Source organism: Mytilus edulis, chromosome 6 (assembly GCF_963676685.1).
Source record: "Mytilus edulis chromosome 6, xbMytEdul2.2, whole genome shotgun sequence".
NCBI classification, from domain to species: domain Eukaryota; kingdom Metazoa; phylum Mollusca; class Bivalvia; order Mytilida; family Mytilidae; genus Mytilus; species Mytilus edulis.
Window position 1 is genome coordinate 59,163,102 of NC_092349.1, and position 61,629 is coordinate 59,224,730.

General features: G+C 30.8%; 1 protein-coding gene across 1 annotated transcript; it reads right to left on the reverse strand.

Annotated features, from left to right (window-relative positions):
• Positions 1 to 13,937: 13,937 nt before the first annotated feature.
• LOC139526517 (uncharacterized) lies at positions 13,938 to 59,602 on the reverse strand. Its single transcript, XM_071321672.1, has 31 exons — positions 59,481 to 59,602; positions 54,226 to 54,407; positions 53,364 to 53,454; positions 52,133 to 52,312; positions 50,491 to 50,662; positions 49,410 to 49,516; positions 45,567 to 45,737; positions 44,220 to 44,275; positions 43,741 to 43,888; positions 42,784 to 42,890; positions 40,996 to 41,086; positions 39,051 to 39,148; positions 38,584 to 38,821; positions 34,584 to 34,606; positions 33,950 to 34,078; positions 31,167 to 31,257; positions 30,422 to 30,528; positions 28,556 to 28,659; positions 25,133 to 25,370; positions 23,145 to 23,230; positions 22,671 to 22,719; positions 21,990 to 22,118; positions 20,650 to 20,895; positions 19,954 to 20,128; positions 19,244 to 19,397; positions 18,410 to 18,693; positions 17,976 to 18,057; positions 16,805 to 16,838; positions 15,561 to 15,626; positions 15,154 to 15,198; positions 13,938 to 13,997 (listed from the first exon to the last, which is right to left on the reverse strand). The coding sequence occupies exons 2-31, from the start codon at positions 54,274 to 54,276 to the stop codon at positions 13,938 to 13,940; spliced, it is 3,612 nt and encodes a 1,203-aa protein (XP_071177773.1). The 5' UTR covers positions 54,277 to 54,407; positions 59,481 to 59,602.
• Positions 59,603 to 61,629: the final 2,027 nt, after the last annotated feature.

Below are 61,629 nucleotides of genomic sequence, written 5' to 3' on the forward strand. Positions count from 1 at the left end.
GTCATCGTATGTATTAAGTGAATGTCCAATGCATGCAAAATTTCTATTTCATTATTTATTTAGTTTTTTTTTAGATATAATGATTTACTTGTTCATGTTTTCGCCAGTTTTTGTAAGTTCAATTATGAATTGTGAATTGTTTTGTTTGGCAATGATTTTTTTCATTAAATACACTTTATATCGTTTTGTTTTGACCTACTACAATTTGAACATCATCCATTAAATAGTCAATTAAACCCCATATTTACCGAAACAAAAGATAGTAATTGTTTTATTCCATATTCCGAGAGAAGAACATGTATTTAAGGAATAACATATACCAAAATAAAATTAACATGAAAAATCTAACCATAACGTTGCATGTAAAAGCGCGTGACGTTTAGCGCGGTGAATAACACTTTCTCAGGTGAATATGCTTTTTTATTCAAAATCCAATTCATATAGAGAAACCTACTAAAATAATACCAATATGGAATAATGACCGTTATTTTATCTTCTTCTGTGATCTCAATTTTTCTATCAAAGTTAAACAAAGACAAAAATTAATAGTCGTTATAAGATTCATTTTATTGAGGACACGCCATACAGATAATGAACCAACACTTAAGTGATAGGAAAACTTTGTTATATTATATGAATGATTTCTCCTATTGTTCAAAACATTGAATTAGTAATAATAGGATAGCATGTTTAATTTTCGGTGGATTTACTTGGCCATTGTTCAACAAAACCAGTTGGTTCACAAAGATTTACAATTGGTCCCAAGTTGCTAACGTAGTGAAGTATTTGTAGTGATAATACAAACGTTTAGGTTATATACGAATATCTGACAAATACAGAACCATTAAGCCCTGATGTACTTAAATACTTATTACGCCATGATATCGTCATACATATATAACAATTTCACCTGCATATGGAAAATGCCTTTTTTACTAACTCATACGGTATTCAAGATCTTGCAGATATTGCTCATAGTTTATCAACTTCACACTTAATACACGATGTTCATGACTATATACTCAAGTTTCTGACGTTGTTTATCATCTTATATACATGTTATAGCGTTCATTTCAATTGTTTTTGTATATTTTTAACCATTACTGATTATAAAAAATAAGATATGATACGATTGCCGATGTGGCAATTCTTCATCAGAGACCAAATGACGCAGAAATTACTAACTATATGTCATCGTACGGCCTCCAACAATGAGCAAAACCTATTTTTGGAAATATCGTTTTGCCGTAGTTAGTTTTCTTTTTAGCCTTTATGCTATTGTGCTATTGTCATTTTTCGTTTTTGCTTATGTGCCTTGTCTATACAGTGTCTACGTGCCATTTGTTTGTGTTGAACTTTAAAAATAAGAACATGTTGTTTGATTGCCAATAAGATAATTCTTCATAACAGACAAAATGACCCGAAAATTAACAAATCGAGGTCACTTAAACAATGAGCAAATCCTATGCAGTAAAGTCTGCTATAAAATTCTCCGAAATTGCAAATGTTTTTTTTTAAAGGTTTAGCTACCTATAAAACCAGATTACCTGTACTAAGTCAGAAATTACACAGTTGTATTGCATTCGTTTGCCGTATTTGAGCTTTTTATTTGCCATTTGTTTACAGACTTTCCGTTATGATTTTTCCTTGGAGTTTGGTATTTTGTTATTTTACTTTTACTTACTGTGTTATACTACAATCTATTAAGTTGTTGCACGTTATTATTACCTTTTGCAATGAACATATCTGTCTGAGAAGTACTAGTAGTTCAGGAAAAATATCGGATTGAAGTAAGGTGATTAAAAGAAAATAATTCCACGTTCCTGAGGGACGACATCAAAAGATGAAAAGATAAAAAGATAATTCAAATAGTTTTTTTTTTGGGGGAGTGGTGTATAAATATTGCTGCAAGTTTTGTTTATCCGACATCGATTTTCGGATGGACAAATATGGATTTTAGATCGGCCGTCACATATGTTTTGACTTAAACCAAAATGAAAGCCATCACATCTTATTGGAAGCAGCATCCATGCTGACTGTAGTGTTTGTAATGCTATAAATTAACAGTGGCTTCTTTGATACATACTATACATAATCATCACTTTTTCAAATATCTTTTTAAAAGTGATGTCTAAGTCAATATACAGAACAAACATACATTGTTGAGAAAGTAGAACCCATGACACAAAACCTATACTCTAATAACATATCCCTTTATCAATTTTCCCCAAACTAAATTAAGATGGGGCGGATGGGGATGGGAAAGAGGGCCAGTGTATAAATTATGTGAATTAAATTTTGTATCCAACATTGAACTTTTAATGTCGTCCCTTACCCATGCTAAAAATGTTTTTCCTCTTATCATTTTATTGTACGTTGTTTTGGGTATATTATATAAGATTAAATTATGTAGAATTTTTAATGAATAGTGTATTACTGTGTCTTTAGAAAAGTTATTTAAAACTAAAATTTAGTTACCCTTTTGACTTAATAGCTCCATTTCTCTCTGCTTCCTCTGTTGATTTCAGTCTCAGATCATAGTTTGAGTTGTACAAAAATACTGGAGAAAAAGAAACAAGGACTACTTTATTTAAATTGTTGTCCGTACTTATTGTTCAAAACTTGCCATAATTATCTGACGTTAATATGAATATTATAATAAAAACGTTTTAAATAAACCACTAGTGAACAGAACATTATTAATTATGTTTTAACTTGTACAGAGATTGTAGGTCTTCATATGAATTGAAGTTATGTACATTGACCACAAATGACTTTTTATAATTACCTTAACAGCAGAAGACATTTTCTTCTTCTTTACAAATTTGTACTGTATGAAATTTTATTTATCTATGTGCTATCTGCGCTCTTTTAATTTTTTTCTTACCTCGAACAAACATTGGATTGTCATTCCTTTTTTCCATTTGAAGGTCATAAGAATTTGAATTGATATGGTTCTTCCCATTTTGGATTTTATTCAAACATCGCTCTTTGCTTTTGAAGCAGCAATACTTGACACACCAAATAAAGAGGTGAACAAGACAAAAGGGTAATGCAAGAAGCTACAAATGTATCGGAAAAATTGTCTGTACGCTATATTCTTCAATGAAATCTGTCTGAAGCTGAGACCAGTGGAACTTACATTCATCGTTCACTTTCTGATATGTATCACTGGAAAACATGTGTTTTGTACGAATATACACATTTTATGACACTCTTCCCATCTATTCAATTCACAAAAAAATAGTAACATTGTTGATTGTAATCAAATGACTATCATATAAGTTGAAATAATAATTATATAATATAAACTTATCATATATAATTGCGTCTATTATAGGCTCATCAGTGACACTCGAATAAAAAAATATGTGCATCTCAATTCAGTGAGAATCATAGTAAAACTTGTATTGCTGATTTTTTTTTAAGTCAACGTTGATAAACAACAAGTTTCTTTAACAAAACTCTTTTTACTCTTACCTATAGATTGCTATGAGTAGAATTAACAATAAAATCACTGCAATCAATTCATACAATGGTTTCAAATATGGGGAGATATGTAATCCCAAAGACGTGGGACATCTGCGTAGTGCACCACTTCTGTAAATGGTTTTATTGAAGGTACGATCAGTTACTGAAATGATTTAATATGGTTAAAGTTATAAGCAAGGATTAAATGTCAAGGTAGTTACATTGCATTTTTATGTTTTATCTGATAAAATGTTATAATTATTATTATCAAAATGTATATAAGTATATCGTAATTATTCCGTAGTGTTGTTATATTGCAAATATTTTAAAATATTCGCAAAATTCGATAATACTGTAGGCGTAAAGAATAATCAAAATGAAGGTTTTGTCACTTTTCTATAAAGGTAAAAGCATTCCGTTATCAATCAAAATTATCTACAACTATGTTAAAAAGAAAGAATCAATGTACAGTATTTTGGAATTGTATAGTTGGATGTGATAACATAACAAATAACAAATAATAAAAAAACCGATGTACTATTTTAAGTTTATCCCATTTATTTGTTTTTAATTTTTCTAAATATGATCTAAAGTTAAGCTGACATACGGTATTACAAGGTTAATATAATGAAGGTCGTCAAAGGACTTTCCATAGTGATTAAAGCTAAAAAGCTTAAATGGTTAAATCTATCAATATGACAAATTCGAATAGACTTTTTCATTAAACCCACGTGTATCTTCTTCTAAATTTATTTCTTCAAAAAGTATCCAATACCCGTGCTGCATTACTTTTTCTATTTCTGACCAAATAAGTTCAGAGTTCGGGTAGAGCAAGGAATGGAAGGACACATTGTAGCTCACCAGTATAACTGTCAGGATAATCAAAAAGACAAACGTGTCCTTGAACTAAAAAGGGAAAGAAAGGTCATCAATGAAATCTCACATTTGCACAAGTACTGAAACATTTTTGTATGATGATATATGCTTCTTTTTTCTTGTTTATTTTGTACTACTGTTGTTTTTTTCTTTATGCCTCTTTGAACTTAAGATTTTGGTATAATAATGGCATTACAACTTAAACTGAATTGAGGGCCTTTGAGAGTTTGTACAAGTAAGATTACGAACATGTAAAAACCTCTTACCGATCAATTGCTATTAATCAGTATACCTTTTCTTTTAATTTTTTTGAAATTGATAAAGTTGAAATTAAGCTGTTAGGGGTATTACAACACTTTTCGATAAACGTGTCGATAACAACTTATAACGAGTTCTCCCCATTCTGTAGAGTCACAAATATTACCTAACAAATAATCTTGAACTGTTACATTCCTGCCAATTGTAGACCTGTTATAAAATTCATTATCACTTTAATATTTTTCAACATTTAATCGGTGTTTACTGTGTTTTCAAACTCGCTAATGCAGGTTACTTAGATGAATAAACAGTTTAAAAAACCTGAAAAAAGGCGACTTGTCATGCTTAATGTTTACTGTAAATTTCGTCTTTTTTTTTAACTTTCTATTTAATTTTAAAAATTAAATTAGATTTTACCTAAAAAAATTATCGCTAAGAAGATATTTATACCTTTACAAAATTTTTGACATTCAAATACGAACATGATAAATCATTGATCAAGATCAAAAAGATTTTTTATGGTATTTAGGTAATTTAAACGTACTTTATCATAGCTTAGTTGTTTAAACACATTTGCTGAATGTTATCACAAAATTACTTTGTCAAAAACGGATAATGTTATATTTTGTTTTAAAGAATATGATCAGTACATCACTTGTGTAAAGCTCTTCTGAACTTACATCTAATTGGATAAACATTAACGGTACAAATATTTATTCACCAGATGCGCAGTAGTAATGTCTTAAATGATTTTAACCAAGTGTCCTGGTCAGATCAATAAAAAAAACCAAAAAAACATGAACTTATTTTCACTGAACAGTTAATGCTGTCAATATTTTTAGTGAATGATTACCATACCAAGCGTCTGGCCTTATTTGTTTTTAGAATTCATCCCAACTTTCAATTATTTACTTAATTTTTATAGTCAAAATTGATTAATAAGATTTTGACATCGATAAACGATTGCTGCGCCTTGCCTTGATATATTCCCTTAATAAAAGTATATCTACAAAATAATTTAAACTGTAGTAATTTATCATGAACCAAAGTATAAAACAACAACAAAGAAAATAACACAGTACCTGTTCAGTCAAGATATCTGTCATAAGTTATCTTTACCATTCAGACATTCAGATGTCTTGTTATGCAAAACCGATTTTTACATTAATTTAACGTGATCAATAAATGTCTCTATTATAAATACATTTTTGTATGAGTAGATGTGGTATTATTGCAAATGAGACAACTCTCCATCAAAGTCACAATTTGTAAAATGTAAACCAATATAGGTCAAACACGGGCTTCAAGTTGAGCCATGGCTCACACCGAACAACAATTTTAAATGGGCCACGATTCACGAGAGTAAAATTATATAAACAGGAAACCTAACACTTTATTTCAAATAAAACAGAGAAATGAGAAATACGTATGGATTGCATCAACGAACGAAAACCGCTGAACACAGGTTTCTGAATGCAAACAGGTGCACACAAATGCCGCGGGTTTAAACATTTTAACCAGGTTTCCCGATTTGCCACCGGACGAACTTTTGTTCGAAGTTGAAGCTGTCGTTAAACGTTTGATAATAATTCATATTTACACTTAATATCAACGTATGTATTGTGAATCGTAATCAAATGTAGTTGGAGGATTTTAAGCTACAATTTTGTATTAATGTCACTTTGATATTTTTCGTATTTACATCAAACAGTATCGTGTGTACTTGATAACGCATAGAAGCAAAAGAGGGACAAAAGATACCAAAAGGGACAGTCAAACTCATAAATCGAAAATAAACTGACAACGCCATGGCTAACAATGAAAAAGACAAACAGAGAAACAATAGTACACAACAATATCAACCGTTGCAAATAACAGTTTCACGCACGGTTCTTATTTCGATTCATTCCTCTGAAATTACAATTAATGGCAAAAATATTCACAAATATAAAGCAAATTTATATTTTCATCTGAAGTTGGCCTGTTATTTAGTTATAACAGTATATAATGAATATGTTGACATTTTTTTGGTAGGCTTTTCGAAAACATGAACAAAGGAGAGTTATGCATGTTATTTTAAGCCCAAAGTAGTCAGCACTTCGGAATATTAATTATGTGGTCATTTTTATAAATTTTCTGTTTACAAAACTTTGAATGTTTCGAAAAAACTAACGATTTTCTTATCTTAGTCATAGATTGCCTTAGCCGTATTTGGTACAACTTTTTGGAATTTTGGATCCTCAATGCTCTTCAATTTTGTACTTGTTTGGTTTTATAACATTCTTGATATGAGCGTCACTGATGAGTCTTAATAGAGATTTCCAATAAACTGACATACGTACCTAACTCGACGTACGCACGTAACGGGACCGGTTATTGCTAACCAATTAATTTTGTTAAATGCGTTACTCAGGTTTTAATTAAGTATTCCTAAACTATGATACCCATTCGTAATACATTTTATCAATATCAAATATTTCTTAGATGATAAAAAACGAAAGAAATCATGATTTTTATGTATCACGTGATTATTGAGTTTCCCGCCTAAACTTTACTGTCATAAGACCACGTATATATACGTATCTTTACCTATCATACAATTCATTTGAGTTATCTTTCATGGTTTTGACCATGACTTTGTTTTTCCGTTATACTTTTGCAAAATTTAATGAACCTTTCATTATTTGATATTTGTATTGCTTTTGTTTGTCGTTGTCAGATTAATGTCTCTTCTTCTTTTCGTTTTTTAATGTTTGATAATATTTAACTTCCGTGGGTCTTTATTCTAAGATCGATTTTTTTTAGAAATTTCAGAAAAAAATGAACTCAAAGTGTTAATCAGAATGCGTCTCTGTTAAAGTTGATAATTGGGATGGCATCATACTTTATTAAGTATCATTTCAAACGCTCGCTTCCTCTGCAGTAAATCTCCTTAATTTACCATCTCCGATTTTTTTTAGATAGGGAAAACATACATCAACGGGAAGTGTATATTTAAAAAAAATTAATACAGTGCTTGTACTTTTTAAAATTTTAATAGTTGACATACACTTCTCTTTCAAATGAAAGTCAACGAACATTAAAAAAAAAGGATATTGTAATTGAAAATAATGTGTGTAAAAACATATGTACATCAATTCGTTATATAGATTGTAATTTGGAAGGTGTACTTGATTCGCAACTGATAATTAATAATCCGCATATAAACATTGACCACAGTGGATAGTAAACAATAAATTTATAGTACATAGTAATTGGCTAAAAAATATCCTGTCCCCAAGTATCTCTGATTAAAAATGAATGAAAATGCCAATTTACATAGTTGCTACATTTTTCAGTCTTTACGGGACTTTTCTTGTACTCTTACTTGTCCAAATAGAAGTAGAAACTATTACGTATATTGATTGATTTTGCGGAAATTTTTAGTTTCCAATTTTGTTTCGCTTTGGGGGTATATATATAGACAACTATGCCACAGTTCCATGGACAGGATCACCAGTGAAGGTGTTACACGACTGAACAAAACATTTTATATTCATAATCATATACTTGTACATGGGATTGACTGGTAGCAGGCTGGCTGGTTTACTCGTAGAAAGACAAGTGTATAGTGGTTACGCTCTCTTGTTACCTAAGCATATGAAAATGCGGCTCTAAGTGTTTGGCATGTATAAAAAGGGATATGCATTTATCATTATCATTTCATCATCCTTAATATATACTAAAATGTAACATTTGTCGCTGGATAAAAGACATACCTAAGTATGATCATCCTCATAAGTGCTTTAGCTTGAGGCTAAATCTTCGTCGTAAGTACATGTATTATATATATAGCTTGAGGCTTCTTTATCGTACGTATTATAACTTGAGGCTTAATTCTAATCTGATATTTCAGCAAATTAATGTCGAGAAGTTATTTTATATTTATAAATATCAAAGTTAAAGCCAATAGAGATCATACAAGTATGTTTAGCATATGGTCATGTTACAATTAAAACAGTAAGAAAGGGATGACTCGTGAGACTGAAACGAAGCATAAAAACAGCAATTTCTAGTATTTCCAAATAAACTATGTATCGATTTGATAGTATCCAGAGCTGCTGAACACTATCTTAAAAACAACTACAACTTATAAATAAAGAATACTTATCAAGTTTATAATACTGATCAATTATTTCGTACTGTTACAACATTGATCTAGTACGGATGTGACTGTCCCAAGTCAGGAACCTGTAATTCAGTGCTTATCGTTTGTTGTTGTCTTTTCGTTAATTTTTTTTAACATTAATTTGGCTGTTAGTTTTCTCGCTTTAGGTATTTTACATTTGTCATTTTGAGGCTTCTTATAGCTGACTTTGTTGTATGGGCTTTGCTCATTGTTGAAAGCCGTACAGAGGCCTATAGTTGTTAAAGTTTCTGTGTCATTTGGACTCTTGTGAAGAGTTGACTCATTGGCAATCATACTACGCCTTGGTCTTTGTACATATTACAGATTAAGTATACAAAATTCATTGACAGTTTAGAAAAGCAAGATATTTCGTCATGTCAAAAGCACAGTGTCTGTAGGACCATTAGTGGTCATAACTGTATAGCAGATCCTATGTAGTTTCCAGGTGTCCATTAGATTACACATGAGTGTCACATTTTTGTGTTCAGCGAGCTAATAAATCACGGAAAAAATCCAATTCAGTATATAGTCTTAACTTTTAAATCTCATGCGAGATGCCTAATGTTCAGACATTGTTGTTTTAAGAAGTATTTATCAAAGTCGAACGACAATCGTTTAAGTTTTTTCTTGCAATGCAATTTGGGATTATGGCCGGATCCAAGATATTTGAAAGATGTTGTAGTTGTCAGTAATTGAATTCATACTGACAAGCGGAGCGATGCGAAAAATAATTCACGTTAAGGTATACATGGACATAGTACATTTGTATAGGTAAAGACGAAAAAGTACTATTTAATAAATATATCAATGATATGAATTGATGTCCACATCAAATTATCTTCAAGTAAATTATAAATAGTTGAGTACACCTTTTACATTCGGGTGTGTTGGAATCTTCTTAAATGTTAAAACTTGTAAAAACAATTAAAAGGCAACCTTCTCGCTTCGGAATTCATTAATTTAATATTTTCATGCTAAATATTGTCTTGAAAGTGTTTAAAATTCATAATTGAAGAAGAATTAAAATATGGGTCAAGTGAAATGACAAGAAATGATGGGTGTATTTGATTACAAGTTTCTATCTTTCTTATTCCATTATAATATTTGTGTCAATAAAATCGTTCAAAGTTTAATGAACAAATATTTAAAGATAAAAAAAAAATTAGGGTTGATTTTAACTTAAAATATATTCCAGCAAACAATGCGTGTTCAAAGAGCAAAACATGCATGCAGTGTATGCTCCCCTGTGTCATGCTTCAATGCAATAGGACGAAATACGTTGAATTAGGTCGGTTATGTCGAGTAAAGTCATTTTATTGGACATCTCTAATTAGACGAAACGTGCGTCTGGTGTACAGCATTATAATCCTGGTACCTTTGAGAACTATTAACATACATGGATTGTGTCATAAAATAATTAAAAAAGAACACTATTTTTTCTGCCGTAATGACCAATAGACACGCGCAAATTTTAAGAAACTTCAAAGATGAACAAACTTCATTCAATAGAACGAGATCAGATAATATTTTTTTTTATTAAATATAAGCTGAATAATATGAGCTAGTTGAAAAAGATTCAATAAGTCATTTGAAATAAACATAAAACCCCTATTTAGATAGTTGCTGTAGAATATATTAGCAATATATATGATTACCACATTGGTTTTGCAATATGATAATAATTATCAATAATTGGCTTTTCAGATGTATTCGTTATTTTGATACATACTAAGTCTTTGTTTATTTCATGTAACATTTTTAAATAGAAACACCAGCCTGGAAAAAACTACAAGTACTTTTTTTCGGTATGGACAAACCATTCCGATATAAGAATGATTTACATTTGTTTTTTTTTTTTTTTTTAAATTGGACTTTGTTGATTAAATATAATCAATTAATAATATTCCAATGTCACCTTTTCAAGATATCCAAAGAAACTGCGCAGGTAAAAGATATATAAAAATTGATAAATTATGATATTTCAAAGGAAGCAAACATTCAAATGTATGCGATTTTTTTTTTAAAGTATTTGCAGTGCAAAATCAAGAATTGAACTATCGATAAAACGCAACGTTTTAACTTATTCGCGAGAAAGAAAAGAAGTCGCTATTCCTTGAAAAAATTGTCTAATAATAAACGCACTACTATTCTTAACCAAAAATCTTTGTAAAACTAAGATTTGTTTTGTTATAATGAATATATACTAACCATAATGTGGAAAGTTTCAAAATAAAAGAAAAAATCCGCGTGCATTGCATATGGTTTTCATATAATCGTCAAAACATTAAAAAAAGTTTGTAAAGCTTGAAAAGCCTGAAATTTACAATTCGTTGCTGCTAAAATATATATAAATCAACCAATAAAACAGGTTTACACACATGTGTCTACAAGCAATAAACACATAAAATGAAGAAAAAACATATGATTAGACAAATGGTATAACAGAAATAATCTCAAAATAGAAAAAAAAAATGAACTACGCATCTTCAGCCCTAGATCTCCCATACCCTACCCCAATGATATAATACAAATATATACCCAAAAAAGCTAATAAATAAACTATTGTATTATATCTAAGTCATTGAAATTTACCACACATAGGTTTTAAATACTTAAACATATTTAAACCAAACAAAATACATATCTTGGTGCAATATATACATGAACATATACTAAAATTTAAAACTATGTCTGATCAAATTTTTTCTTTTTTTTCTCATCTTCTCTGTAATCAGCTATTACACATATTCATATTCTACAAGAAAAAAGTAATTGCAACTATTTTCAATTATTTGTTTTATCAGAAGCAATATTGCTATTACGGTGGTACCTAACACTACAGGGAGGTAACTCTGTAAAGTCAGCTAAACGTTTTAATTACGTTGTGTTGTAAAAGGAATATTAAGCTTCTCAATGATCAAAATTGGTGTTTTTTTAAATTGCTATATAACCAGTGTATTTTTTCTGATAAAACGGTTGGTTCCAAAAATTTAAAATTTTTATATTTTTATTAAAGTCTCAAAGTATATACTTTGACAAAATTTTATGAAAAATAAACGAGCCAAATTAATTTTAGTAAAAGTATTGGGTACCACCTTAATACTTTAACAATAAAGCAATTTTATTTCATTTCTGTAAAACATAGTAAAGAGTGCTGATCTGTGTTTTAAATACCACACTGTACACATAATTGCTTGAAAGAGGATACGATGATTACAAACAAAGTAAAAGATACTGAACAAATGAACCATGGAATGCCCATAAAAAACAACGAAAGACAAACAAGTCCACAAAACTATACGCATACAACTGAAGATTGAACAAAATCAAATTAAAAACGAGGTAGGACCTGAGAATTCCATGAATGATGGGTAATCCCTGCTAACCAATAGGTAATTTCGCATTTTTCATGGAATATAACATCATTAAATGCATTTTGTGATGTCATTTTTAAGGAAGAGAAGAGGTGATTTGGGTAACAACAAATTGTTTATATGTGTGGCAATATGTGACAAAAATCTTTCACAATGATCGACCAAATCAAGATGACCTTACAGCTTTCGAACAATAATGATCATTACCAATTTCCATATTGATAAATCTTCGTTTATCTTTGATTTGAAACGTCTGAACATTGACAATACTATATGATTGCAAGGAACATTCAGAACCTTTTATACGCTAAATCCTTCCAGAAAAATTCTGAAAACGTTGGTTCGAATTCTCAATTGTCTTTTCATATGAAATCAGCTTATTCGTGAAATCAGTTTAAATTGTTTTTACATTCCTGATTGGCCGTTATACAAATATGCCATAAAAGCAGAATTAAGATAGTTATTAATTATAATCCTGGTACCTTTGATAACTAATTATATCAATTAGTGTATTTGAAACCACTAGCTTCATAACTAGACAATGAACTTATGAATTTTGGATCTCGAATATGTTGTAGAAATCGGTTCTAAAAACAATAAATAGATCTCAAGTTACAAATTAAAGCAATCTTAAAATAATTAATTATGTGGTAAACTGTCAATGTTTTAAATATTTATCACTGCTGTACACCGTCTACTCAATGGTTGAGTTCGGATACCTCCTGGATCTTAGTCTATATTAACTGTAGCTTAGGGATGTACTAAGGTGAGGGTTTGTGAAAAAACAAGAATTTTAAATTGATACTATAAGTCAGAAGAGCAATAGCAAAGGAACAAAATAAGCTAAAATGTTGATAGGTCTTGGAGCTTCTTTTCGAGATATTTGATTTGTAAAATATGGCGGGAAAAAGCTGACTCGGACTTCTTCATTATATTTGCATTAGTATTATAAGGGTCTCAAATCAAAAGAAAAAAAAATCTGCTTAAATTTTGGCAAATGACCCTTAGTGAGCTATTAAGTCTAATATGAAAATATAAATGGGTATTATGGGGCAAAAAATTTTTACATTTTATTGTATGGAAAAAACCCAAGGAGTCCGAACATTTGACACCAATTCCAAAACCTCACCTTAGTACATCCTTTAGACAATTGGGATTTTCTGCAACGGCCAAACGGATGTAACACAACTTATTTCTTATGCAGCAAAAATACTGCAATCTGATTGGTTGACTACCCCGGTGTAAATAACACCCCACCCTTGTTCACCCGGGGATAAATAACATTTTGCCAAAAATTTAAAAAAAATGAAATTTTGCCAAAATAAAGAAAAAAAAAAAAAAAAAATTTAGAAAAAAAATATTAAGAAAATGCTAAAAAAAAAAATTCAAAAAATTAAAAAATTAAATTTTTTTTTTTTGTTTTTTGTTTTTTTTTGTAAACTCAAAAGAACACAAAAAATTTCTAAATTTTTCAAAAAATAAAGTAAAAAAGTATTTGACAGTGTGCAGCAACATGGACATTGAAAAAATATTAAGCTGGAAAATTTTCATCACCATTTTTACAATTTTACACATCCTGATGTCAAAATGAGTAAAGGAATTGTTCAAAAGAAATAAATTCGTTATCTTGGTGTAATCAGGGGTGTACGGAATTTTACACCGTTGTTGAAAATTCATACACCCTGAGGCGCACCTGATTACACCAAGATAACTAATAATATTATGTTAGGTTGCAAGAAATAGCTTATACGTTCGGTTCATTTTAATATATAGTTAAGGATTACAATATCTCACTTTTGAAAATAAGTTGATTCAGTCTGTTTTTCTTTGTCCTGGAATTCATCCTGTATCTGTAGCAATACATTGAAGCTTATCATCAGTTATTAAACACAGAAACACACATATTTTTTAATTGTGCTCTTACATGTATTTCAAATCTTCGACCGTATTACGTGGGTGTTGTTTTACACAAAATGCAGTACAATGCGTTAATCATTTCAAAGAATTGTAATTTTTTTTATAAATGAATATCATCGTTTCTGTCAGTGTGATATCATGACCATGTTAACATTTTACATACGCGGCATATACACATTGGTGAAAAAAAAATAAGCAAACTTCACATAAATGGTATAATCTCTGTTTCGTTGTAAATGACATTTTGTTGCAACAAACATACGATATTGTAAGGGAGTTGATTATGCCTCATTCTAAAAATGAGTTTATATGGGAAGTATTTGTTGCATTTGCTAAATTTTGTAATTTTGTGTTCAGAATGGTACTTCTTTTTCAATCGAAACTATTTCTAATGGTTTCCTATGTTTCTTTTATTCAAATATTTATATATAAGGTCATAAGAAGCTCATTGATACTGACCATCAATTATGGTTCAGCATAGTTCAAATTTTAAACGAATGCTTAAAAGACAATTTAAATCAAACTTATCGATAAAATCATATAAAACCCAAAATAAGAAGACAAAATAAAAAACAATATAATTTGAGGACCCTTTTATCTGTAACGCAACAACAAAGATTGTCTCTGAGAATCTCACAAAAAAACTCATCAACGATACAAAGCGTATAATTGAGAACACTAACCGAGCGTATCGTCTACACAATTGTCATTAGTGACGCTATTATCAAAGCAGTTGGTAGGCAAGATCAAATATGGATGATACATGTGGGACTGGATCTGCTTACTTTCCAAGCACCTGGGACCACTGCAACTTTTGTGTAGGTTCATCTTGCCGCGTCTTTTGTTTTGTATGATGTTTGTTTGTATTTTCTCTTTTAGTTATGACCGTATATTTTTTTTCGACTGATGAGCATGAATGTTCCGTTGGTATATAACGTTATTTAGTCGTCGTGGGATACTATTCTCATATAAGTGTCCATCTACACGACTTTGTCAAGAAGATTGAACGGAAGTTTATCAGAATTCATTTACATGATTAGCACATGACTATGTTAAATTCTATTTATTATGAACGACAAATTTACAAACCTTAGATTTTATCTCTTTCACATTTTCGAGGATTATCTTCAACATCTTGACATGAAAATATATTAACATTTTTATATCCATTAATAGAAAAAAAACCGGTTCATTAAATTATGTGTTTTTCTTTAAGGTTCAACTTTTTGTCGACTCTATTAAAATGATTAATTTTAACAGAATTGTTGAAGCTTCCTGATTTTGTAGTTGTGTTATGATGTTGTTTAATTTGCATTTATGATTGGCATTTTGTGTAAAATATTGGTTTTCGAAATATGTTAAAATACAATAGAAATTTCAATTTAGATGACTTAAACAATTCTACTTGATACCAAGATTCTAAAATTAACGTAAAATTACAATTTGATTTCTTCTTTAATTTTATTTTACTATATATAATTTATACAAACTGTTACCTCGTCATTTCTGTTAAGATGCTCTTCAAATGTTTTGTTTGTATCGTCAATCTGTTTCTGAAGTTTCTATGTTGGAGACAGAAAAAGTATATTAATGTCTGCTTACAAAACTACTTATTAGTTTGTTGCTCAGTTTGTAGTTTTCTTTGTTGTGTTTTGTGAAATGTTGTTTATCATTTCGCCGTCTCTCTTTTATTTGCCATCGCATAGTCAGTTTGTTCTCGATTCATTAGTTTGAGTATACACTTTGAACCTTAAATGATGTGACCAATACCAAAGTTCCCACGATTGTGCGATTACAACTTAGATATTAACCCCACTACGTTAGTTATAAGTTTGAATTCGCCCAGCCCTATTGCCTCTTCTAAAATATCTTTTTCACAATATGATTTTTGATACCGACATCTGATGTTGCCACTGTGGGTTCCATCTTCATATAGCTAGTAATTTCGATTACCATTCTTACAAATTAATAGATATTTTGGTGATTATGTAACATCGGGTGGCAATATCATAATTGATTATTCACACTCATCACGAACTAGGTTGCATCTGCTAATATATATATATAATAAATATATCTCAGTGCCATGAAAATCACGTGCTATTATCCATTTATCGTACACTACTCTGCTGTCGATTTATATGTATACTTTATCATGTTTGACCTCTTGTACACGTTTGTGTCTGAGGAAATAAAATATTTTGTCTTTGTCCTTTCTAATGCAAATTGAGAGTCTTGTTTTAATTTTTTTATTTTTAGTCCAAAAATGATGTATCATCTGACTTTCCAAACTAGATTTACACTCAAAACGAACTGAGGCAATATTTTTAGTTTTGTCTCGACTATTTTATTTTTAATCCAACAAATGATGTATCATCTGATTTTCTATAGTAACAAGAGAACCAGATAAGTAATATTCCAGACTATGTTTGTGTTACTGCTAACATTCATGCTATATAGATAGACATATACAAATAAAGATTGGTAGTTTTTGAAGTGATAGCAATAGTTTTTTTGTGACAAAAATGATTGGCCACTGCAAAATTTATTTTTCATCATTTATTTCAAATTTAGTTTCTTATATGTAATGTTTTACTTGTGTATGTTTTTGTTAACTTTGGTAAGTTCAAAATAGAATTATTTTTGGTTGGCAATGATTTGTTCCATTAACTTCACTTTATGTCGTTTTGTATTAACCTACTTTAATTATAATATCATCTATTAGATATGAAATACTGACCGTTATTTTATCTTCTTCTGTGATCTCAATTTTCCTATTATGAGTAAACAAAACTAAGATTAATAGTCTGGCAGTCATTCAAATATTTACCTTATTGAGGAGACGCCATACAGATAATGAACAAATGTCTGATTGATGTGACAACATTCAAATATTATATGAATTCTTTCGTCTGATGTTTAAAACATGTGCTTAGTAATAACATCAAGCAATGCTTAATTTTTGGTGGTTTTACTGGGCCATTGTTCAACAAAACGAGTAAGATCACGAAGAGTCATAATTGGTTGTAAGTTACTATTGTAGTTATGTAATTGTAGTAATATATAAAACCATTTATCTGCGTCATTTAGGAATATCTGACAAATACAGAATCAATAAGCTTTATTGTACAAATACTTATTGCGTCATTGTGTCGTCATTTTCACCTGCATATGGAATATACATTTCCTAACTCATTCGGTATTCAAGAGCTTGCAGATGCTACTCAGGGTTATTGAACGTCTCAAATAACTCGCGATGTTCTTGAAGTATATACTCAAGTTCTTGAAGTTGTTTATCAGTTTAAACACATGTTATAGTGTTCGTTTTAATTGTATTTGTTTATTTGTAACGATGATTACTGATTATAAAAAAAAATCGATAGTATTGCCAATGAAGCACCTCTTCACAAAAGACAAAATCTTTTATTATGCATATGTGTCTTGTCTATACAGTGTCTACCTGCCATTTGTTTTTGAAACATTTAAAAATAAGAAGATGTTGTTTTATTGCCCATGAGAGAATTCTACACAATAGACAGCATGACAAAGAAATTTATTTGTCTATTTACCATTAATTACATTATTATACAACCATCTATAGAGTTGGTGCACGTAAATATTCCCTTTTGAAATGATCATTACTGTCTAAGAAGTAGTTCAGGAAAAGTACTGAAGGACAAAATATCGGAAGGAATGAAGATGATCAATAGTAAATAACTCTAAGTTCCGTAACTATTTTTACATATTCTACACAAATTGTGAACTGATGACCGTAAAACCTTTTCTGTCGAATTTAGGCGTGTTTTCCCCTTATTATTTTACACTTTATTTCGGGTACATTTTATAAGGAACAGAGTATTATTGTTTCTGCAGATCACCAGAAAAATTGTTTTAAAACTAAGTTCAGTTACCCTTTTGACTTGATAGCTCCATTTCTCTCCGCTTCCTCTGTTGATTTTAGTCTCAGATCAAAGTTTGCGTTGTACAAAAATACTGGGGAAAAAGGAAAAAAACGACTTTATTTTAATTGTTGACAGTACTCCCATATTCTGTTTTGATGGTTCTAAGCTTCCCAGAATGATCTGACGTTAACAACATATAATAATAAAAACGTTTTATGTAAACGTAAATAAATCACTAGTGAACAGAACATTATTTTATTATGTATTTAATTTTATAAAGATTATAGGTCTTCATATGAATTGAAGTTATGTACTTTGAAGACAAATGACTTTTTATGATTACATTAACAGCAGAAGACATGATCTTCTTCTTTAAAAATTTGTACTGTATGAAATTTTTATTTATTTATGTGCTATCTGCTCTCTTTTAAATTTTTTCTTACCTCGAACAAACATTGGATTGTCATTCCTTTTTTCCATTTGAAGGTCATAAGAATTTGAATTGATATGATTCTTCCCGTTTTGAATTTTATTCAAACGTCGCTCTTTGATTTTGAAGCAGCAATACTTGGCACACCAAATAAAGAAGTGAACAAGACAAAAGGGTAATGCAAGAAGCTGCAAATGTATCGGAAAAATTGTCTGTACGCTATATTCTTCAAGGAAATCTGTCTGAAGCTGAGACCAGTGGAACTTACATTCATCGTTCACTTTTTGATATGTATCACTGGAAAATATGTGTTTTGTATGAATATACACATTTTATGACAATCTTCCCATTTATTCAATTCACCAAAAAAAAGTAACATTGCTGAATGTAATCAAATGACAGTCATATAAGTTGAAATAATAAGTATATAAAGTAAACTTATCATAAATACAAGATATAAAAAAGAAGATGTGGTATGATTGCCAATGATACAACTATCCACAAAAGACAAAAATGACACAGACATTAACAACTATAGCTCACCGTAAGGCCTTCAACAATGAGCAAAGCCCATACCGCATAGTCAGCTATAATAGGCCCCGATAAGACAATGTAAAACAATTCAAACGAGAAAACTAACGGCCTTATTTATGTAAAACAATGAACGAAAGACTGAATTTTTTATATGCGTCTATTGCGTCTATAGACTCATCAGTGACACAAAAAAATATGTGCATTTTAATTCAGTGAGAAACACAGTAAAACATTTATTGCTGATTTTTCTTTAAGTCAATATTTATAAACAACAAGTTTCCCTAATTTATAACAAACCTCTTTTTACTCTTACCTATAGATTGCTATGAGTAGATTTAACAATAAAATTACTGCAATCAGTTCATACAGTGCTTTCAAATATGGTGAAATATGTAATCCCAAAGACGTGGGACATCTGCGTAGTGCACCAGTTGTGTAAATAGTTTTATTGTAGGTACAATCAGTTACTGAAATGATTTAATATAGTTATAGTTATAAGCAAGGATGAAATGTCAAGGTAGTTACATTGCATTTTTATGTTTTATCTGATAAAATTTGATAATTATTTTTTGTCAAAATGTATATAAGTATATCGTAATTATTCTGTATTGTTGTTATATTACAAAATTCGATAGTTCTGTAGGCGTAAAGAATAATCAAAATGAAGGTTTTGTCACTTTTCTGTAAAGGTAAAAGCATTCCGTTATCAATTAAAATCATCTACAACTATGTTGAAAAGAAAGAATCAATGTACAGTATTTTGGAATTGTATGGTTGGATGTGATAACATAACAAATAATAAAAAACTATGTACTATTTCCAGTTTATCCCATATATTTGTTTTTCATTTTTCAAAATATATCTCTTGATCTAAAGTTAAGCTAACATACTTAAAACGCGGTATTACAAGGTGTATATAGTGAAGGTCGTCAAAGGACTTTGAATACTGATTAAAGCTAAAAAGCTTAAATGGTTAAATTTATCAATATGACAAATTTGAATAGACTTTTTCATTAAACCCACGTGTATCTTCTTCTAAATTTATTTCTCCAAAAAGCATCCAATACCCATGCTGCATTACTTTTTCTATTTCTGACCAACTAAGTTCAGAGTTCGGGTAGAGCAAGGAATGGAAGGACACATTGTAGCTCACCAATATAACTGTCAGGATAATCAAAAAGACAAACGTGTCCTTGAACTAAAAAGGGAAAGAAAGGTAATCAATGAAATCTCATATTTGCACAAGTACTGAAACAGTTTTGTATGATGATATATGCTTCTTTTTTCTGTTTTTTTTTTGTACTACTGTTGTTGTTTTTCTTTGTGCCTCTTTGAACTTAAGATTTTGGTATAATAACGGCATTACAACTTAGACTGAGTTGAGTGCCTTTGGTAGTTTGTGCAAGTAAGGTTACGAACATGTAAAACCCTCTTACCAATCAATTGCTATAAATCAGTATACTTTTGGTTTTAATATTTTTAAAATTGATAATGTTGATATTCGGTTGTTAGGTGTATTACAACACTTTTCGATAAACGTTTCGATAACAGCATTAAACGACATATCCCCATCTTTCGAATTTGCAAATTTTTATTGTTATTTTTTTTTCTGACATTTACATTTTAAGCTACACTCTTTGGGATTTAGAACAAGATTTTCTCAGCAATTTTCTTTGTTCACAATATTTTTTTTCTATCAGAATGTTGAAATATTCTTACCATTTTCTGAATTATGACAAGTTTTGGCCCAAGAAATTCCGATATGCTAAACATATTTAATATACGAATGCTGAGGAGAATAAACGTAACGACCAACAATATTTTGGCCGGATCTTCCTGTATTGCATTGCCTCCAAATTTTAAGCCCATTCCACATGTATATGCTAACATCAAAGCCCAATCTAGGCGATTCCACCAACTTTTGGTATATCTTTTAAATCTATGTCTTAAAACTGAAACAATTGCCTGTAAGGAAAAAATCGTTTAGACAAAATGAAATCCTAAATCTATGATGCAATGGATTCAATTATGTACCGACGAAATCATGAATGATACAAATATCAAGGTTAGACCTCAGGTTGATATATTATGACCCATTCATTTAGTTTAAAGAAATTGACATTACTGCATATCTTCGACTTCCGTTATTATCATCCTCAAAATATCTAGAATCGCCAAGTACAATTATGACCTTTCATAAAGGAAAAGAAAAGTTGCCTTGTATTTAACAATCCAAATAGTACATTTTGTCAGGTACAAATACTCATTACTCTACTTTATCATTTTCGCCATTTGTATTTTAAATTTATGGGTCTACGATTTTCAGCAGAATTGAACATCTGTATAAAAACAATAACGAAAGTTTGAGAACAAATACATACCTATCTTCGTTCCCGTGTTTTTTTTTTACTTATAGTTAATGTGTTCCCTCGATTTTAGTTTGAACGGAGGTATACTACTGTTGTCAAATACAATACATGTATCTTTATTCTAATGTCATTACTGTCTTAAGTCGAGGACTGGTAACACGTTAAATAAAAAAATTCGGTAAGAGAAATGATTTATTAACGAAATTCATTTAAAAAGTTATGTGTCATTTTAATTTTTAAAACCAATTTAATCCGCTTAAAGATAAGGCCTGATTCGTACGTGCAATTCTATTATTTTTCCCGAATGCCTTCTTCTTGCAAAGATACACATGCTGACTAAAAAAGGTCAAGTGTGATCAAAATTCACCATAAGAAGTTCATATTCAATAAATATACCTTGATTCTTTTATCTTCATCTCGAAAATTTATATCTAGATAAAGTTTAGGTGGTGGTATTTCTTTTTCATGAAGTTTATATTTAGTTGTATCAATGCAACATCCATGTACTGAATGCAAACTATAATCATAATAATAGACAATAAACATATGCCTTGTCAACCATTTATTGAAGTACAAAGAGCCTGATTTTAACCTTTTTCAAAAGACTATTCAATGGTAATTACCAAATGTGACAAACGATCCCCACAAATAAAAAAAAAGAAATATAAACAAGCCTTGTATTTGTGATACCTGTTTTGTTTCATTGATACAAAAACTAATCATCCATCCAATTATTAAAAAGTCTGTGTATGAAAGATCTTCGTTTAATTTGAAGAGCAGCATGTAAGAGTATGTCAACAGCAATGCCAAGTATCCAAGCTAAAATGTGTACAGAACATCGTTAACAATTTATAGTGAACAAACACATGTTTACATTTATAGTTTTGGAGTACAATATAATTTTTATCTTTCCTGATTGAATCAAATATTATTATATTCATATTTAAAATATTAACATAAAACACATATTACTTCACTTTTCAGAAAATGTCATTACTTAGAGTAAAGTACTTTTGTTATTTTAATTCTTTGTTCATTGGTGTGATTAAACTAATTCAACATATAAAAAGTGATTATCAATTATTAATATGCCTAACATATTCTGCATAATAATACTGCTGTCAATATCTCATCTGTTTTCTTGCATGGACAATATTTGTTTTAACATTTTCATCATATCCATTGAGTTATTCATAAGAAATTGCTGCCAAGTGTTAGTCACACTCTGACTTCCACTCCACTGTAGCTATTAGATGTCTAAATGATATTGAATATATAACCCAAATTTGTTTTTTTTCGCAATCGATTAATGAATTTCGAACAGCGGTATACTAATGTTGCTTTTATTTAATTAACATCAAATGATCTTACCATCTGTATTAAGGCTTTCATAAAAGGAAGATCGTATTTCTGGTAGACCCTATAACAAACAAACGGTTATATGTAATCTATTTCTAGTCTTAAATATGCAACTTTAGATTTCAAGACTTTAAAATTTTTTAAAGGGCGACGAAAAAGTATTTAGTCACAACATCGAAACAATGTAACAGTTAAATGTTGAAAATAGACACCTGCATTTGACACCATATATATGTAGTACATAAATATTATATGTCGAAATGTTTTATTCAACCAAATGATATATTTGTGTAATGCAATCAACATACTCAAAGACACACGTATTTCGAAAATTAACCTCTTCGCATAATTCGAAGTTAAAACTTTTATAAATCAAAATTCTGATTGAAACGTGAAACACCTGTGATCAACGTAAAATACTTTAAGTATTTTTGAGTATTTATCTTTGAGCTATTATTTCAAAATCTAAATAATAAAGTTACATACCACATAAGAGGACGTGCGTTTATGTTGACCATCAACACCGGCATCACAAATAAGTGTATCAAGGTTAGCAGGATATAAAGCCCAACCTATTAAGATGAGATTAATTATTTTTTTTAGGATAGAAAACATCTGTACTTGTTTTGTGAGAACATTATACGATTGGCCGCATGTTTTTATATTGCGAAAATGCTGCTTAATTTAAGTGAGTACTATGATAGCATTACATGAGTATGTCTGTATTGGCATTGTTATTGGTCCAAAACAACTGGCGGAGGACCAATAACAAGGCCAATACAGAAATACACGTAATAGTAGCTTCATTAATTTCCTACAGTGTTACACTATTTTTTAAAATTTCATTTCACAATTAACATTTTTACAATGAAGTGGAACTATCGAAATCTCAGTTTCCTTTTATAAGATGCAATATATAATGATCTTGTGCCGTTTCCAGGTGTCTTCAGCTTCAGCAAAGGTACTGCCATTGCATGTGTTATGCAGAAACAAATTGAATATATAAAAAAAAAACAATGTAGGAGTTGAAAATGATACACTATCCATAAGCCAACTGACTAAAGAACGGAGATTTGCACAATACCATAATGCATATGCCTGGTTCGGATTTGAAAAGAAATTACAGTTTACAAAATATGAGAAGCGAACGTAAACAATAAATCGATTTGTACCATCGTAAAATTATGAGGTCGACAAGAAATGAACTTTGTGATAATCTACTCGTTCCCAAAACCTAAAACAATTTCATCGTCTGCTTTCAAAATGCTTTTTAAATGAATGTGACAGTCTTTAGCCTAAAATATATGCCATACTGAACGTTTCAGCATGTTTATGGTGAGTAAAAGAAAACTGCGTCTTCCAAACAACTGTTTGCTTTCAGTTTGTGTTTATCGTGACTTTCGATCTGAAAACTAGAGACGTTCCAATATCCTGCGTTGGCTGGATCAGAACTCGGCCAATACAGAAAAAAATCTATATTGACCGAGTTTTTCTGTCTGTATTGGCCGAGTTGACACCTTTATATTGCATAAGCAGTTTTCATAATACTAAGTCCAATAACAGTGTAGTTAATTAACAGTTGATTATATATTGGGTACTTCTTAGCTTAACGTTTATTTTCGTGTTACGTAATGTTGTATGTCTTTTTCAATTTGTGGTCTTTATTGCCTCCTTCCCTGTTGTATTGTGCGGCATTAACATAAGTTTCAAATAAAGATATATGTAACCCAATGTTTATTTGCATTTAAGAAAAGACATCTTCTCTAGCTTAATAATTCAAAATATATACTCTACGGGATTTTTTATGTGGTAACTAACAATTTAAGAGTGATTCTTAATTAAACACTAAATAAATTATGTTGACTTTGCACAAAGTGATTTCTTTTACTCGTGTTTTAAAAATAGTTTCTATTACGCCGTTATTTGAGAGTAACGTACTTCTAACACAAATCCTACCTGTTGATTATATTCTATTTTGTTGTCTACATTTGTTAAAAAAAATATCGCATGCTCATATTAGCATTATATTGCTATAAAAAAGATAGAATGGAAAGGAGGGATGTGTCAAAGAGACAAAAACCCTACTAAACAGCAAAAAAACAGTTGAAGGCCACCAATGGGGTCATATATGCTTTATTAAGTATATTCCCACGTTTCACTTAACAATAAATTGGAATTTGTATGAATGGATATCTCGAGGAACAAGTGTGTTTACTAGCCTTTTTATCTGAGACCTGATCTTCAAATAAATGTTTTTTTTGTTTCATGGTATTTTCAATATTCGGAGATTTTTTATGTTTGCTGAAATTTGATATTTTTGTAGGTGTATGTTTGTTTTTTAAACGCTCATGATATCACGATTTGATATACATGTGTTTTGTAAATTGTCGATGACTATGTTGACGTTAAATGTGTTTTCTTATAAATATTTATTCCAGTGCTCCGTATATTCTTTATTCATACTTTTCAAATACCTGACGAAATAAAGATTTCTCCTTGCCGTACCACATTTTATTAAGGATATCGGTGATGGTTTCGTTTTCAAGAAATGTCTTGTTTTCAGTCTTAATTGCATCTTCCAAATACCCATGGTTCAGCAAAAGACGTCCCGCATGATTAACAGTTTCACCAATTTCATCATCTGCTACATCCTTTTTTGAAGTAGCTTCATTAATAAATCTTGTAATCAAGTTTGCACGCTCTGTGAAATATCTAATTAAAATGAAAAAAAAACATTGAAATATTTTTAATCCACCAAATGTATTCCAAGTTTATCCATTTTCCACCATGTTTCTAAATTAAATTGTTTCTAAATGTTTTTCACATCAAATCAAGGGTTAGAGTAAAACAATTCTGCCCCATTTTTGGAAAAGTGAAAATTTCAAAAAAGAAAAATAAGCGAAAATCAATGATGGTACTACACATGAAACACTGTCTGACGGACAGAACTTTAGCACTCGAGATCATACCTAGTTTTTTGGTTGGGTTCGTGTTGCTTAGTCTTTAGTTTTTGATATTGTGTCTTCTGTACTATTATTTAGATATAGGAAGATGTGGTGTGAGTGCCAATGAGACAACTCTTCATCCAAATAACAATTTATAAAAGTAAACCATTATAGGTTAATGTACGACCTTCAACATGGAGCCTTGGCTCAAACCAAACAACGATTTGTCTTTTTACGTTTGTCTTTTTATTTTTTGACATGGCATTGTCAGTTTCGATCTATGAGTTTAACTGTCCCTCTTGTACCTTTCGTCTATCTTTAAAAAAGTTAAATCCATCGAAGGTATCATTTGTCTGAGGGTTTAAACAGTTTGACTTCTTAATAATTTTAAAAGATTAAAATGGTCGTAAGTAAAATAATAAAAATCGAACTCAGTGAAAAATAAAAAACGAAAAATCCATATTCCATAGGCAAAATCAAAATCTTAAACTCATCAAACGAAGGGCTAACAACTATGATATTCCTGAATTGGCAAACACATTTTTCAAAGTAAAACATGGTGGATTAAAACTGATTTTATAGCAAGCTAAACCTCTTATAATTTTGACAGGTGTGTTGTGAATCATATTCAGCGCCCAGGAGAATTAGAAGTCATGGTGTAGTGATTAATTGACGACTTTTGAACTTCGGCTAGCTGCTGTCGCCTTTAGTTGGATTAGTGGGATGGATTTTCAGGCTACCGATTGTGCAAAATAGTTGAATTGTGCATAGATTATGCATACAAAATGCATATTTTGTGTGATAAAAAAACCACTACACCATAGAATTTTAAGATAAAATGTGAGAAGATGGGACCGATTACATGCTATGCCTTCAGATAACAAGGATAAGAAAAAGAACTATAGGCTCTTAAGAACCTGTGTCAGATGGATTCATCACAATATTGTGCTTTGGTGATGGTGATGTGTTTGTAGGGAAGCTTACTTTACTGAACATTCTTGCTACCTACAATTTTCTCTATCTATAATAAACTTGGCCCTGCAGTTGCAGAGAAAAATATTTTATAAAATTACCAAATTAATGAAAACTGTAAAATTATTTACTATAAAGGGCAATAACTCCTTAAGGGTTCAACTGTTGTCCAATGCATATGAAAATTTCAGGACAGATCAATATTAACTTGATAAACAATATAACTCCTCGTCAGATTTGTTCTAAATGCTTTGATTTCAGAGTTATAAGCCATAATTTACATTTTACCCCCTTGTTCTATTTTTAGCCATGGCGGCCGTCTTGTTTGGTTGGCTGAATCCCTGCACACATGTTTTCAACTATATACCCTAATAATGATTGTTGCTAAGTTTGGTTAAATTTGGCCAAGTAGTTTCAGAGGAGAAGGTTTTTGTAAACGATTACAAATATTTACGAAAAATTAATACAAAATGACTATAAAGGGCAATAACTCCTTAAGGGCTCAACAGACCATTTTAGTCTTGCAGACGTATTTGTAGATCTTACTTTGTAGAACATTATTGCTGTTTACAGTTCATCTATATCTATGATAATATTCAAGATAATAACCAAAAACCGCAAAATTTCCTTAAAATTACCAATTAAGGGGCAGCAACACAACAACGGGTTGTCTGATTCATCTGAAAATATCAGGGCAGATAGATCCTGAACTGATAAACAGATTTGCTCTAAATGCTTTGGTTTCAGAGTTATAATCCAAAAGCTACATTTTACCCTTATGTTCTATTTTTAGCCACGTCGGCCATCTTTGTTGGTTGGCCAGGTCACCGGACACATTTTGTAAACTAGATACATCAATGATCATTGTGGTCAAGTTTGGTTAAATTTGGCTCAGTAGTTTCAGAGAAGAAGTTTTTGTAACAGTTAACCTCGACGGACGACGACGGACGACGACGGACGACGACGACAGAAGATGGACGCCAAGTGATGAGAAAAGCTCTTCGGGCCAGGTAAGCTAAAAAGGGGTAACCGGACTTGGTTTTCCTGTTTTATTTTAAAAGGTATGTTCACAACTCTGAGTTATGTATGTTTGTTTTTTTACGCATCGTTGTCATTATAAGGGAATTTGATGCGGCTGTCATAGAAGTGAGTGGAGGAACTAGCATTAAAACCACCATTTCAATCCACCGTTTTCTATATAAGTAAATGCTTGTACTAAGTCAGGATTTTGAATTTGCCATTTGATTAGGGACTTTCTGTTTTGAATTTTCCTTGGAGCTCAGTATTCATGTGAATTTACTTTTTTTCTCCCCTACTATCTGAGTAATCTCCACGATATGTGGCGTAATAACAAAAAATATAATGAAAGAAAAAACTGTAGCCGTGAATATAATAAAACATTTTCTATATAACGTCTAACATATGAATTACCAATTTCTCTAAAAATAGACACATTTCATTTAAGATCTAGAGTAAAGGTTTAAGGCTACTTCAAAATCCAAGATGAAAAATGACACCCTAGCCACCATTATTATAATGGGTCATCATTTACATTTATATAGGTGTTTTAAATCTGACGTGCGTTCACCTTTGTATATAATGAGTCGAAGTCTTGATAACTTCTTAACATAATATCATCAAAGCCAACTTGAAAACACACACGCCGGTACCCCTCTGCTTTGAGAACTACGCCAAAATTAGGAGAGTTACGAGTGGAAAAAAATACTGCAAGACAAACCAGATTTTTCAAAAGAAATCAAAATTTGTTAAGGTTAAAAGTAGACAGTTCTTTAATATTTTAGGTATTATTTTTTTAAATGTTATAGCGACCTACCCTAATCGTATATATTTAAAATGTGTGTTTGAAAAGTATAATTTATTAACTGTTTGCCATTGTAATAAAACAAATTATCAATCTGATAAACAGGTTCGCCATCTATTAAACATTCAGTATGGAAGCTGCTCTAGTATTTTCCTTACAGTTTTAATCTCTGCGATGTCTCTCTCTGTATCTGTTCATTCCTCTTATCGTCACTAGCATCTTGTAAAATTTGGCATCCAACTAAAATATGGCGAATGCAAATCTGCAACAAGATATGCTCATCAAAATATCATTACTGAATTTATAAAAAAAATGCATATTTTGCACATTTTAAAAACAGACAAAAGCCTTGATTGACGTCAGAAATATATGATCTATGTCTACCCCAATCAACTTAGGTTTCAATTTGTCATATATCATTTTGCATTATTACATACCATTTTCTCAAGACATAACCAATTTTAGTTGATAAGGTTCCATATGGAATGTTCTCTTTTTGACGATTTTATAAAAAAAAAGAGGTATACATTTTGTACATTTGCATTTAACGTTTCATGGGCGACATTTTATTTTGGTTAATTGTTGCTCTTATTCAATTTCTTAACTTACTTGTTACATTTTAATGTATGCAATAAATCCTACTTATCGTTAGTTTTAAATGAAACCGGTTTCATCAGGTACCTTGTTAAAAATATGTTTAGAAGGAACTTGAGTTGACCAGTCTTTCATATCACGACATTACTACCTATGTCTGAGGGCAATTATGCATGAGTGAAGTTTCATATTTTCGAGCTCACAATTTAGAATGAAAATGTACCATGTGTTTCATGTCCGTCTGAAGGAAAAACTTACTAAGTAAAATAATTACGGAAACAGAAATCGCGAAAAATACATAGGAACCAATCAGCTAGAAACAACAGATATTGTCAATACGATGTTATTGTTGCGTTAAATTATGACAATGAAAGTTTGATCACTGTAGCAGATTTATTGTTTTATATAAATCCATTGTTTTGTTATTCAGTCCAACTTTGTCAGGCAAAGTTAATCTTAAATTGATAAAAGTATTTTTTTAATGTCTGTTTTGGAAAAAGTTAAATAAATAAAATACTGAAACCCGAGGAAAATTCAAAACGGAAAGTTCCTAATCAAATGGCAAAATCAAGAACTCAAACACATAAAACGAATGGAGAACAGCAGTCCTATTCCTGATTTGGCATATACATTTTCCCTAAGTTGAAAGTTGCGGGTTAAACCTGGTTTTAAAGCCAGCTAATATAGCTCATCAACTCGTTAGAATCGTATACATCATCGACTTTCAAATCTCGGCTATGACCGTTTCTGAAAATGGCAAATAAATTAAACGATTTTGACGCATGACATTTATAACTTGTTGTTTTCATTTTTTTGCAGCTTAATCGTCATTTGGAAACAATTGTAATAAAACCAGTGCTTGTGATCGATTGCTTTGCAGTGACGTTAAAGTGTTTGGTCCGTATTGAAGGACGTATCGTAACTTAGAGACGAAAACTAGCAAAAAAAAGCGTTGTTCCTTTGCGTTTTGAGTGTCTTGATTAGCATGTAATGATTTTATGTCATTAATATATACTACATATCACCTGATTTCACCCCCGGTTTTTAGTGGAGTTTGTGTTGTTTCTTATTCATTATTTATAACTGTTGATGAAAATGTCCCCAGTTTTTCGAGTCTTTGTTTACTCCTTGGTTTTGATTGTTATTGTTTTTGAACATACGAACATATATGTTTATATGATCGTAACCATGCAAGAGCCGTTGTGGAATCAGCTCCGATGTAATTGTAAGCATGACTCCATTTGCGTTGGTTCAAATATGGTTACTTAGTGGTCAAATCCAGTAAATGACCAAATGAAAAGTTGCATGGTTAGAACAGTTATATTAATGCTCATTTGTCTTGGCAGCATTCTTACAATAATCATAAATATGCATGCACTCATTCAAGTCACTGACAAGTGTCTGTATTAATTTAAAGTATACACACTTACAAATCCTGTATCTACAAGCTGGATTGCACCAGTATAAAACTGATTTCGCAATAATGCTAAAAATATAAGACCAATGACATCGGACCTTGAGACTGCCTGCTGAATTTCTATCAAAAAACAATAGTGTTTAGAAGATTAAAGTAAAATACTCCTTCTTCTGTATTGACCACAATATAAAATCAAGATTTTACAGAAAAACTAGACGGTTGTTACTTCAGAAGACAGACTTTATTATTTTTTTTACATTTTCATTGCAAAATATATCTGCTTCATCGTATGATATCTACAAATTCAAAAACATCTATTGTTCACTAGACAATATCACAAAGTGAGCAAATTTATTTTCAAAACTTATGATAAATCTAAACAAAAAAATGTGCAATCTGGTGAGAGCTCAGAGCATTAAAAAAAATATCTCTTAGTGGTTAGAGTTATAAAAACAGACCGGTACGGCGAAAGCGAGAAATGCAATCGAGTTGAGATCACCAATTATAATCTGTTTATCGCTATTTTACTTATGACGACGTTGTCAATTTCATCTCAATTTCATAAGCAACGCCATGTGTCTCCTTAGTTTCTAGCGATAATTTGCCATCTCAAGCGAGTAGCATGATATGAAAAATTATCGCAAAAAAAGATCAAATGAAAAATGCACAAAAGAGCGATAATCCAAAATATCTTTTGAATGTATGCTAACAGTGTAATACTATACATGTTATAATTGTCATTGATTTAATATAGTCACCTTGTTCACTCAAATGTTTTGACGCATGCTCTGATGTAGTCATGTTTTCCAAATCAGCTTTTAATCCATTCGCAAATGCTGTTGTTAAATCCTTTAAAAAGTCATACGTAACGTTAATAATTTTGAAGTCGTTTTAATGGGAGGTGTTTGTTGTTTCTCTGCTGTTTAGTTGTTTAAATGCACTTTTACATTATTTATTTACATATTTCTCTGTCCTGGGTGATATTGCGTTTAATGATACTATATTCATGCAACTGAATGATGTTATTTTAGAGTTATTGTCACATTGCCATAAAAAAGGAGGTTTGGATAGCCTTACTTGTGACAGGAGCAAAAAAGGGACTAGCTTCTTAATAAAGAATGTACAACCGTTGGCTTTCAAAACTTTTTTTTAGCTTACCGGATGATTAAAAATTGAGAAACTCTATTTCTTTAAATGTCGTTTATTAAGTCTGAAATATGGCAGGTTTGAACAACAAGTTTGTTTCCGTTTATGTTGTATAAATAAGCACAGCTACAAAAAATGAAGTTTCCCAAACGAGTGTGTCCTACAACACATATTAATTGTTTGCATTTTATCTTGTCTTTGGTCACTATCTACATAATTTGCTGTTTAATTCTTAACTAGTTATGTAGTTTCATTTGAGATCAAAATGAACGTAATTGATGTATCATCTACAAACAATTGTTTATTATAAAGTCAGGATTTGTAACCAAAAATAACTTAATAAATTGAATTATTATTATTGATACACAGATTTGGTTCAGAAGTCTAGTTGTACTTTTAATGAAAAACAATCGGAATATCACATTAATAATTTAAAGGTGATATTTACATTAAATCACGTGCATTTAAATACGATCTAAACTATTTTATTGATCATTTGAATAAAAGGATATTATTTTAACACCGTATCACTATCTTTGATTATGTTGTTTTTCAGTATTTTTCTTTTTTTTTTATTGATCAATTGTCAATATGATCTTGTAACCTTTCCAAATGAACTGATATCATCCCTAATGTTTAGTCGAAAAAAGTAAAATAACAAAAATACTGAACTTCGAAGAAAATTCAAAACGGAAAGTCCCATAGTAAATGACAAAATCAAATGATAAAACACACCAAACACAGTTCGTTTTGTTTGGAAGTTAGTTTTACATAAAATGTTTTAGTAGTGACTCAGTTCACATGAATATAACAAAGGTGTTGTTTTCATGTTTAAGAAATAATGCACGGGAGCTTGAATGTATCGTGATTTTACCACGGGTTGGCCCTTCATGACAAATATTTTACCCTCAGCCATAGCGAGGGGTAAAATCTCGGCATAAAGGTACAACCCGTTGTAAAATCGCGATATATTCAAACCCCAATGAATTATTTCGATTCTTATAGGATTAATACGGCAAATATTTTGTATTGAAGCGCTCTAGGTGGAGGAAAATATTTGCCGTGCCCTTATTAAATAAACGCACTATTAAATTGGTATAAAAGAACGGAGCAAACTGAATAAGTGACATGATTAAACTGTTTACAATAACGTATTATGATAGCTTTTGATGAATTTAAATGATAATTTACTTATATGTCTTATATGTATAAAAAAAGAAATGGGTTATACCACATTTTAGCATCGTTTGTTTACGTTTCCTTGTGATGATTTTCGGTTTCACAAGCGTGTATTTTCCCCTAAAATGCTTATATTCTAACGTCATCGTTCTATGACGTCGGTTATCTCACTCATAAAAAAGCATATGACGTGGGAGCACGATCGGAACAGCCCACGCAATATATTCATATTTTACCACGGGTGTGTACTCAAAGCGTTTGAAGGACGTCATGTTAGAATGCTAGATAACAAAACACGTTTAATCATGTTAATCCACCGTTTTCTACATAGGGAAATCCCTGTACCAAATAAGGAATATGTCATTTGTTTTCCATACGTTTGATATGTTTCAGCTTGTGATTTTGCTTTTTTATTGGACTTTCCGTTCTTAATTACACCTTATGTAAGAATCCGGGGTTTTGATTGGTTAATAGCCAGTGTATTTTTCACCAATTTACTGTTATCAAATGAATATCGTTCATTTTTAACGCCGCCGGGGTATTTGCTAAAAGGATATGCCTTTTTTACCCTCTCTGCCGTGGTATTTGCCAAAAAATACTCTATCCGACTGGACGCTTGTAACGTCATGATCATCAATGCGTTTTAGTACATTAACATTCGGTGTAATTAAACAGATATATCATGTTATTCAGGGGTATTTGCGAAAAATACCAGTCTTGAGACATCTTACGGCTCGTATAATTTAACATTCTCTCGACTGGTATTTTTCGCAAATACCCCTCATTAACATGATATATCTGTTCATAATTTTGCTTGGAGTTTGGTATTTTTTTAAATTACATTTTTTTCACCACTTTGTAAGTGTGAGGGTTATGCGCTTACAAAAACATGTTGAATCCGGTAATGTTTGGGTACATCTGCTCAAATTTAAAGCCTGTTAATCCGGGGATGTAATTTGTGTCTGTTATATCAATTTTATATAAATTGTTTTGTCATGAATCATACAATTGGTTGATTTATTTGACTTGTTTTACATGTGTCCATGTTGAGGCCTTTTACAGCTGACTATATGATATATGAAAGAATTTATCGAGTTTACATCAAATTTAACTCAATAGCATATCACATCTACAAATGCTGACCATAGATTTATATAACCAGCAACAATGTTTGAATGACACTGGTTACTACATAGAATTTCTTGATTTTAAATACCTTTTCATAGATGTACTTTATACATGGATATGTAAATGATGTTTTAAAAGCGTCTTTTGGAATTCGCCATTTTCCATTCTTTAAAAGGTACATCGACAATGCGTCTGTATACAATTCCTTATCCATTCCCTGAAATTAGTGACATTTCAAAGGTCAGTATACAGTATCAACATACATTCTGTTACGTATCTTAATACACGTTGATTCAGGGAACCTTTTATTAACGAAACAGTTGAAAATAATTTGTGAAACAGGTCTGTTATTACTGATAGTGGTCATAACGCTTAATATTTTTAAATTGTCCAGCCAATACTTCTGAAACGACATAATATCGATAGTTTTCACTACAAATTGAACGAGTTAGTCCCAAATTGGCTCCGAACATCTGTATATCAAACTCTCTCTGATTTGCAAAGTTCACGTTACTTTAGTTTGGCCATTCTTTTAGGTCACGTTGGGTCATGCAACTCATATAATTTTATAGCAAGCGTTCTGCGTCAATGCCCATTTACTTCGTGTCATTATATTTATACTTGTATTCATTAGATTGTTTGTAATTTAATATCTGATTCCATAAGAACAATCAAATTTAATCAAAGATACATGAGTTTAATTAAACTAAGTTTTAACTTACGTGTAATTCGTTTGTCATGGAAACTAAAATTAAAAAACGATATATATCAATTGCTTTAAAAAAGCAATTGTGAACGGTCTTCCCCCCTTTGAAACATGATTGATTGATATGTTTGTGAGTGTGTGTGTGTGTGTGTGTGTTTGTTTGTTTGTGTAAGGGGTCTATATTATTGTTTTACCGGAGAAGTTTCATGTTTAGTTTGAAAAGTTTTTATTTTATTTCAGGTCCAGCGCGCGACTCTCGCGCCAGATTAAGTAGACATCACGTGACGAGGGTTTATAATAACGAAAACTTTGTATTTTTATTTCTTTTTAGGTGGGGATGTTGAACAGACAACATGAATAGAGACGGAATGTACACAATGTATTTCTTTTGTCATTGTAGGAAATTGACATTTTGATCACAGTTCACGGGCAGTGCATGCCTTGGATTTTATTGATCTTGTGTAACTTTATAACACGTTTAATGATTATTTTCTTATAATTTACATTTTGCAGCACCAGTTTGTAACACAGATTAGTATTTCAATCTAGGAGCAGACATTTTATTGTAGGATTTCACTGATATTTACAGACCTAGCTAGCGATTTTTACGGCATTGCCATTTCTTTTCTCTAGGAAAGTTCTCGAGAGATATCTGCACCACGTTGTTTTATGAACCAAAAGTACATGTATGCCCCGCTGACTGCAAATTTTGGGGTCAATTGGACTTGTAGTTTCAGAGAATAACTGATAACAAACATGTTGATTTTTTTGTCAGAAGAGATGTGAAGAACAATATTAAAATTCAATTCTTCTTGAATAATTGAGAGTGTATTCCTTCCATATTGTTTCAAATAAACTGTCATACATATTGATTGATTGATTGGTTGGTTGGTTACTTACTTACTTACACTTGGTATATGGTCTCTTGGAACAAGCGAAAAAGAAACAAATGAGGTTTTGGACCCCGTATTAAACAACTGAGACAGAAACATGCATGCACTGATTGATTGATTGGTTGATTAATCGGTTGGTTGGTTGGCATTCAAACACGCATGAAACTCTTCAAGTAGTGCCAAAATTACATAAATTGTCCCTTTGTACATGACCTTGACCTTTGACCTTGTGACCTTTGTCAATGTCATTGCTCCACAATGTCATTGCAAAAGACCCTATGGGTCAAGGACATTTTGTTTAATAATTTTGCCTAATAATGGCTTTATGTAAACCATCAATGGGGATTATGTCCCTTACACAATGGTAAAACTAATACAGTTATAATGTAACACAGTTACCCCTTGAAATACCAGCATTTTTCACTTTGTAAATTTTCTGTATCTATAACCTTCCAAAGTTATAGGAAAATCAAAGACAAATAATAATCTAAAATACGACCTTGACCGTTGACCTTGACCTAATTTTCATTTTTTTTTGGCCCAAGGATTTTAAATCAAAATACCCCAGGTCTCTATCTCTTATGGTTTTCCAGTTTGAAATACATTTCAAAGTTTCAAATACAAAAGGAGAACACACTCTCCTATGGAATCTCTGTACGGCTTCGGTCAAAATAAAACAGAACATCCTGAGGATATAACGAGCAATTTGGTAAAATAAATTTGTCGTAATCTTTTACGGTTGCGAAGGAGTAGTGACCACAAAAAAAAACAGTGTTTGGGGAGATAACTCTTACAACTTAAAGTATTTGGTTACACAGTTGTCAGTTTTAAAAGCGCATACGTTTAACGATATCATATTCCAGATATGTAAGCGACATCTTTTGAAACATCAATACTACGCAAGAAAAAAATAAGGCGGAAGAAAAAAAAAGAATAAGAATTAAAAAACAATTGTTCAGAAAATAATTGAAGGTCTTTCCACCTAAAACAATGTATCTTAATATGAAAGTTGTAGAATTAAGTTTAAAATGTCATTTTAATCGTCAAATTATAGCTTATTGTACGCTGATTCCAAACATATATGGTTTCTGTACAATATTTTTTAAATAAGGGAGATAATTTGTTACTTACGGTTTGAAAAATGTTACTTCTGATAATATTTGAATATTTACTTGACACTGATTCCAAAAATATCTGGTTCTATATACTTTTATATTAATAAAGTACAAAAGATAGCTACTTCCGGTTTACACAAGATCACTTCCGGTTTACACAAGATCACTTCCGGTTGTTTTTTTCAAGGTTAAATGGTTTGATACCTTTTGCCAAAAGTATCAAGGCTTTATCATGTATCCAATGAGGTAAAAGCAAAGGTCAAAATCTTGAACGTCAAATTTTAGCTATGACCTTGAAAAACAATTTCAAGTCATAAACCAAGAACCTCAAATCAAAAGACCATATTTGGTTAATGAGTTATACCATTTTAAAAAAAAATGTCTCAATTAACAATTTAGTAAAAATAATTTGTTGATTTTCTTGATAGAGGGTTACTGCTCACAAGGAAGCTATTAAACCAAGAGTTCCAAATGGGGAAGTTGAAATCATCCCTTCGTTAATTTTACGGACGCCATCACGAGTTGGTTGACCGTTATGGAATAACCGTTTCACAAATGATATCGGATATGTTCCTTACGTCGTAACTATAATCCCCTTCCCTTTCATGAATGTGACCTACCGAGTTAGACTATTTACCGGATTTGTAATCACATAAGCAACACGACGGGTGCCACATGTGGAGCAGGATCTGCTTACCCTTCCGGAGCACCTGAGATCACCCTTAGTTTTTGGTGGGGTTCGTGTTGTTTATTCTTTAGTTTTCTATGTTGTGTCATGTGTACTATTGTTTTTCTGTTTGTCTTTTTCATTTTTAGCCATGGCGTTGTCAGTTTGTTTTAGATTTATGAGTTTGACTGTCCCTCTGGTATCTTTCATCCCTCTGGTATCTTTCGTCCCTCTTTTATACGGTTTTGGGGAATAAGTGAAAATAAGCTAAATTAAAAAATTAGAAAACGACCTTGACCTTTCACCTTGACATAATTTTCATTTTTTTGGACCAAATCAAATTAAAAGATTCTAGGTCTCTATCACTTATGGTTTACAAGATAGAAATGCATATCACTTATGTCAAATGCATAAGGGGAAATAACTTTATTATGGAGCGTTCATATTGCTTCGGTCAAAATAGGACAAATCATGCGAAGGATATAACGAGCAATTTTATAAAAAAAATTGTCGAAATCTTTTGTGGTTGCGAAGGAGTAGTGGACACAAGGAAAACAATGTTTGGGGAGACAACTCAGGGTAAATTTTTAAAAGCGCATAAACTGTTCGATATCATATATCGAATATCTAATCGACATATTGCGAAACAAATCTTTATCGCAAGAACAAAATAAGGCGAAAAAAAAATGATGAGAAGAAAAACAATAGGTCTTTCCACAGAAAAGTTGAAAGACCTAATAATCAGAACAAAATCAAAAGATCTTTCCACCGAAAGGTGGAAAGACCTAATAATAATTAATGTAGAAAAATCACTGGTATTAACGAGTACAATATCATGTCATATAGTAACCGACTTCACTGAATTGGAAAAATAATATGTATAGAGGATATTTCTATTAAGGAACACTTATGTCTATACTTAAACTTTTATATGATTACGAGTTGTGTTTTGTTTAACGTTTGTTAATAACAACAAAATAAATGTAACAAGCAATGTGTAAATTTATTTGCCATTGGATGAATAATAGCATGTTGAAGCCATATTAAGTTCACACATCATCCACATATTTATCAGCAAACTATATATCAGGTTACTAGTACCTAGTCACATTGTTAAAAATGATTCGCAATAATAGTCATGCACATATTGATGGCTACATAAAAAAAAGATAACTACATATACAACTGTGGTACAAATTGTCTTATGGCTGCAGTCACACCAAATTGACAAACGCTTTTAGAAAGTCACAAGCGAAACGTGTCCTCTGTAACACTTATCTTTAAAATGATTTACGAGATTTACTGATGTCTAAATCTTATTTTGATGGTAATCAGTCCTACCTCCAATAGACACATAACAGATTAAAGCTTCGAAATCCAAAGTACTTTGCACATCCTTGACAGATGCGATTAGTTCGATGGTATCCGTTGTGTTAGTTGCATCCTCCTTCTCTTTTTCTTTCTGCTTTTTCTTTTCCGATTTTGTGGCCATCCATGGGCTCTTTAGGGTTGTAGAATATTCAGTTTGCTCTTCTTTTACTCTTTGTGGTGCCAAAAACCTAACGTCTTGACTAGTTTTCTGAGAAGAAAAATACAAACCACATGCATATGAAGCTGCATTGCAGTCGTTCATTCGGTAGCATAGATAAATTTTTATGTTCGTCAAAAGTAATATCTGAATTATTTACATTTTGTTCAATATACAAAACGAATTAAAATATATTTTGAAACCTTGAGTAGACATTTCGAAATGGATGGAATAAATGAAAACTTGTAAAGCAAATAACTGAAACCTATACATGTTTTACCTCAAATTTCACAATCGGAACTGGTAAACTAGGTGCACTGCATCTTTTAACACTCCGTAAAGGAATTTTTACTGGTATCACTTTCTCACCTAACACAGCTGCAAAACAAATGGTTTTTTTTTAACAAAAATAGTGCAAAGATATATCTGATGTGTAAAAAGGACTCTAAAATGTTCGTTAAACAAACTCATGTCCCAAAATTAGTAGCATTCGGTTTGATGTTTGACAGTGATATTTAATTTGCCGAGGTTCGAAATGAATAACTATAGAAAAAAAGTATTCCAACTTTTGATTGGCATTATATTTAGTCTTACATGTCTTATGTCATATAGGAAAAGATATTGTTTAGGCAGGCGTGTCTGCTAAGTAAATATGATTTCCAATCTAAATGGAACGTGAACATTAACATAATAAAGGGTTAATAATGATCTAACAATTGAAAAATATGGAAACTTAATCTTCGCACGATCGTAGATCCCAGTTTTGGTGCATACACATGTTATTATTGGTTTATAGCCGAGAAAATACATTCTTATAACATTTGGCATTTCTGTCTTTTACCCGATAGTATATAGCTTTTATTTTAGTACACTAGAAAAAAGTAAAATCACAAAAATACTGAACTCAGAGGAAAATCAATTCGGAAAGTCCATAATCACATGGCAAAATCAAATAACAAAACGCATCAAAAATGAATGGAGAAGACCTGTCATATTCCTGACTTGGTACAGGCATTTTCAAATGTAGAAAATGGTGGATTGAACCTGGTTTTATAGCTAGCTAAACCTCTCTCTTGTATGACAGTCGCATCAAATTCCATTATATTGTCACCGATGCGTGAACAAAACAAACAGACACAATAGGTAAAAATGTCAAAAATAGGGGTACAGCAGTCAACATTGTGTTATCATCTTAATCACTATAAAAACAACAAATGTAACGAAGAAGCACCAAAAGGCATACATCAAATTAACATCCTCATTTTGATTATATTATACGATTTTATTTGTCTATGTAAAATGCACCCATCAAGGAAGGAGGGTTTTGAGTACTAGTGAAAATTGCGCGTTTGAAATTCGCACAGGTAGACATGAAATAATTTTGTCGTTCAAAGTATGACGGGATGCATAAATACAGTCACGCAAAATAGATATAACAAAAACTGGCTTAACAGTAAAAGTGATAATAATAAATAAAATAATAGTGTGGTTCAAAGTATGACGTGATACATAAGTACAGAGGCACATCAAATATATATAACAAAAACAGTGGGTTAACAGTAAAAGTAATATTAATAAATAAAATAATTTTGTCATTCAAGGTATGACAAGCATGGGGAAGAAGTTCAATGAAGTATATTGACATGCAAAACAAACTTTCTACGGCTCACATATAAGTGTCTTGATGTAAACTGTCATCTTCCATCTATGAGTAAAAATTGTTCCAATGCGCGTTCGATACATCCCACAAACTAGTAAACAGCCATTTAAATACAAGGACAATTTGAACAATGGTTACATTCTAACAACATCATTTCGAAAATCAAAAAAATACCTACATTACGAGTCGACTAAACATGTGTTAAATTCCGAGCTAGACGGGTCAAAGGGCAAAGTCTTTCTCAAAACGCCTAGTAAGTGATCCCCTAGCTAAATCCCTAGTGCTTGTTTTAAACAGCTTATTGAAAAGCGTTTCATATATTCTACTTATATAACCTGTGTAATTATTTTATCGCAATATATTTTACTTAAAGAGAAATGAGTTTATCGAATGAAATATACTTTCAAAGTCAAGTGTGGAATTCTGAAAAAGAAAACAAAGCTTATACAAACACGCTTATTTTAGATAAAAAGATATATAATTCTGATAGTAAAGATGTCAGGTACTATTCAACTGTATATATTTTTTATTATTCTGTAATAATAAAATTTACTGGTAAACATACATGTCGCCATTTTGATGAAGTAATCGATTTCATCCGTCTTTTTTTCTTTATCCGCTCTCTCGAAAACAAGACATCCTTTCCTCAATAATTCCTATTCGTGAATAAAAGTAAATGTTTAGACTTTAAATCAAATACATATTCACACATGAATTATAAACAATTACTGTTGTTTTCAAAGCAAATACAAAAAGGAACCTGTGTGATGGAAAATGATTTTTTTTAGTATACTTAGTATACTGGGAGTTTTCAGTAGACATATGTAATATACTAGTAAGAAATAAATAAAAGAAAGGGAATTGTAGCAAGCATTTAGGCCTAACTCTCCTCTTAAAACTATGGAAAGCATCACCATAATATAATTACCTTGCTATTTAAAGTCTTATGTACGTTTACAAAAACACCTACATACATGTATATTCTATCTTTCGATTCATGTTTAGACTTTAGCACAGCTTTATAAATGAAGTGCAACAAAACAGTTATATTTCTGTCTTTCTGAATATGTGAAGTGCATTTTGTGATAATCATTAACTTGTACGTTTTTATGTTTCATTTTTAAGCACTCAATGCTGATGATTAGTACAACAAAACAGTCAGCCAAATGGTTGAGTGCCAAGATCTAACATTAGAGATGAAAGCAAAATCTAAAATAATATGAGATGAAGATTCAGTTAATAAAACCGTTTTGACAACCGTGGTATTAGTTTCGCCGAAAAGACAAAAGAATCGCAAAAATCCCCAGGCACTACTATATGTTAAAGATACGAGCTGGTCTGTCTCATATCTTTATCGTTCCATCATTATTGAAAAAAATGGACGACGGTAAACAAGAATCTTTGAAAACGTATTTAGATTCAACTTCACATTTCTAAGAGGTTATAAAACACATGCCTCATCATATAATGTTTGGTGTATTCTTTATCTCACATATCCCAACGTAATTTTTACACACTTGCAAATGTAAGTTCAACATAAACATATTCAATTTTGCTATATGTTTTCGGACACAAACTATTCCAACAGAGTAATGAGTAAAAACGACTGAATCTTATTTCATTTGCAAATAAACAGATTGTGTATTTTTGATGGTGAATATTTTGAATGAATGAATATTCACATATCTCAAAATAAATCTGAAATTCAAAATACAGTCTGCAATTTTTGATTGGTTTACAATATATGGTACATTCGTTTTGTAAGTTGTAAATCTGAAAAAAAATATTGCGACTATTATAGATTATATATAACCGTGAAGGTTAAAGAAATACAAATAACCAATTTAAATTTTAGTTTGAAATAGCGAACTAACACAATACACATTTATCATGTTGATATACAATGTTTAAGTACATTGTACATGAGGTTAAAATCAAAGTTACGAATGCTTAAAGTTCAAAGGTGTTTGCTCAGTAGGAAATGGGCGTAAGAAGTACAAACGAAGAAAACCTTTAATAGCCAAAATAAATATTTCAATTTTAGTAACAGTTTGGTCAGCAGAAAGATATTTACTTTTTCAGTTGTAATCACAATACCTTGTTGATTTATTGTGTGGCAAATAATTCAGTTTATGCACGACGGAAGAACGAGTGTTTCTTTCTATTTTTCAGGAGAATTTTGAGCCTGTGTAGAATGTAGTTGAACTCAACAAATGACGTCTTTTATCATTCTAGACGTAAAAGTATATGCTATGATGTTTTATTGTGATGAGGTTATGAGGTGTGAATACGAAACGCTTTTGTGAAATAATAATTCAATTCAAAAACAATTTGATTTTTGCTTTACTGTTACCTCAATCGTCTCCTTACTAGTTTTAGAGTGTATACAAACAGTCATTGTAGAACCTTGAAGAAATAACACCCTCTGGTTGACGACATGGCATGGCAATTTGGTCTTTTCTGCAAGACGATTGTAGAATAAGTAAAACAAAGTCTGTTAATAAATGAACTTTTGACAGGATTCAAAATTCAAAAAGATGGGCCAAATACGGCTAACTTAATCTATGCCTGGGATAAGAAAATCGTTAGTATTTCGAAAAAAAAACAACTTTTGTAAATAGGAAATCTATAAGATTACCACAAAATTGATATTCATGTCAACACAGAAGTTGTTTCGACCCAGTAGGGTAAATGGTTATCACCGAAGCACAAAGCTGTCTCTAAAGTGATTATCGGTATTGGAAAATGAGATTCAAAAACATTGACATGGCTAAAGAGCTGATAAAGCCAAAAAAATATATATCTCAATTAATAGGCAAAAAAGACAAGATAAAATGTTGATCATTTAAGTATTACATTCATTTGTGAATTGAACAAATATAAAAAAAAGGTATAAGGTAAATTTCCAGAAATATGTCATAAACCACAAAATTCACGCATCCTTTGTGCAAAAATAATCGTATACAAAACAAAGCATTACTACATAAACATGATAAACAAAATATAAAATCTTTTTTTAGTAAATACTTAACAATAAAAATCACGGTTTCTTATAATAACTTTTTATTAGTGTTTTTTTGTTTATTTCATTAAAAAAACTCCACCAAAAACACACTTTGATCTGTTATTGATACAATATATGAACTAAGGAGAGGTGGTAAGATCGCCAATGCGACAACTACCACCTAAATACTTTGGTATTAGGACAGAACAAGTATTTAAAATGTACATCAGATTATTTACAGAAAAGACTGATGGGAAATATTTTGAAAAGAGCATCAGTAAAAATAAAGTGTTCAGCATTACTTACTTGAGTATTCGAAGATTTCATCCATTACAGCGAAGCTGTCATTTTGCTCATGGTAACATTCCTGCTGATTATCAAATATGAGATACAAAACCGGTTTATGCGAGCCTTTTTGGTCATCTGAATTTATGCGCCGAATGTTTAATTGAACCTGTATGCAAGTGTTTAAAATATATGTTTTAGTATTCAATATTCAATTTGATTACAAACAAGTGATGACTGTATTAAACTTTCATAACTTAACCATAAATTATGCATCATTAGTTCCAAGCTAAAACCGAAGGAAACACATAAACTTTAAGAGTAAAACAAAGGAAAAACAGAAACACTGCACTGCAACAAAAACTAACGACAACATACTTACAAAAGGACTATTAGATAACACCTTCCAAATTCACAATTCCAAATGCAAAAACTGTCATGTCGTATTTTTGTTGTTCTTTATTGTACAAATGTAAAAACAACAAAAACAATTTCAATACCTTTTGTGCTGTGTGCTCCTCACTAAATTTAACGTCAAGGTGGTCAAAAGTATCTCCTTAAATAGATATAATAGATAATTAAAAAATAATGTTTAGCACAAGTATGGGGACAAATTAAAATGATGTATTTTGAAATATATTGGTACACTTTTTGAGCGTTTATCGGTAGATGAAAACGTATTATAATATCTATTGTGAAGTTGTATGTAGGTTATATACGTTTGTATGTATTTGCCAAAAACAACTGATTTTTTAAATGGTTACTACACAGAGATGTCAGTTTATACTGTTATATGGCGGAAACAGCTGGGGCTTTATAATATTTATTTATACCATTTTTCATATATTTGACTGACTTTTAATTCTTGAGTTTTCTCGACAGGTCACCTTCTTTGTGGTTAAACTACTGTTTCTCGGCCAAGAAAGATCATTTTAAAGAAGTAAACTCATGCTTACAATCGCTAGAATTTGGAGAATGAGAACATTTACTGTTCTGAGTTTTTCTGTCCGAAAAAAGGTCGGTGAGTCCTCAGATCTGCTGTTCATAGGAATTTTCATTGAATTTTCGAATAGAATAAGAATTCGTCAAAATCTGATCCTTGTTAATTGGTACTTTTTTGCATGTGGAACTACTTGAGTGCACACCAATTCCTAGTTACCTTACAAGACAAGACACATTGATGCAGATGTTTGATAACAAAGAAAATGAAAAAGATTTCATTGCTGATTTAATCAGTTAATTACCTTTTTCATTCTTAAGTATAAGATTGCATGTTCTGTGATATTCTATGAAAAGTTTGTTATTTGTTTTGCTAAATAATGGGAACTTGAAATTATAATTTGTAGAAAACATATTTATTCGATTGATAATATAAACAATATTGAATTTAGAAAATCAACTATATTTAAGCATTTTTCAGATTGTATGTGTAGCAACTGTTATAAGGTGAGACATTCTACAGATTCTGAAACAGTTTCAATGAAACCTGCTAGGATGTTTAAAAAAAATTGAATTACATGTGAACTACAGTGTGTTTATTTGATTAACTTCTGATCATTCCACCGTAAAAACAAAGCCACAAAAAGTGCAATCTAGTATTATACTGTACTTTTTTGCTTATTGTTAACACAATTCACGAATTTGCTAATATATTTAATGTATAAAAGGTTTGCTACAACTATATAAATTTCATGTTTTGCTAATACACCATAATAATCATTAACAATCGTCATATATGTTGCGTTCAATTCTACAACAGAATGACATAATATTGTGAGATATTATTTGTTATATATCAAAAACAAGCGAAACAATTAAACTAAAATTAAAGTTCAAATAATAGTTACCCTTTTGAAGTACAGGAAGATGATCTGGATAAAACGGAAATAGTATTGGGTTCTCGTATTGTAGGTCTAGTATGTTGTGTCTACTTGTTTTATAACTTGTTTTATTATCGCTTTTTGTCTTTTGCCATTCTACGTCAATACCATTTGCAAGACCAATCTCTAATACCTCACCTTTGGTTAATATGATAATGACAAGGATATATTCATTGTCATTGTTTTTTTCTTTATTTTATCTTTATTCTTAAGAGAATAAAACAAATGCAAATATAAAACCAACAACATCAGTGTATTTATTGCAAGCGAGGTATTACATATCTAAACACTGGCAGTTGGCTATATATAAAAATCAAAACTACAATGTAACAGGGCTGAATTAAAAAGTGTCTTCGTAAATGGTAGATAAAAAACATACATAATTTCTAGATTAGCAACATATAAGTTACGTTTTAAGGACGTTGTTTTCAACACGCAATTCAAATTCTTATGGATACTATGCTCCTCTTGTTGCCGTTTTGTTTAATTATTCATACGAGGATGACTTTAAACAGATATTTCCTATGAAGAATAGAACAATGAATGCATTATCCTTTAACTTTATTTTCTGTCATAAAGACGATGTCCATTCATTAAATAATTCAAGGTTTGGTGACTTTGTTGAACGCATTTATTCCGTTAAACTTGAAAATAATGATGCAACAGATTCATTTAAGGGCGTCTCATATCTTTACTTACACATAAAAATTGTTTATAAGGGTCAGTTGAGAACGAAAGCATACGCTGCTATGTAGCAAGTTTCAAAAAATGGAGTATGTATCTCCTGATAAACACGATATGCCAAAGGTTGCATTTTCTATAATAATTCCCCTGATAGAGAGTTGCTGCGTAAAATGACGCTATTGAACCAAAAGTTATAAGTGATAAAGTTGAAAACCTCCCATCGAAAGTATTAATAACGTCATCACGAATTGGTTTACCTGTATTGAATATCTGACGACCGACACGTTCCAATTTACGTATCAAGAATCCCTTCCTCGAACATGACATAGTGTTTGCTAACTTTTAATTCATTGTGACTTAGGTGTACAGTCATTAGCACTCATACATCTTCGAATTTATATTATACTAGTAAGAGCAACACGACGGGTGCAACATGTGAAGCAGGATCTGATTGCCCCCCCAAGAAGACTTGAGATCATGCCCGGTGTTTGATGAGTGTTTGATGCTAATTAAATAGTTTCTATGATATGTTTTGTATTGTTGTTTTGTTCTTTATTTCATCATCTATTTTTACCATGGTCTTGTTTTCATACTAATGATAACCTTTACATTCACTACAAACCATTAAAAGTCTGAAATGGCCTATATCTGTACTCGACTGTACTGATTTTTACTCGACCAGTCTGAATTCGTCTGAGATTTACTTGATAATACTCGACTGAATTCTGAACCATACTTAACAGTCTGCATGTGTACTTGACCAGCACTTAACCGTTTTTTACGAGTCTAAACTGTACTCGACTAAGTCTGAACCGTACTCGACCTAGTCTGAACCGTACTCGACCTAGTCTCAACCATACTCGACCTAGTCTCAACCATACTCGACCAAGTCTTAATCAAACTAGACCTTTTCTTTGTATCTATTAACTGAATTTTATCAATTTAGGATTTTTTTAAAATAAAAATGAAATTTAAACAACAACTTGAAATTAAAAATGTATTCAATACAGTATTGAAATTAAAATTTCACAATAATCAATCATAATATAACTTCAACTCAATATTAATCAACACTTACATAATAATATATATCAACTTTTAAAATATAAATGAAACAAGCTGATCAAATAATCTAAAAAAATGAATTGTGACTAATATTTTCAATATTATTCTAATTTTATGAATATATTCGAAGTTTTTTTTATGGTAATTGGACTATTTTCACCATTAACTTAAGCCTAGTATAGATTTATGTTGTCAGTTGACTTAATGCAGCGAATGTTTTTTTATTAAGATATATATAAAATAGTATATAAAACAACTTGTTAAATTTAAAAAAAAATGAGAGCTTAATTGTTTTGTTTTATTAAACCAAGAATTTAATATAATCATTATAATAGAATTTCCCTAGCAATCCTTGATAACCTTTTTAAAAAAGGAAATGTATTCCAAAGTAACAATAATTTTTTTTTTAAATTAATTTAAGTATTTTTTGTTAAATTAACATGGCATACATAAAGCACTTTAATATGTTCTAATTAACTCAGTACATGTGTGTTTTACAGGTAAAAAGAAAGCCCTATTTACTTAAATTCGTGTATTACTTATCTAGTACATACATGTATATTCGAAAGGCCTTGTTATTTAATTTAAACAAGATGTTGCAATTTTGAATCAATGTTATTTAGAATTTAATACCTCTGACCAGGTGTGATCTTATTTATGAGTTTGCCCCAAGCATAGGTTATACTTCATATTTCACCACTAATCAGAAAAATAATTTTATTTATTTATTCAATTTTATCTTTTTTTTTATATAACCTAAATATAATCAGAGATATATTTCTTATATAAGGTTAAAATCTTTTATAAATTTTGTTGGCTGTTGTTATATATGTCAGTTAAAAAAAGATTTATTTAAACAGTTAAAAAAAGTAGAGGGTTTTTGGTCTAGTATGGTTCAGACTGGTCGAGTATTGTTCAGACCTTTGGTTAAGTATGGTTTAGACTGAAAAAATAGGTCGAGTACATGTCAAGAATGGGTTAAGACTGTTTCAGACTGGTCGAGTAATAGTTCAGACTATTTTCAACAGCAAAGATAAGGGTCAAGTACGATTCAGTACAGTCAAGTATGGTTCAGACTGGGGTCGAGTAATGTCAAGTAAAAGTCAGACCAATTCAGACTGGTCGAGTAAAAATCAGTACAGTCGAGTACAGATATAGGTTATTTCAGACTTTAATGGTTTGTAGTGATTGAAGACCTGTTGGTGACCTTCTGATGTTGTTTTTTTCTATAGTCGGGTTGTTGTCTCTTTGGCACATTCCCTATTTCCATTCTCAATTTTATTTAGTATCTCTCTTCCCTCTTCTTTAACATGAATCCGACTATCTTAATATCAGATGTAATATACCAAAAACGACAATCCAAAAGTAGTATGTACTGTGCATATTCGATGATCGATACTGTTCGCTTCACAAAAGAAGAATAGGATTTGATTACGACAATATAAACATATCCGTTGTTATTGTTCTTAACAGTCAACAAACTAACATTTCCGAATGAATGCAACCAGGTGATGGAGTCCAACGAACAAGCAAGCTTTACCAACAACATTTTGATAGGATTATCTGAGAAATACGTACTCCATATGCAGTCGCGAATGTGATATTGCTTTACTAGTTATGTGTTGTTCCCAACCGACTACTAACTTCCATTTCCAAATACACTAAAATATTATGCAGGCTTCACTGCGTCGGTGGTATTCTTTATTCTACTGTCATTGAAACAGACGAGTTCAATAAAATGGCCCCACTTTGATTTATTTAGTGGCTCTCCAAGTTAACAAAAAACGTTACATTACTTGTTTATATTTTCTATTACACGATTTATAGTATGTTATTCTGATTGTTCTGTTTGTGTACATAACATTCTGTAAAACAAACAGAATGTTTTTCTTAGAATGTGCAATTGGTTATATTTACCAAGTCCTTCTCGTGATTAAACAAAAAAAAAATAAATAATACCAGTAGGTGAAAACATAATAGTAATTTAATAACAATAACATGGGGCACCAGTTTTTCTTAACAAGTTGAGCATTTTAACAATAATGTCAAATATTTTATCACCTTTCTTTTGGGTATTTTTTCGAAGGTTAACTACTGCATTCTTAAGTATGCCACATGCAAATGCATAGCCTGTACATTTCAAAGGAAGTCGTGGTGGAATTTCTACTCTAAAAAAAGTAATAGTAAAAATGAAAAGGATCAGAACAATTCAGTTTACATTTAAAACATTTAAAACATAAAGGTAAAAAAGTAAAACAAATTAACCAACTCGACGGTAAATTATAAAAAAGGAAGTCCAAAACAACTGACAAAATCAAAGACTATCAATCTTCGAAACAAGTGATAAAGAATTGCAATATCACTGAATTAATACAGGTATTTTACGACAGAAATGGTATTTTTAGCTAACTAAATATCCAACTTACATTGTACATGTATATGCTAGATGTGTATACTTCCGTTATATTGTTATACAGTGAGAGCAATTCAAACAGACATTACAGTTTAAATCGGTAATAATTGACATACAGTATCCAAAACTGTGTAAACATAAATCACAAACATACAACTTAATTGACTTAACAAAACAAACAAAAATTCAAAATGAATAGTAAATAATAAATTAAAAAAAAAAGTTAATTGTTACCGTTGATGGTATATATACGTATCGATGACGTAAAAAATAGTTAAATATAAATACACGGGTTAACAAAAAAGAACAACACTGTTAAAGCCTGAACACTGATTATTCATATATTAAGTCTACGTACTTTCAGATAACCTTTTTGATAAAAGGACGAGAGTTTGTTTAAAAAAAAACCTGACTCTGACTTATATAAAGTTGACAGAACAAAATCAAAATAACTTTCCATATAATATTTTTAACATTACAGTTCGTTTCTGTGTGTGTTACATTTTAATGTTATGTTCCTGTTGTGTCGTAGTTCTCTTATATTTGAAACGTTTCCCTCAGTTTAGTTTGTAACCAAGATTTGTTTTTTTTCCATATCGATGTATGAATTTCGAACAGCGGTAAACTACTGTTGCCTTTATTTTCCACCTTTTTTTTAATAATTGAAACGACAAGTAAAAATAAAAACAAGTCCCCCAAAAAGGGTAGAAAAAACACAGTTATATTTACCCTTTAGAATCATTTCTTTTGAAGCGTAGGAATATATGCCTCAAATTGTGTGCATCAGCCATATAACAAAACGTGCATAGGTCGTAGTCATCACAGTTGAGACATTTCCACCGTAAACCACGTAAAGGATATGTATTACATTCCTTACATGCAACGTTGTTATGCAACACTCCTTCAAATATTTAATACATTTAAATTCTACATCGTGTATGATTGCAGTGTCATTGCTATACCAATGTTCTACAAATTTATACGGAATTATAATGTTATTGGATTTCTATCAGAGAAATGCAAAATCCAAAATTTAGCGTCGTTAACGGTTTAATTTGTCTTCTGTTTTAATATACATCAAATTTTGTTTACGATTATCGTAGTCAGACTCAAACTCAACCAATCAAAATACTGGGTTTGGTGTTTTAATCATAAACTGTGTACATCGAATACACCAAAATACCGAGTAAAGTTTGATGATCGAGATCCCTGTAGTATTGTTTATCATAAAACAAAAACTAAGGATACATTTTTGAAATGAGATAAGCATATGAAAAATGAACAAAATGAAATCCAAAAAAAAAATGTAAAGGTTTTTTGTTTATTTTTGTATTCGTTCGCCTTTAGTAATCATAAATTGTTTAACTAGTCACAACCAAGCCTGAATATGGTATTGTGGTGGTGCTCGTGAGAATTATGAAGAGAGGATTTCGAATATCTTTAAAGTCAAGTGGCAAATTTATTGATTTTCAGGAAGAGGAAATCCTAATATGAAATGCATACAATCCATGATTTGTGCTAGTTAGACAGAATTTAACACGCTAGTTCACAAGTTGATATTTTTGCAAGAAGACGCTATTACCCTTACTGTACATTTCGAAAAGAAGATGTATCATTTGTCAGTCTTACAAATATGAATCAGTTGTCAGTTTTACCACATCTTCTTATATCTACTTAATCCTTATAACCAATTTCGCCAAATATTTACTATTTTTGGTTAACATTATGTTTCGAATGGCTACTATATTGACCATCAAATGCACAATTGACATGTCGTATCTAAGGAGTTAGCCAACATGTTGACCTTCTAAAATCTATATATGTTTCAAATTCAAGCATTTATAGATATGCAAATCAAGAATGGTATATATGTAAGTGTTGTTACCACATTTTCAAGATATTTAATTGTGTATTTCAAGTCAGGGACTCATTAAGTTGTTTATGAATGGCCATATGATCTTTCAGTTTAGAGAATCACAAAGGAATATGAGTAACACTATTGTATTTGAAGAGTCATACAATCGATAATATACTTACAACTGTCAAATACCTTCAAACTGCAAACAGTTTAGTTTTTACATTATATTTATATGTATAAGTTCCAATTAGTTGCCATGCAGCAACATTGATAATGTAAACATTAGAGGTGAATGGTATATGTTGATAGAGTGATAGTTTTAGAACATCATGTCACAGGAAAAGGCAAATGAACAAGTAACAGTAGAAGCATTATTCATTTGTTCTATTCGTTATTTCTCATTTTGAACATTTTAACTCAAATACATTATATGTTATGTTAACCATGTTAACATAGTAATAATATACGTACACAATCTACAGTTAAAATAGAAAACCTGTCACCGGCGATTACCTGTACCACCATTGTCGAATAAACGTAGTTCAGACAATTTTAAAGAGGTGGCTACTGGTCCTGGTTTGTCCCATTGCACGTCAACTTCTTTTCCGGATTCCTTTACTATTGTGCCTAATTTCTTTTCTTCTTCTGGATTCCATGCTTTATCAACTACTCTCAAACCTTTCATTACTTTTTCTAGAGTTATGGGGGAAAAGGTATTATAGATTAGAGAGAATATTTATGTTTGATTAATTTATTTGTATACATGTTAAAATGATATGCGGTTATTTCAACATTTTGTTTCAGTTGGCTTTAAATTCTTCGCCTGATTTTGTTTCTTTTAAAATCCACCATACTAAAAACACACGGACATGTTACACATGTAACACGTACTAGAGGTCGAATTGAAATAATATTTTACTTGTTTTATGTGAAGTTAAGGTAACCAATACACAGTAAGTACCTTCAACTGATCAGAAGGGGCACTTAGCTGTGATGTAGTTGTGATATGTTCGTTTATTATATGACTCTCTGATGAGTGCACGGACCTATGTAAATGCATTTAAAATTTCAATTTTAAGAACGTACATGTATTTATGGCAAATGTTCACCACATTGTTGGCTGCTAGTTTTGTTTCATGGAATTACAAATGTGTATCAATATAACAGAAGTTAATCATGTGCGTTTTCAAGGTAAACATTCCTTTGTTACTTTGTTACACAATTTATACTGCATTCAGAAATCCTTTGAATAAGAATGTATCATAAGTAGGAGAATTTCAACTGATTCCGAAATCAGTCAACCTGGACTTTCATCTTATATTTTTTTTCTACTATAACATATTTAATTTGCTAGAAGTAATTTTGAATGCAATAAATTTTGAATAAATAGTAGTCGCAAAGACCCTTTTTAATTACTGTTAACATATGGTTCTTTAAATGTTTAAAGAGTCTGGCAATCGTCAGTTTAATAACTGTAACATATATTCAGAACACAGAGAAGGATTTAAATTAAAATACTGTTGATTCCCTACTATTCGTTGAATACTTATTTTCGTGGATTTCGTGGTTATAGGTGAACCACGAAATTAAATGGTCACCGAATGACAAATTTCCTATAGGTTTAGACTTCGGCAAATCCATGAAATTAAATTTCCATGAACATATAGTTTGTCCTTAATCAACGTAATCGGTACCCACGAACATAAGTGAATTCGCAGTACGCATGTGTAATATAACAACTTACCATTAGGACATCTGTTAGATATATTATACTGAGCAAACTCTGGAAACGTTCGCAGAGAATCCATTAAAGAACGATGACCATGAATGTCTTTCTATTAAAATAAGTGTTTATATGATTGTCAACAAAAAAAAGGTGCTTCGTATCAATGTGATTCTATCAATAATATCAATTTAGATTCTCACAAATCTCAGATGGATGTAAAAGTATTTCAAGTATGTTTAACATGTATACATAAAAGCTTTTGAAAAACATTGTTCAACATAAAACAAAATCAAATTCGATGCTGTATTGTTACGTCATGGAGACTTATACACCTTAACAATGACAATATGATAGTCTTAACTAGTCTTAAGATCGTTTAATGCGCTTGATTATTTATCAATTTTATTTAACTTTTGGTTCTTTTGGAATTTTTAAATATATATTATATATACTAAGTATATGTAAACGTGTGTGTGAAAAACTAATATTTCATACAAATTCACGAATCTGTGTAGTTTAAATTTTGTGTTCGATGTGTTGTACATCACTAAATGATAATACTCCAAAGTTAATGCATTGGATTATTTAATGACACAAAATACGATACTATTACTACTAGAAAAAGTCCTACGAGATCAAATAGATAAGTAATTATTAAGCTGTAGACCTGGCTTTCAATCAATGACCAATGCTTGTTTATTCTTATTATAATGTTGTTTTCACTGAAAGTGCATTCAAATGACGAGAATAAATTGCAAGTCAATCTGTACATGATGCATTAAAATACGTGTACACTGAGCCATTGATTTTAATATAACTTTCAATCAAATACTTTGACATTTATCGATAGACATGGAAAAACACCTGGAAATCGCATTACCTTTGAAGGCACAGCAAAATTATCTGGCAAATTGACAGTTCGCTTGAACATGATGAAGTGTTGATCTTCTTTGTCTCGTAGTATGTGTTGTCTAATACGTTTATGTCTTCCTTCCTGTCAAGGAAAACTCAACCACAATCCAATGATTTTTTTTTTACATTTTCAGAAGCACTATAGAGGCCCTATAAAACAATAAAAGAAGGTATGTAAGGTAAATAATGCTCATTGTTTCAGCAAAATAAAACCGAATGCCTCAAAACTTTTTTGCACAACACATCGATATCATTTGAAAGTAACATCTTCAAGATTTGCGTAGTTAAGCAAGCTCTGTCCAAACACACAAACCATCAAGATACATAAAAATTAGCAAATTATTTGATTCAAATATGAAGGCTAATATGTAGGTCCTCAAACATCAATTACCATATGAATTTAAGACACTACTTTACAGAGGAAAATATTAGTTTGTCGAAATCATTATTTCGATCATATTTTGTATAGATAAGTACCTGAACTACCTGAAAAATACATTAACTACAAAAAAGCACGAACAGGAATGTTAATTGGAAAATCTTATTTTGGTATGTATACATAAGATGGAATGTTAAGCCAGTCTCAACTAAAAGAAAGGATAGGAACTAGCAAATAATTGTTCAATTAACATTTCAGACGATTTTTAAGTATCGTATGAGATCCAAGACCGTAGATAATGTTTCTCATATGTAAAGATGCATTCACATCCCATCAGTTTTAGGAATTAGGGTTGACCATTAATATTGAGTGTTGTTGATTTCAACTGGTTTTCTTAAACACCATACATAATCAGTTTTGTTTTTCCATATGCATTTCTCTGTCAATGGTTTAGCTAGCTATAACCCAGGTTCAATCCACCATTTTCTACATAAGAAAATGCCTGATCTAAGTCAGGAATATGACCGTTGTTATCCATTCGTTTGATGTGATTGAGCTTTTGATTTTATCTTTTGATTAGGGACTTTCCGTTTTGAAATTTCCTCGGGGTTCAGTATTTTTGTGATTTTACTTTTTATTGTTATTTAATGACGCACACGCATCACATATCAATAAAGTTATGACAACGCAATATGATTGAACAAACTTTATGTTTCTACTCAAGAATGTAAAGTTGACGATTGGAAAACGATTGGAAAACTGTAATCCTTATAAATTAGCTATAAAGCTGTAAACTTGTTTGAATATACGATTTTACGTTTTAAGCAGCCACAGTGTCAATTTAAGACAAACAAATTTTAAATGTAACCTGTAGGTATTTACATGGCTATACCAAAAAGTAAAATCACAAAAATACCGAACCCAGAGGAAAATCAATTCGGAAAGTCCATAATAACATGGCAAAATCGTACAACAAAACGCATAAAAAACGAATGGACAAGAGCTGTCATATTCCTGACTTGGTACAGGCATTTTCAAATGTAGAAAATGGTGGATTAAACCTGGTTCTTTAGCGCTAAACCTCTCACTTTAATGACAGTCTCATCAATTTCCGATATATTTACATTGATGCGTTAAATAAACAGACACAATAAATAGAATAGTCAAAAAATGGGTACATCAGTCATCATCGTATAACAATTTTAAAAGGAACAATTTAACAGAACACAAAAACATCTACTATCTACGAACACATTCATTGATTTGAGCAACAAAACTTTAAATAACTTTATCCTAATCCATAGGCATTTTATCAAAAACTACTAATCATGAGGTGTTTAAAAGGACTGATCACAGATAACGTTGCATTATCTAGATAAACAAAGAAGAAACAGGTGGTATTTTTAAACAATGCAAACAAAATGTTACTATGATCCTATCTCTTACATTCATTATATTCGACCTAAAACAACCAATTCTGATGTACAGAAATACTAAAGCCTAATTGCGATTCATAATTTCTATTGAAATTCAGATATAATCGCATTTCTTATTATTGAATAATGAATGGAATATATATATCATGTTTCATGAAAAGAAGACATTCCGGTATCTCTACACATTGCAAATGTATTGTCCTTTCTTCGAAAAAGCAATCCATCAAGATGAACAAAGATACCTAAAAAACAATAACGATTGATGATTTCCATTTAAATAAAGAAACAAATGTTGAAATATTCTTCTCCCTATGTTTTTTTTGAAAGACTTAACCACAGGTATCAAACGTGATTGATTGCAAACAACATTGCATTTTTGTATAAAAAGAAGAAATATAGGATTATCTAAACATCACCGCCAGAGTGTTGTTACAATGTATCTTTTTTCTTATATCCCTATAGTCTAAAATTTTAATGAAAATTATAAACGTCGTTTGTTTTTGATACTTTTTGTTCACCGTTATGTTATTTTTTTTATAAGACAAGAGGGAAATCAGAAAAAGAGTGGTATTGATTATTTCTCTTTTTTAAAACACACATAACATACATGAATAGAGGTATCCTGATCCTTAAGTATTCATTTTGTGAAATGATTGCAAATAAAAGTGCTGTGACTTTAATAAAGAAGAAAAAACTATCATTATTTTCATACAAAATGAACTAAAAAGTATTTACTTATCCCAAAAGTAAACACGAGTGCTACATATCAATATCAGGTCATGATTTCCATTAAGCTAAATCATAATTGCACTCTTAAACGACCCAACAAAAGCATTCGGGTATTTTTTCAAATTTCTCTTAATAGATAAAATTGAGAATGGAAATGGGGAATGTGTCAAAGAGACAACAACCCGACCAAATAAAAAACAACAGCAGAGGGTCACCAACAGGTCTTCAATGTAGCGAGAAATTCCCGCACCCGGAGGCGTCCTTCAGCTGGCCCCTAAACAAATATATACTAGTCCAGTGATAATGAACGCCATACTAATTTCCAAATTGTACACAAGAAACTAAAATTAAAATAATACAAGACTAACAAAGGTTAGATTTGATAAACATTGTTTTGTTGTTTAACAAGATGTTGCTTAAATTGTTTGCATATCATATTGAACAGTTATTGGGATTTAAGACTGGCCCTGTTAAGTCGAAGACTTTTTATTGTAAGAGTTATCTCCCAAAACACTGTTTTTATATTGGTGAGATTTTCTCCGTTACCGTGAAAGAAAGTGACTAATTTATTTATTAAATTACTCGTGATATGATTTGTCAAATTTTAACCGAATCAATTCGTAGACTCCACATGACAGTTGTTTCTCCTTTTGAATTTGACATAAGTGATATGTCAATGTATCACAAGAAGGTAAGTAATACAGAACTGCGGTTTGTGAATTTGAGGTCAAGGTCAAATGTAAAGGTCATGTTTTTGACTTTTCATTGTTCCAGGATCATCGCCGTAACCGTAAAAGAAAGCGACAAATCTTTAAAATATATTTTAAAGATCTGGTGCAATATGTTTTCCTCATTGTGATGAAGATATGATACGTTTGGCCGGAAAGAATCCTATGACATTTTATGGGAGTTTTTGCCCCTTAAAGGATTCAAGTAAAAGTTGAATGATAAAGCCATAGGGTGTTTTGCAAATTGTTGGTGGACATATTACTCTGAAAAATATCAACCCGAAATTACCTTGATTTAATCGGAAGTAGCCATTTTTGCACTTATATTATTGAAAAGAACATAGAAACTAAATATGCATTATAAACAAAGCATTTGAGACCGGAATTGACCTTCACTAAAACCGAAGTACCTAATATCTCCATCATTACAGGCAAAAGTATATAGAAACCATATATACTTGGAATCAGTGTTAATATAGCTATTATATGATACCGGAAGTGACATTTTTAAAACTGGAAGCTGACAATTTTCCCCCTTATTGCAGGCAAAAATTTATAGAAACATTTATTAATGGAATCAGTTTGAGGGAACCTATGCTTGGACGCCAATAGTAACTTGGAGTAAACAAGACAAAGCTTCTCATCAATAATGTAGAAATTTGGGGTGGGGATAGTTAAGTATAGCTCTATATGGGTTGGGACCCGTAAAGTAAAAGATCGCCGAAAATTGATGTAGAAAGACCTTTAACTGATTTAAAATATAAATGTATCCGTTCGATCCATGCATATAATTTATTGACTAATCAATTGCTGACTGTTATCACGGTAACTCCCTGGCTTATATGATGTATCTGACGGATTTATTGGGTCATCGATCACCCACTGATCATTCACCGATCAGTCAAGTTCATGTTAAACAGTATAGTATAGCCAAAGGTTGTAAGTATTGCAGTATCCGTAAAACCACAAACAACCTTTGGTGTAACGACGTCTATGTTAGCAGCATCATGATAGAAAACACATGCCCTGCGATATCGTATTAAAAAGTAGAATCACAAAAATACTGCACTCCGAGAAAAATTAAAAACGAAAGCCCCTATTCAAATTAATTTAGAGATTTATAATTTATAATTAGAAACTGGTGGATTTTCAATGTTAATTACTATATGTAAGTCGAAATACATGGAACCAGTTTTATAGTTCCACCATTTAAAAAACATTGCACGAATATTGATAGACATTGGTACTGTCAAATTGTCACTGAGCTCAGAACTCGTGCATTTTATGTTCTGTTGTGAACATTATGTAATAATATTCATGGAACATAGATAAAAAACCATTTGGTTTCAAAATTGTTTATGTAATCCCTACTTTGACACGGAGTGTCTATTGATAACTTTTGATTATTAGATACAAAAAAAAAGGGCGACAGCGACAAGAAAGTGTACAAACAAGAGAAGCGTCATATAAGAAAAGAGAAATATAAATGCTGAAAATTCTTTTATATTTTTTATAATAGTTATTAAAGATACCAGGCTTTAAGTTTTATACATAAGACGCGTGTTGCGTCTATATAAGACTCATCAGTAACGGTTAGATCAAGATAGTTATAAAGCCAAAGACGTTGAAAGTTGAAAAGCATTGAGAACTCAAAGTTTCAAAAAGTTGAGCCAAATACGGCTAAGGTAATACATGCTTGGGATAAGAAAATCAGTAGTATTTTGAAAAATTCATACTTTTCTCAATAGGAAATTTATAGAAATGACCATATAATATATATCTATCTCAACACCGAAGTGTTGCCTTCTGTCCTGGTTATACACTATGCGAGATAATGTTGTGGTTTGTTTTTAATTTTCTTATAACTTAGTTATAATTGATAACTGTTTCCTTTTTAATCCTAAACCAATGTGTCATTGGCTTATTGTAAATAGAAAGCAATTACACTTACTTTATCAAAAGCATCACAGCAATCCGACAAATGGTAACATTGATGTTTTTCTATTCAACTCGTTCACATGTAAAACAAATAGTAAATATTACAGGTTCTCGGAACTCACAAGTTCTGTAAACTATATTTTAAACAATAACTGTTTATTAAATATTAAATGCGTTTACATAAGAAAGACCTTTAAAACCATTTAAAAGATACTTGTTTACATATAAATTTGACATTATATAAATGAACAAAGCTATAATAATGCTAGTCTTCATTTTATGTAAAACCTGTAAAAAAAACCTTTGTTCTAATACTTATCATGTATTTGTATCTCTATCAAATATTACAACGCATATTTCAACCGATCATGTGCTACAATTACAGATACTAATGTCAACAGATTAAAATCAGTGTCACAGAAAAAAAATCATTTATAATGCAGACGTAGAAAAAAGTAAAATCACAAAAATACTGAACTCAGAGGAAAATCAATTCGGAAAGTCCATAATCACATGGCAAATCAAATAACAAAACGCATCAAAAACGAATGGACAAGAACTGTCATATTCCTGACTTGGTAAGGTTTCTTAGAATTTATATATCACTGGCTTCTAAATATTTTCTTTGAGCATTCTTTGGTGACAGTTATTTTGAAAAAAAATACTATAAATAAACTCATCATAGAAACCAGGATTAAATGTAATATTATGCAGTTGAAGAGCATTGAGAACCAAAATTCCTAAAAGTTTTGCCAAATACAGCTAAGGTAATCTATTCCTGAGGTAGTCAGCTTTTGTCAACAATTAATTTATAAATATGACCATATCAATGATAATTCATCTCAGCACAGAAATTCATGGCAGTAATCAAGTCTTATATCTTTTTTTTTACTTACACCTGATTCATGCCGCTGACATGATTTATAAAATACTATTATATGTTTGTAAGTAACAAATGAAAAACGATTGAAGAATAACAAGGGTTTTTGTAAATGTCCCAAACAATGCATGTAGTGAAGGCCGTTGACTAAGTACGAGTGTCTTCTTGCATTATGAACTTAATCTATGCTACAAGAATGTGACATATGAACTGAGTGTTGATCCGCTGGTTGGGAGATGCATCGATAGGAAAAATGAAAAAAAATGCTGACTGTGTCGACTAACCAGGGCTCGATTAATTTGAGTTCATATTATTTCCGCAGTGTGTGTTTGTTTTCTTTATTGATTTATGATATTTTGTTTATCTTTTTTCCATAACCTGTTGAAATTTATATCAATAAATGAATTACTTTCATACGTTTAGGATTTACCGTACTTGATAAATGTTTATCATTATTTTCATATATATTGCAAACAAATTATATTGATTTGCTTTATTTTAACTCTTGACTGTGTAAACCTGGTCTTAGATACAAGAATAGTCAACTTATCTGTAATGTTGCCGATTGTGACATTTTAACTGAGTGTGGATTTGCATATCGAGTTATGCATGCTTAGTATAAGACTCTCAGCACTCGATTATTAATGTGTTGTTGTGGTAGTTCATGCGATCGAGCGATACCCTCAATTTTGTGTTTGCTGCCATCATTTGACTTCTTAATCGATTGATCAGATTTAAACATTGTAAACTATTCATTGTTTCAATGTTTGCTTATAACCTCATTCATTAACTTATACCAAGAATTGTCACCTAAAAGGTTGAGTTGTGTACAGAAATTCCTTGGTTTTCACCGACTGACAGAAAAAAACGGCAGCAAAGTAGGGTGTCAGTTTGGCTATTAGGAGTGTGGAAATATGCAGTCTAATACGGTCATAATATGGATGTTCAATTCATTACATCGCGAAACAAGAGACTCTCGAGAGCCTGAATCGCTGACCTGTTTTTCAGAGGAGAAAAACTAATTGTGTAAAATTGTCTTTAAAAGGCAATAACTCCTTAAGAGGTCAATTTACAATTTTGGTAAAATAAACTTTATTGTAGATTTGACTTTACTGAACATTATTGCTGTTGTTACGGCCAGAAATCGCCTTTTAATTGTAGCCAACAAAAGACACAAATCAATAATAAAATTTAACAATATTTATTATACAAAAGTTTACAAGAAGTATTACACAAATATTACTGTCAAATTAACTGTCAAAATATGAGTCCAATCTTTTAT

What these genes read in the sequence shown, in the direction of transcription:
- LOC139526517 (XM_071321672.1), bottom strand. Translation starts at nt 54,276, where the DNA reads ATGTTCAAGCGAACTGTCAATTTGCCAGATAATTTTGCTGTGCCTTCA. An exon ending in TTGTCATAATTCAGAAAATG is followed by an intron (nt 20,129 to 20,649) that starts GTAAGAATATTT and finishes TTCCCTTTTTAG; the next exon opens with TTCAAGGACACGTTTGTCTT. An exon ending in TGAAAGAGATAAAATCTAAG is followed by an intron (nt 13,998 to 15,153) that starts GTTTGTAAATTT and finishes GTATTGCTACAG; the next exon opens with ATACAGGATGAATTCCAGGA.